Consider the following 72,089-nt stretch of genomic DNA (forward strand, 5'->3'; position numbering starts at 1 on the left):
TTTTCGTTCTGTGGTAAAGTTTAGTTTAGTTTATTTCGGTAATTTTCAACTTATACAACTCAAATACACATGTAAATAAATGAATAATAATAAGTCATTACTTTTGAAGCACTGACAAACCAAAACAAGTTTATATTAACCAAAAAGATGCAGGCTGAACTTTAGCTTATTACAGCTTCCCTTTTTACATCCATTATTTTGTAAAGATCCCTTTAGATTTATTCACTGAAAATGAAAAAAAAAGAAAAGAAGGAAAATAAGACAAAGACTATATATATATATATATATATGTTTTATATATGTAGTTTTATATATGTAAATTATATATACCCAAAAGTCCCAAACAAAATTCATATACACACCGGTGTTCATACCACAGTTTATATGTGTAATCATTTTATTTTTAAATATATTTTTTAATCTATGAAGTGTATTACACATTTTTATTTCCTTTTCAAAACTATTCCACAAATTAAGTTTATCAGTCAAATCCTTTGACTGATATATATCTTTGTTTTGCATTTGTTCTAATCTTTGTTTTTGTAAACATGCAAAATCCTCTTAGTTCATACTGACTCACTCTCTTTTGAAACGACTTCTGGATCCAGTCTTATTTTTTACTTCATACACTAATTGTGCAGTTTTAAAGCCCCCAAATCTATAAATTTGAGAGCATGTAGAGTTTAAAAATAATATGTTTGTTGGTTTATGATAATCAGCTCTGTTACAATTCTTATAGCTCCCTTCTATAGCATAAAATTTGGATGTGTAATTGTTTTCTTTGTGTTTCACCAAACCTCCACACAGTAGGTAATGTATGAACTATAAAAGAACGTAGTAAAAATGTAGTTTTATTTAAATATAATATCAACTTAATAATAGTTAAGTTTTAAGTTAAGTTTTCAATTCCCTTTCCACTGAATCCAGAGGTTGCTCCAAATGTTTACCAGAACAAAATTAATTTGTATCACCTGCAAACAAAACAAACTTTAGCAATTTGGACATGTTGCAAATATCATTAATATACAATACAAACAACTTTGGACCCAGAACTGAGCCTTGTGGAGCCCCACAGGTGACCCTCAGCAGGTCAGATTTATTATTGTTTATTTGCACATACTCATGTCTATTATCAAGATAGTTACTAAGCCATAAGTATGCTACCCCTCTAATACCATATCTTTCGAGTTTCCTCATTAATAATCTATGATCAATAGTGTCAAATGCCTTTTTTAAATCTATGAAAACCTATACAGTACATTCCATATTTTCTATTGCTGTGGATATTTCAGTTTCATCACTGTTGCTGCGGTGGATTGATAAGATCTAAAACCATATTGATGTTCAATCAATAAGTTGTGTTTTTCTATGAAATGATCAAGGCTTTGAACAAAAAGTTCTTATAAAATTTTCAAGAACTGAGGAGGAGAGAAACTGGTCTATAGTTTGAGAAAAAGTGCCTATCTCAATTTTTATAGATAGGAATGACCTTTGCTATTTTCATTTTGTTGGGAAATATGCCTGTTTGGAGTGACTGGTCAATACAATCAGTGGATTTGTTACTCTTAAAATTGTATATAGCATCAATTAGTTCCTTCTCTTTAGTTCGCTTCAGATAGCATATAGTTTGAGCCAAATGATTTGGTGAGTCCAACAGTGAGTGGAAAAGGAGAATAACAGTAGATTTTAGTTGTGTGACCATCATTTTTGCTCTACTTTGAACCCAATGCCAATCCCACTGGCTTGCAGAACAAGAAGTCAATGAAACTCTTCACTGATTTGCTGATGCGGCAAACTCGGGCTAGCCCTAGTGTCTTCATTATCTACACAAACCATCCTTTACTTTCTCTTCACATTAAAATATCAAGTTACCCTGATCTCCATATAGACAAATCCGTTATCTGCTCAGCATGTGTCGTAACCAACAGGAACCCTGACTTTTATCTTTTAACACTTTGAGACCACACCTCATCAGCACCTACAACTTCTGCCCAGAACTGAATGGAGTGAAATCTCCATTCCAAAAGCACATTTTTAATACATCAGAAACATCAGAGGCTTCTCCTAAGGGTAATATCTTATTTATATCTACCTGTATTACATGGGAAAGTTTAAGTCTTTTTTCCTCCTTAGTGATTTTAAGAAACAATAGGGTCCAATTCTCTAGATACAATCAAAGAGTTCTGCTTTTAGAGCAGGCAGATGAACAAATGCACTCAGACAGAGGGATTTGGGACTCCTCTGCCTTTGTGTGAAATATTACAGACCTGATTGGAAGTGACACAGCTATAATTCAGCCTGGTGAGGGGGACCAGCCTTTGCTCCAGCACACACACAGACCATACAAGTACTTCTAAGGTATATCTAATTTTCTCATATTTTCATCAGTATATGTTTATGCTTATTAGAGCTGCAGTATTATATCATCTATAATTTCACAGCCTGCTGGCAATAGTAATAGTAGAAGAAAATGAGCATGGATACACAGTTAATATACTAGACAAACAAAGGCATAAGATGATGTTTTGATAGATGTTTAGACAAGGTTCAGTGCTGAATTAAGGACACCACAGGTGGAATAAATGTGTGTTTTCCTCTTTTAACTGCCCCTTTGTACTTCTAACTGTATTTCCTGATCCTATTGAATTAATAGTCTATCATACAATAACCTCTTTACCGTCTAGTGCACAAGTCAAAGTTTATCGACCTCGAAGATGACTTTTACTTGATATAGATGCCTCTGTTAATTAGTAAAGATTTTAGATTAAATATAAATGTCCTAATTAAAACTGACTTAATTACATGAAATGAAAAATGAAGTATAGATTATCTATTTTCTCATTTTAAGGACAATATGCATATGAGATTACCTTTTTTTGTAGTGTTAATGAAAAGTCTTTGCAAAAACCTTTTTTTCAATTATTAGCAAAAGAGAAAAAAGACCTTGACTCAATGTTAATGTTCTTCTAATCTCTTTGGATCAATTAGTTTATAAAGTAGACCAATAATTGCTTGGTTATGGATTATTTTGCAGGGAATATAGAAGTATTCCCCTCAAAATAATCAATTTTTTATGAGTATAAATAACCCATAAATTTGTGTGTGTGCGAACTGTAGAAATCCTCCACATACACACACACAGCATCACACATAATTTTAGGAATCAAGTTCGCACAAGACAGCTTGCACTGTAGAGGGCTGAGCTTGTAGGTAAAATGTATTTCCCCAAGCACACATCTAAGATCTTCTTAGTTCGGTAAATTTCTTTAATTATTACAACCCTGAAGCCGTCTGACTGAAGCTTGAGACTTTGTATGACTAAAACAGCTGCAATAATTCCACTTAATACACTCAGCAAAGGACTTAAATCGACACAAGGGATGATTTGATTCATGCAACTCAAGTCGGATTTACAAAGTATTCCATTTCGTCTGAAATGCTGCTGCACAATTTCATATGAAGTACATTTATTGTTACACTGTTTCATTTTACTGCTTTATGGTAGAATAGGCTGATCTCAGAAAAGCACACATCACTATCGACTACCTGAAAACATCTGTTCTTGTTGTTCAGGTACTTGACCTTCGCTCCATACACTCCGGAAGAAGAACTCTATCATCTTTGAAGGTGAAACCTGAAAGAGCAGAAGTGATAAAGCTGGGTTATTTGAAGACATATCAGCAGGCTCCTAAATCAAATGATGAGTATGTGTCTGTTTAACCCTTTAATAGGATTACATCTTCTATAACTTGCAGCTGTGTAGAGTGGGAGTACAGCAACGACAGTTCAAGACATTTAAACTCTCGCGTGGCATGTCCTCTCATTTCATAAAGACAAGAAATCTGTATTTTTCTGGATTATTTCACATTCTTTATACTTTCCATTATAAAGGGAGTAATATTAACGAGTATGAAATTGTGTAGACATTGGCAATCAAAAGTCTGCTGTCACAAATGCAAAAGCTCCCATTTAAAATGTTTGCTGGGAGTTACAAATGGAGACAGCCAGTTATTACCCAAACTCTAATTTCCTGTCCCTACTTCATAGTTATTCCCCCATACGTCGCTCTTCTTTTCTTGTGCTGAAACAAAATCTAGCAATTAGCTCTTATCTTCTCATTCTGCAGACAATAGCTCATGCTGAAATGAGTTCATGGTTCATGGTCACAGTGCTTTTAATCACAACACTGGACATTAGCCATTAGGGGAACCAACAGCTGCGCTTACACGCACCAGCTCACAATAGAGCCCACATGATCATTATGGGAGGTTCATTTGGTGAGGTTGAGGTTACTAATAAGGCTCTCTTATTAACACGGGGAATCAAAAGAGGGCATTAGCAGTGGATATGGAGGATAGTTTTCCCATCATTTTGACAAGGAGGGTTATCTGGCTTTCAGCTCTCACACAGAAGGGCATAGTAACATCAAGCCCTGTAGGAAGCTGAGGGCAAGTGCATGTCATCATGCAATAGACATGCTTATACAAAGAGAGAGTTTAAGTTTGTATTCTGCCTGTTTCACAGTATTTAACAATCGAAAAACATTGCACAGATAGTAGGTAGGGCGTCATAACAAGCTGCCAAGATAAGATTGAAGATAATGAGGTACAATCATTGTGTAACCAGGTGAGGTTTCGGTGAAAACAGTTCTGACGTTACACTTTTTGGTTTCAAAATTAAGTTGTATTTGAGTGAAAGAGACATGGTCATCAAGTAGGTAGCCTTTCACTTGAGTATGTTCCAGCATCCAAGAACTATCCCCCTCTTTACCTGCACCTGCTCACACTACCCTGCAAAGCAAGGTAAAACTGTTGGGCCAACATCAGTCTCTGACATGCCTCATGCTAGCAAAAGGCATCTACTTGCCAGGCCTCATACCATCAAATGATGGATAGGGTGGATAGCCAACACTAAGCACATTATCCAGTGACCAGGCTTTACTGAGCCATGACATGGCAAAGCAACACTGGCAGACCTGGTGCCCCCAAGGACAAAAAATACTGCAAAAGTGCCCTCTAAGGTGCCCACACAAGGAGAAAACATACCTAAGTTCTGTAATAGCTGTCTTAGTTATGGGTAAATCAGGATAAAGTGCCCTTATGAGTGCCCTTTTAGTGGAAGAAAATGTAATAGTGCCCTTTAAAGAACCCCCACAAGATGTATTGTAGCGCCCTATGAGTTGCTGTTGTAATGGGGTGAGCAGGAGGTTGTATGGCTGCCCTTCTAGTGAAAAAAATTATAAAAAAGTGCCATTTAGGATTCCCCTAAGTCAAACATACTGAAGTGCAGAATTGGGTGCCCTTTCAATGAAAGAAAAAACATGGTGAAGTGCCCTTCCAGTAAAGAACATGAGATACTGTGAGCTATAAGATGCCCTTACAATGGAGTAAACTTTCTGTTATGGTAGAAATAATGTATCCTTTATGTAGACTGACCATTAGGAAAATAAAGCACCCTTAAAAACATGTTGTAGTTGTTGTAGCTGACATTATTCTATTGAGTTGATTTTGGTACAGTACTACTCACTAGTTTGCTCAGTCACACCCCCCTTAGATTGTTTGGGTCAGTGCCGTCTAAGCTGCAACCTTGCTGCAATCCTACTACAATTTGTGACATAGTTCCCATAGTCCAAAGCTTTTTTGCAATTAAAACAAATGTATGGATTAAATATTATTAAGGATGCATCATGTATGTAGACTGTATTTTCTAAGTTGGTTTTATATGTAGCTAGCTAGGTACAGCCTTAGCCATGTCTATACTAAATATTTGGCACAAATTGGAACTCAACCTTGTGATGTAGTAAAACCTTAAAAGGAAATCAGAGTATTCTTCTCTCAAAATGAGTTTACAACCCTTTAGCTTTCATTGACTTGCACTTATAGAGACGGAGATTAACATTGGGTTACCCTGTGATTACAGTATTCCAAGAAAAGACAGGAAATTGAAGACAATACAAAGTGATCTGCAAAATGTAGCTACAAGCAGCAAGGGAGGAGATGACGGAGATAAAGGTATATTTGCATTAGTCATTAGCAATTAGATGGGATGCCCTGTAGAACATCTGCCTATGCATGTTAGAAAGTTTTTTTAAATTATCCTATCATGAAACTGTTAAGAAATCTGGAAGAGAACCTTTTGAATAACGATGCTAACATACGAAACTCCTCAATAATTATGCATTGCCAGTGACAACTGCATCAGTCAACAAGCTGCTTGACCTTATCAGTAAATAAGGCATTCACTTACTTACACTATAACATCACCATCTAATATAGATACAGCAATGATAAATATTTCCCTACTTGCTTAACTGCACTGGGGTTTTACAAAAGAGATGCTAGAGTAAAACTTGAGATGGATAAGTAATTGGATGGATGAACAGATGGATGATAGATTCTCTCCACCGTCTTATCTTTATATCCAACTTATTGAACTTAGCAGTCTGGCTGTTCTGCTCTCTGACTCACAGTTTGGATGGTGCATTGAGAGATCAAGCCTCTGGCGTTCACCAGATTGTGTCGAATCAAAACTGAACAGGTGGTAGAACTGTACAAGACCACAAAACAAACATACACAAAGGATTATGTGACCGCAAACATGGATTACCCATCAAGGCCCTTATTTATCTGACCTTTAGCCTTGATTACCATCTGTCGACATGTGGTCTGGTGCACTAACAGCAACTGGGATCAGAGCTGCAATAACTGCTCTGTTAATACACTGACAACCCCACCACCCCACCCCCTCACCCCACCCTCTCTCCCTCACAAACACACACACACTTTCTCTGTCTCTCTTTGTCCATTCATCAGCAAAAAAGCATCACAGAATTATTGATTCGGTGCAAACAAAGAGTGAAACAATTGACGGAGAAAAAACAAGTCACTCATTGATTTACTTGTCAGTGCAGGTCTCTGATCAGAAGCTGTAGTGTGAGAGTGTGAGAGAGTGTGTTTGTTTATTTGCGAAGAGATGAAATGGGAGGTGTTGGATGCAACAACAACAGCAAACCTACAGTAAATCAGATTAAATATTAGAGGAAATTGATTCGAGCAATATGAGGCAGCAATGAGTAAATAATACTTTCTTATTGAATTAACTAATGCTTTCCTCCTCAGGTTTGCATTAACAAAATCCTCCTGCATGCCTTCAAGGTCAGAGCATACTCACAGGCACAACATTATGCATAATTAAGCATAAAAATTGCACATTACTCATGGAAAATTCACAAAAAGCTTCTTGTCTCCCCGACTGACATGAACAATTCAAAATCCCATTTCACAAGCAAACATGCACCTTGAGAGAAATGAATTCACATTAACCTAATTTTTAAGTCAAATATAGCCACATTGTCCCTGTGTGAGAGCCCTGGTTGAAACTCAGCTAACTTGCTTGTGTTTCAAAACTTAAAATCCCCAAGAAATATGCATCCGCCTCTGCTGGCAAAACCTTAGATGCACTGTGTTCTGTTTTTGTCACCTCATGTGACAAGTTGCTGAATCACATTAAGCTTCGCCAGCTGGTAATCACAAAAACATGGATATTATTTAGATTGTGTGATGATTGAAAGTTGAGTGGTTTATTTGGAAAATGGCACTCTCAGACAATGAGTCATCCACTGACGTCCAACAAGTTAAAAGTGTTTTAAAAGAAAATTCAGAACAGATTGAAGAGTGTCTCTACATGGCTGGCCGTGTTTGTTATTTGTACGTGATACAATAATGTATATTTAGGCTTGAACAATGTATAAGCAAAATTAATTGACATCACTGAAAAATGTATTCAGTTGATTCAGCATGATCACACATCTCTGTTTGTTTATTTATTTATTTATTTATTTATTTATTTATTTATTTATTTATTTATTTATTTTGGACCAGAGAACAAAAATTCTGGTGTTTTCTGGGTTTTATGAGACAGGCAATTAGTTCTCCTGGTGGCTTTGCTGGCATTTGAGGAAAAAATTAAATTCAAACTTATTTTAGTTTTGGAATATTAGCACATAATAAACATCTGCAAAGTGTTCTGGTATGATGTGGCACAAAATAATCCTTGACTGGAGCTCTTAAAGTGCTCTCATCTTTTTTTTTCTTTGTCTTTTTCCCTGTAGTCTTTAATCTGTCATTAAACAATTTGTTTCCAAGACCTTATCTGGTTTATGCATTACTGGCTGTAGTGTTGGATTATGTTTATTAATGGACTTATCTCAAGAGAAATCTGAACCGCACACCCTGAGCTGTGCGGTTACACATTGATTTTGTGTCCAACTCAGAGAGTGTGTGCCTGAAGTAAGCCCTTTCATGGAGACAACCAGAAGCGCTGAGCCCATCTTATAAAGCAAACCACTGCCACCTGGTGGACAAATTGCAAGCATGTCTGTTTATGTGTATAAGTTTGAAACAAAAGAACTTACTAGAATAATTCCTTATATAAGATGTACTTAAACTGTCCTCTGTAAATATGTGTAAGTTGTATATAATGTACGGAAAATATTTTTGTCCTGTTCGACATTGATTGTTTTGTGGTGTGGTCATTATGAGTGCATTTATTGATCTGAAACGGTCACCTGATTTCCAAAATTTTTGGTCAGAAATGTTTTACTTTGTAGCTTCTCCTCTTCTTCACTTTGCCAACAATAAGGTCAAAATTCAGAGTTCCTCTGAGTTCTGGCTCCAATCAGAGGTTAATTGGCAGCAAACCGCAAGCCTAAATAGTCCCACAGGTCTGTTTTGTTTACTGAGAAAATTTGGCATCCTTGAGATGCCTCTCTGCTTTATCGCTCTGTCTTTCTGAACCAACAGCAGTATGCTAATCCTTGAAGACTTCAGCTCCCACCTGCCAACCCTCATTATTTTCATGCTATTTTTGAGATAAACAATGTAGAGTAGCTCAGTGCCAGTGAGATTTCCTTCTATCATACAGTAATGAAGACAGAGATGGCAAACAGACCCACAAGCAAAGAAACAACCGAAGACTTCATCAAATATTTGCTTATGCCAAGGTCAATTACCTCAGAGGCTCTTAGACAATAATCACATGACTCACTGAATGTGAAATAAACTTTAAAGTTTAATATGTTATTAATTACTTGTGGTATTTTCATGTTAATTTAAGCGAAAAAACACAGATACTTTTATTAAGTGTTCCAGTTTTATGACAAATGATGTGTCCATAATACAACATTTTACTTCAGCTGTTAGATCCAACTTTGGTTAAACATTAAAATCAGATTCTACTATAATGTGAGAAAATTTGCTTAAAGTTAAAGGAAGTGATCATCTGCACATTCAATGAAATGTGACTGAAACTAGAGCTGACATTTCCTGATGTGTGGGAAGAAAAAGGAGTGACACTGAAATCAAGCTGATAAAATATCAGTTCAGTTCAGACTCAAGTAGAGCCTAAAGTTAACAACATGATGCAAAACATAAAGTAAAAAGAGATTTTTTTCCCCACAATGTTCCAAAACTCTCATCTCAAAAAGTTAAGTGATCACTTTAGTTGATTCTTATTGGTTTGCTCACATACATGGACATACAGTTGTAATACAATAGAAAAGCTAAATACAAGGAAGTCTACTAAAATTTTCTACTCATCAAATATTTCCTTATGCCAAGGCCTCAGTGTCTAAGAGAGACTCTTAGACACTAATCACAAGTCACTGAATGTGAAATTCATTGTGATCAAAGTGATGGTTCTAATCCTGTTTTTTTAACTATTCAAGTCTAAATCACAGATCCCCCCTTTCCTTCTCCCTGCACCTCTAGCCCTCCCCCAAAGTCTTGAGTGTTCTTGGCCTTATCTCAAACACCTCTATACCCATGCATACAATTACCCCCTCCTCTCTCTCCCTCTCTCTTCTCCATCCCTCCCACTCTTGACCATTACCCTCATTAGCATGAGCACAATAGCTGGACAGAGAGAGAACCAGTCTCAAAGATCATTGCTATTCTTTAGCCACTGGCTTGGTTTGACCTGCTTGTTTGCACATTTGTCTGTGGTTGTACAGTGATTAAACTTTGTCTGCTCTTTGTTTCTCTGTTACTAATGCAAACAATTTCATGTGTTAAGCTGTAACTGATGGGGCATGAGATTAGAAGCACTTAGAGAAGATTGGCATCACAATAGCTCCCTGACTTGGAATAGAAACTAGTTGATTCAGAAAAAAAAATTACAGATGTTTTACAGTTGTCTGTTATGGAGCATAAAACGAACAATTTGTCAGGGATGGATTGTGTTAATGAGCCGACATATCTGAGCACTGCAGGCATAGAGAAGCACCACCTCCTGAGGTCATGTGCAATACCTACCATCAAAAATGCTGTATTAAATAGCCCATGATATGAGGACTTATCATACAAAAATGAAGCAAAAAGTTGATACTGGTTGATAGTTTATTGATTTACAGCCTAACAGTACATATTTCCTCACCTACTGACTGGGCATAATGCAGGCTGCCGGTATCAATGATACCAATTTCAGACATGTAATGCATGAGAAAAATAAATACACCAAGTAAAACTGTAAACTGAAATCAAACTGCTGTTACAGTGGCAGATTTACCTGCAAAACACATTTTTCTGTGTGGAGAGATATGGAGCTGGAACTTTGTTTTACTTGCTGAAAAATAGTAGACAAAAGTAGCTTATAATGGCAAACATTCCCAATATTTTAGGGAAATAGGTAGTTTTGAAATGAAGGATCGTACAAAAAATAAAAATATCTTCATTTATATTCAGTTTTCAAGTATAGAAACATGACAACATTTTTCAAAAATAGAATTGTTGAAAAATTAGGGATCTTAACCAGAAGGTGCACAATGGTTAAGATAATACATTCAACAGTGTGATGAGAACTATTTTAGTGCAAATATAGTGTGTCAAAACTCACAGTTTATAGTGTCGAATATCAAAAGAAAAAGAGGCATTCTAAAAGTAGGTCATTAAAATGCCAAAACCTTGAGATAACCACCGAAACTTTGGCGCACCAAGTGTAACCATGAGGTGAGTACATTCAACAATCCAAAGGCAGAAATATCAAAAAGCACTAGAACCCTGATTACAGAGGACATTTGCAGGAGTAAATCATCTCTGAAAACAAATACTGGCTGCTCTTTACATTCAAAGAATCAAAAAAACATTAAACCACCAATAATCTCCCAGATCAATATTACACACATCAACAAAAAGCATACATTTAAGAATTAACAATCATGCTACAATGAAAAATAAGGGGCCCCGAGTACAATGTTTAGCAGGGATTAAAAGAGAATGAAGAAGGAACAGCTTCAAACAAAATGCCACTAAACAGCAGCTTTGAACTGCCTTTTGCCTGGAGGGCAACATGCAGGGTTTAAACGGACCCACAACTCAGTTTCTTTTCACACACGTGCAAATGTCCAGGGGGGAGGAATGTGTGGCGGTGGTGGGGCAGAGGACACAATGCATTTAGATTCAATTGCACTGGCTAAGCCAACAGTTATTTAGAACATGAAAACAAGTCCAAATGCAGCAATGTGTAGGTAGTATTTAACAACAGGATGCAGTAGCACAAAGGTGAAAGTTAAGTTTTGGGGTCAAGAAGTTCTTTCAACAAAGCTTTCATTTTGCTCCTGAACAGCCATTTAAAGGGGATAAAACCTTGTGCGTTTATCCATGAACCAGTGACACCCCATGATACAAAGCTCGCTTCCACATGTAGTACGTCGAGCGTGGAGTGAAAGGGAAGTAAGACCTGAATTCTTTAAAGGTTGGGAAGGATTTCTCCTCGAAGCGTTGCTGCAGGAACAGCTTGGCCTTGGCCTTGAAGTTGGCCAGAGCCACAACATCCATTGCAAACATCTGCTCATCAATCGGCGTCTTGCTTTGGAGGGTGTGCTTTGAATGTGGGGCATCAAAGGAGGGCATGGTGGAATTTTCTAGATACTTAGGGCTCTCAACAAATGGGAGTACATTCTGACTATCCATCCGCATCTCTGTTATCTTGGGTTCTGTAGTGGTGTTAACCAGGTTTGTAGGGACGTTGATCTCTACACTCTGGGTGACCGTCATCTTCTTTCTGTTGCGGTTCTGACTGCTCCGCCACAGCCAGTAGAAACAGGGGGACATAGATGGGAACTTGAGCTTGAACTTTGTCAGGGACCATTTTGACTTCTGGACATGCAGCTTTGCAGCATCTCTGAGCTGTTTTTTACTCATGTATGCCAGTCTGAAACTTCTGTGTTTTCGCCTGCAGATCCTCATTCTGGGCATGACAGGCTGGTTGGTGTTCGGCAGGACTGGTGAGAGACTTTTTGGACTTTGGCTCTTGTCAGCATCTGAGCTGTCCTCACTGCTACCAGCACTGGTTTTATAACCTCTGTTGAACAGCATTGCTTCTCTCCTCCAGTTGTAGTAGGTTGATCTGGAGATCCCCGGGAAATTTCTTTTGAAGATCCTAAATGGGAAGGAGGTGTTCACGGCGATACAATTTTGCAGACAGCGCTTGGCTTCCTGCATATGAGCTACATTCTGGGCCCGTTCTATATCCAGCTTGCCAAGGCTGAGGCCAAACATACTGGCCACGCTGTCATGGTGGTCTGGCTCATACTGCTTTGCTTCAGGCGAAGACCAGGCTTCCTGCTCTGTGCTCTCTCCAGGACTTATCTCTCCAGTCGAAGATGAGGTAGAGAAGTTCCCTCCAGATTTCAGGAGCTCGTGCTTCCAGTTGTAGTAGGACGACCTTGAGATTTCAGGGAAAAACTCTTTAAACTGGTGCAGGGGGACAAGCTTACCTTCCAAGTAGCATGCCTGCAGGAAATGCTTTGCCTCATACCTGGCTGCTGACTTTTTGCAGTGCTCCTGCGTCTGCCTCTTCCAGCGGTAGAAGGTCCTCTTGGTGATGTTGTACTTGTCCTTCAGATTGGGGTACGAAAGCTGCGAGTCCTGGTTCAGCAGCTCCTCACTCTTGGTGGGTGAGGACCTCTGCTCGCTGTCAGGGCTCCCAATAGTGAGGTCACTTGTCTGGACAAGTGCGACAAAATGGTTGGGCCTGAACAAGGATTCAGATTGCAGCTCGCCAGACCACATGATATGGAGGGTTAGTGTCTCAGAGTCTTTCGCCCAGGCCCTTGGGCGTATGACTCGGTTGAAATAGGGTCTGATCTTGAGGTTGAACATGGGGTAGATGGAGTAGATGTTAAACTGTAGGACAGACGACAGGGCATACACATGCCACATGTTGGCGTAGGAGCCTGGAAAGCAGGACGCTTTCACATCTGCATCAAATATGGCCTCCAAGACGGTTACAGGCAAGTTCAGCATGTCCTCAGACTCCTCGGCACAGAGGCTGAAGCGAACAGCCTGGAGCATCATTTTTGAATCAATCATCCCAGATAGGTAGTATCTTTTCCACAGCACCATTTCCACTACTGTCCGTACCTGTTGGGGACAGTATTCACAGATTAACATTCCTATATCCCAATCATTCAGCAGCCAGATAAACAGCAAGAAAAGTCTGTAGGTGTTTCAAAAAAGTATTTTGTTCAAGGAGCACTAACTTCATAACTCTGATTTAACGCATAAGGATCTGCAGTTAAGTCTCCCTGCATGTGCACCAGTATCAGCAAAAGTACTACTGTGAATTCCACTATAAACCATCACTGCTCACCTGTAGCTCCAAGCTAAGTCCAGTGTTGCCCACTAATAACATGCTGACTGCATCAAACAGCATATTGCCCTCTCCCTTGCAGTTCAGTGGCAGGAGGCCTCCGGGAGCATCGGCTGGGTACAGGCCATGAGCTATGTCATCGACGCCTTCCCACTCAGGGAAATCCTGACAGGGGGTCCTGGGGAGCTGGAAGGGAGCAAGGACCTGGTCCACCTCCAGGGCCGCTCTGGTCAGAGCATCCAGGCCAGAGTTCTCTGTGGCCTCCTGGAGCTCCCCCAGAACGGACAGCACAACCTCGTTCCTCTGAATCATATCTGATGAGAGCTGGAGGGAGGAAAGAGGAGGAAGAGATGGTTAGAGGCAGCAAAGTGGGAGAGGAAAGCTCGGGATGTCTGTAAAACAAATGATTCTGAGAAGCGTACAGAAATAAATCCTGAAACATCAAGGAAAGGGCTTTGTTCATGATTCTGTTAACAGCAGACTAGATTGTGTAGATTATTCTGGTCGATTCACACACCAACAACAGCTGCTGCTGCTTAATTAAAATGCTGTTGAAGCAGCTTTGACTTAAAACCAAATAAACTTTTCATCAGTGCCTAAATTATTGCACTTAATTCCTGCACAAGAATTGCATTAATCCATGAGGTACTTAAATCACACTTGTCTCTATTACTCACCTTATTGACCCAAATCTAACCTTTTTTAATGTAGCATTATGGGTGTGTGAGGTTAGGCCTAACACAAATTAAATTTAAGCAGAAGTCAGTGGAATTAGATCATAATTATGTTTCAAGACGACTTTGTAATTGCAAAGAAGACTTTTTGGTTTAATCAAAACTAAATACAAATAATTCCGACCTAATTCCAAGTCATTACGCACAATAATAAGGCCTAATTTGTGCTGCGCCACGACTGATTCTGTAATTCCAAACACTTATTTTAGTAACAAGAATACAAAGCGTATCGCAATAACAAAAATAACAAAACGCTCCTCGTTAATTGCAACGCAAATAATACCGAAAACAACTATTTTACTACCTGAACGTCCAGAGACTAAATTGTGTCTCGAAGGAAGTCACTTATTTGTGGCGGAGGGTTTCACAGCTGACAATAGACTACTGCTCTCTGTCCGGGAGTTTCAGTCCATTGTGTGTGCGCAGCTCAGAGCTCCACAGAGTGTCCTGTCCTCCGGTGAGCGCAGGAGATGTTGGGAGTGATAAGCAGCACCTCCCTTCAGGAAATTGTCAATCGTCGATTCGCTTTTTTGTCTTTGCCTCAAGAAACACCCCCTCCCCTCCCTCCCCCCTCTTCCCTCCTCCTCCTCCTCCTCCTTCTCCAGTAGACTACAGCCAGGGTCAATTTCAATGTGAAGTGTTAACAAAAGCCAATGTGTCATGGGCCATAAGAACACAGAGGCAGCCCTGTAGGTTAACAAGTATCGGTGCTTTGGGTTTTATCAACACGTTTTTGCTTTTCTTTGTCAAAGCCAACTGCAAGATGTCAACAGTTCACTTTCAAGGTTATTTGTCAAGTGCTCTTGGCGTCAAAGGGCAACCAGGGTCATTTTTGGCTCATAAATAAGCCATCTTTATTTTTATGAGGCTGCACAAAAATACACAAGGTGGGTAGTTAACTTTTTTTGCTTGTTAAACATTTTCCAGTTTTAATTTGCACAATAGAAAAACAGAAGTTTTTTCAACAATAAACTTTCCCTTTCTTTTACCACTTTGATTAAGCATTTAGGTCTCCAGACTGCACTGTAGAGACAGAATAAAGGCTAGTTTGTGGATTAGAGTGGAAATGTGCAGACAGGGTGTGGACATGAGGTTTATGAGAGGAGAGGAAGGCTCCTCAGCTCCAGGTCTGCTTGTTTCTCCACTGTATCACTTTTAACACCTCCTCTCCTGCCTTTTGCAGGATTTCAGTAATCAAGGCCTTTTGTTCCACACACACACACAACAATCCCAGTGACTGTCCCCAACCCCCACGGGCCCCTACTGTAGACCTGAATCCTATGGCTTTTTACCCATACACACTCACACACTCACACACCAGGGGACGACAGCATTTGGCCCCCACTGATCCGTCCACTCCAAGCACTTGGCAGACAAGCTGGTGCCTGAGTTCACTGGGGTTCAAGGCTTTGACCTAAAGCTTATCAGCTATTTGGACAATGAGAGTGTGTGAAGGGATGTATGTGTGTGGTGGGGGGTAACAATAGAATGGGCACAATTTCACCACTTTGGTTTGTATTTCTGATATGGCAAGCTGAGATAATGCATAGACACCCGCTTGCTAAAAGGCATGGTAATGTTTGCGTGAATGATCAGATCTGCCATCTTTGACCTAGAAGTCAGAGTCTGTTGAAATTTTTGAAATACAAGCAACGAGTCAAAGACAAACGTTATTACCTGAAACTCTCTTTGAATTTTGAAATGATGATGATGATGAAATGTATTGTAAGGAAAGGTCAAAGAAAGTGTCTGAAATTGCATTAAGACTGCACACTGAAACCATCCGTGCACCTACTCATTTTAAAAGCTACTCTTTATACATGATTTCAATGTGGCGGACATGAAAAAGGCCAAGAAACATCAAGTAGAGGAGCTTTTAGTGCAATTTCTTATTAATTCAGAGACAACTGAATAGAATTTCATTTCATTGCCCTTGTAGAAAGGCCTTATTGCTGAAATATACTGTACATGTGCATACTACACATGTGCTGATTATGCTACATTGTGCCCAGATCTTCTACTTTGATTTTGGATTAAGGGACATGTTATGTACTTTGATATCCTTTGTAACGTTTAAAAGCTTTTTCATTGTTCTCTCTGTCATTTACATCCCCTTTTTTACCTTCATGTCCTACTCACTTTAATCCCTTAAACAAATAGCAGAAAAAAGATGCCTACTTCAACCCTTCAAAATCATCCTGGTTTTGAAATACGAAAACAGGAAAACGAACACACTCAGAATCTGATTAGCATATCTGCTTTCATTTCATGTGATATGTAATGAGGGCCTCTGACTTATCCGGGTATGGCCTCTTATCTGTATTCATCTCCCATTTTCTTGTCAATGTTTGTGTCTTCACCATCTCTTCAACCCCCTCAGACTCTTGACTGTAGCCAATCACACATCTTAGGTGTGTAGATTAGCTGTGCTGCACTGCACTGTGAACACAGTAATGGGGCTGGCTGCAAACATTTAAAATGCAAATAGGGCAACACTGGGACCGGCTCCGGCAGTCTCTCACCTGCTGTGTGTGTGTGTGTGTGTGTGGGTGTGTGTGTGTGTGTTACTGTGTGTATGCGTGTGCAGTTGTGACTGTGTGTGTGTGTGTGTGTGTTTGTGTGTGTGTACTAGCAGTGGAAAGTAGAAAGAGTTGAAGAATGAATCCAGCAGTATACTCCAAACAAAATGGAGTTTAGCATGTTTGCATAGGTAAAATGGCAGATTTGTGCCCAAAATTAAGTGATACAATTGGCGGCTCGGCCAGCTGAAATTTTTGCACTGAATACCTATACACCATTGACCTGCAAAAAGGCCATGTCACTAAGCAACACCATTAAAAAATACTAATTTTATGCAACTAATCCTGTGTCCTTTGGTCTGCATGTCTCTGGTTTCCCGCTATATTGCCTCCCACCACATCATTTAACCACAGCTGCCTGTTTTGGATGTCAGCTAATAAAAAGACTCACAGTCAGTGTAGAAAAATTTGCTTGTTTTGCCATATTCAACAGGCTTTGCAAACACCCCAATCTTTGCTCATACTCACTGCTGCCCTGAATTTATGAGACAGGCGTGTTCAAGATTCTCATTTAATCATGTTCTTGACCTTGATGTTGAACATTCAGTTCATGCAGGAAAATAACGTGAACACACTCATCCACACTCTGCGAGAGAAAGGTAACACAAGTCAGGATATACACAAGTTAGTCAGTTAGTTAGACTCTCTTCAGCTACTGTTTCGCAAGTTCTTGTGATATAAAAGAGGCTCCTGCAGACTTGTATACAGGTACAGGTTTTGCAAAGAAGACAATCATAAACATCATAAATGATGATTAATGTTACAGATCATTTGAATTTTAATGCAAACGTACAACATGTTGTTTCTCCAACCATTCACAACACCTTTTAATTCTACATCTGATAGGGGTGCAGGTAATACATGCTACATTACTTTTTTTTAAAAATCGAATCTAGAAAGACAAGTGAAATTAATCGAGGTAGAGTATTCAAAAACATGTAACAGCTTCCAAAAGCTAAAATACTAAATGACTAAGTCAAAGGGAAAAATACCTGTCAGGTTCCCAATTACTTTGATTACCAGCTATAGTAACAGAATAGCATGTTTTTGCAAATTGTTTCACAGTATCAAAATACATGGCACTGGCACAGCAGAAGCTCATAAACAAAGAAAAGATATGCTGCAATATAAATGTTGGACAGCAGACTATTTGTACCGAATACAGGCATATTCCGTTGAGTCATACTCATGGACACACACTCTGTTTGAGCCAACAGGGAAGATGATGTCAGAGTAGATTACGTCATCCGTGTTCATAACCTGAAGAAACACACAGGCACATGCTTTCATTAACTTTCAGTGGTCAAAAATGACATCAGGATAATATTTCTTTCTTTATGCTCTTGAAAGAGAATTAACTTACATTGTTGGTACTTGGTGGGTAAGAGAACTGCAGCTGGCTGTCTAAAATTAAGATGAAGATTTTCATTATTGTCATTTCTCAGCACTCACTTACATTGAAATAAAGTTTGTCCTCTGCATTTGACCTGTCCTATACACTAGGAGCAGTGGGCAGCTGCAGTGCAGCACCTCGGGATAAACTCCAGTTCTTTTTGCCAGTGCAAGCGGTCAGGGGCACTGACAGGAGTATTAACCCTAACATACATGTCTTTTAATGGTGGGAGGAAACTGTAGTACCCAGCAAAACCCATGCAAACATGGGGAGAACACAGATATTAAGTTCTAAGCAGACCGCTGTAGATTTTCTCAAGGTTTCCTCTGAAGCTGTAATGCAATCAATACAGTATGTATCTAAGGGATGGATTATCGTAATTTACTCAGTACTCTATATTTGCAAAACAATTCCCAGCATGTGAGGAACACTGAAAACAGAACTTGTAGGATCTTAGCACATCTGTCTGTCTCAAAGACCACAAAGTACAGTTGTGCAAGGTGGCATGTGTTTATGTGCACATGCCTGGAAATGACATGTATGGGTGACAATGTGACAATTTTCCATTATGGTGATTTCACCAGATGCCTCCTATCATGTCAGGAAGTATAGGAGAACTTACTTGTTCTTCTTCTGTTCACAACAAACAGTGCAACCATCACTGTCAACACCACACATCCCACCACTCCCACAGCCACACTGACCACATCCTTATTGCCACCTGAAAACGCAAATTACAGTCATTTAAAATGCTGAAATAACGTTTATGTGGTTGAAGCAAGTCCTCCAAATAACCGTAAAGGAATCGTTTGACATTTTGGGAAATATGCTCATTTTGCATTCTAGCTGAGAGTTAGTTGAGGAGATTGATGACTATCTCGTGTCTGTACAATAAATATGAATCTACTGCCAACAGCCAGTTAGCTTGCCTGTCTCTGTTTGAAGGTATAAAAACCTCTAAAGCTCACATTATATCTTGCTTGTTTAATCCGTACAAAAACCAAAGTGTTAAAACAACAGGTTTATATTAAAATGTCAAACTATTCCTTAAATATTTAAATTGAGCCGAAACTTTACTAAACATAACACTGGAAACTGGAGAGTTTCTTAGCATTTTGACATTGCTCAATATCCACATTGTGTAGCTACTAATTTACATGTACAGGGTCATTGTTTTAGTTATTATGCCTATTTTTTTACAGCCAATTTGTATTTGTATATGAGCGATGTGTCTGTGTAAAAATAATACCGTACCTTTAGGTTTAGAATCCACATCTTTGATAAAGCCTCTTCCCTTCCCTTTAAGAGCTACAAAGAAAAGAGCTGTTAGCATTAATTCTTTGCATTCAACACCAAGGGAGTCTACTGGTTGGGTTCAGTTATATTCAGACCTGGGACTCTGACACGCAACTCCACTGAAGTGTGGATTCCTTCATCCACAGTCGCCTGGCACCTAAACTTCTTGTTTTCAGGACTTTGAAGGGTGATGGTCAGAGTTGTATCACAAGAAGACTGCTGTTTTATCTGATGTTGGGAGTCTTCTTGTATCTTAGTACCAGTTTCATCCACCCACGTCAGGAAGACCTGTTGTTGTAGATTTGTATAGCAGTTTCCCTGATCCATGTCGGTGAGGAAAACACATTGAAGTGACAATGTTTTGCCAGGCATTAGGTTTAGAACTGGGGCCTCTGAGAGGGCTGGAAGAAGGGAAAAAAATATGTATGGCACAGATTTCTCCTTTAATCAGGTGAAATAAATTCTTTATCAACCCACACAGCAATAAAACTTAAACATTGACTGTACTCACTGCTGTGAGGAGAAAAGACATCTGGCCTTTGTTGGCAGCGATGACGTCCAACGTCCTCCGCTGTGAGATCTTCAATTTTCAGAGTGCATTGTGAGTCTTCATATTCTAATTCAAATATCTGGATCTCTCCATTGCTGACTATAGCGATGTAATCATCTGTTACGCTGAATTGCCATAAATGAAAGCAGACCATGCCTTCACATGGATATGTAATATTGTAATCTTTTCCTGCAAATACTAGGTTATCTTCTCCATGTACACCTGCTAAAAGAAGATGAAGGGGGTTAGATTTTCTACAATAATTTCAAGATGGAGTTATAATCGCAAGATCACAAACTAAGAGAATGTGTCTCTTACCTGTTGTGATCAAAGAAAGCAGCAGCATTCTCATCACAATGTAAACGGTTCCAGTCATCCTGTGTGCAAACCTGTTTGCCGTGAAAATGCACACTTCAGGTTCACTGTCATTACAGTTAACATTGGTCAACAGGAAACGTCTCTTCCTGCGTTTGCCAACATCCTTAACCCCTGATTTGGAAAACCTTACAAGCTTTTGTGCTGACTGTGAACCTGTTCTTGACTTCTTGACTTCTACAAAGCTTCATACAGCAGAAAAGTTGGTAACAATTTACAGTACAGCCAGTGATTTACAGTCAGGAACCAACCACTTATTGGTTCCTTCCGGTACTTACATGTAGGTACAGTGGGAAAAACAAGACTATGGGAATCAAGAGAATAACAATGGGGCATTTTAAAGGAAAAGTCAAATTAAATACACTCCAAGTATTTTTTAAAATAATGGGTAGCAACGGGGCACAGTATTAGTTAGAATGAATAATTAGAAAACAAAACTGAAGTCTGGAAGAAAATGGCGTTAACAACCTTGTTTTTACTGTGTAATTAAAGGGTAAAAAGGGGAGAACAGTCAACACTTTCATATTTCAGCTCACATACCTTATTCTTACTGTGTAATCAAACCAATTAAAATAATAATTACTAAGTTTAAACATGAAATATTAGCCATGCCTGATCCATCTATGTCTATATGTTGATATCTTCACTTTTTTATGTTATAGTTTTCCTCCTTGGATGACAACAGAAGCCCTCCATTGCTGTGCACTTTAGTAAGGTAAGTTTAGACTTCCTTATTTTAAATCATGTGATGAAGAGACATAATAATAAAGCCCTGTAGTGTGGGTATAGCTCATCTGCCAAAGGCACACCTGTAAAAGACAAACAATGGTGAATTTCTCCTTTCCTCTTATCAAATTGTAACTTCCTTGTTCCCCATAATCTTGTTTTATTCTACTGCACCTACATGTGAATACCAGTAGGAACCAGTAATTATTTGATTAGAACTTGATTCATACAATGGAATTACTCTGTTGCGGGCCGTATAATTAAGTATCACTGAACAGTTTATTAATACAAACAGCACAACAGTTTGCAGTTAAGAGTGAAAATGTAAAAACAGTCTCAAGTGACAGTAAGTCCCTGCAACACACAATTTTAGACTTAAATTTCTCTCTTTGTAAACCATGAAGTAAAAATTAAATGAACACATCTGACACATCACAACATCAGTAAACATCATCAATCAATCATTTCAGATTTGTATATATTCAGCTAAATAATCCATCTGAGGTTTGTACTGCTGTTTTTATATAGAGTGTTATACCTACGCATGGTATTGTGGGTTTATTAAGTTAGATATAACTCAATAGATAATAAATTAAAAACCTTTTTACTTTCAACAGTGCTGATTTGTACTCCATCCTTTATTTGAGGTTGACAGCTAACTGTTGTCAAAAGATGAATACAGACAGGAGTAGAGGGATTTTATTTTCTGAGGGTTTGAGATCTCCACTGCTGGTCCTAATACAAAAGCCATGAGTGGTATTTTGTATGTGCTCCTAGCATTAAAAAATGACATTTGAAAAACCTGAATTTGGATGAACTGACCCTTCAAATTTGCAGACGACACCACCATAGTAGGACTGATAACAAACAACAATGAAACAGCCGACAGGGAGGGGGTTCGACACCTGGCTGAGTGGTGTTCCCATAACAACCTGGACCTCAACACCACAAAAACTAAGGAGATGATAATAGACTTCAGAAGATCAAGGCGAATTGAGCACTCGGGCCCTCTGCATACGAGGGGAGGAGGTAGAGAGGGTGGAGAACTTCAGATTCCTGGGAGTCTACAGACCTCACGTGTAATCATTTCAATCAGGAGAGACACAGTGAATGAAGTAAAGATATTTATTATAACAGATGATATAGTAACAATGCCAAGAAAGTCTTTGGCACTTATACTCCACTGGGAGATCTTTTTGTAAACGAAGGGAATCAGCCCTGAGCATCAGCATGATAAATCTCCCCATGGAGTCCAGACACTGGTGGTGGTGCTGGCTGAGGACTTCTGCTGAGACTGATAAGGCTGATGATGAGGTTGATGAAGTGATGAAACTGGTGAATCTGCAAAGAGTGGGCGGTGATGAGGAGGTGGAGGGACACACATAACAGCAGCATGAACACAATAAAGGCAGAGAGAGAGAAACATATTTAAAAGAGACAGCAGCAAGATGTTAGGCTAACAATGAAGGTGTGTGCAATTGGATAGATGTGAATAGCTAATGTGAACAGCTGATAGCTCAATTGACAGCCCCAGACAATGACAGCAAGAGAAACTGAAAATGAGCATGCATGAGAAATGTGAATGGCAGGATGAATGAGAAATATAACTATAGGCCTATGCATGAAAAAGATAGTCCTCCTTACAGATCTTTCACTAGAGCTCCATCTTTCACCAGGTGAAGAAGGCCCAGCAGAGACTATACTTCATTAGGAAGTTACACCTCCCACAGCAGCTGCCGGTAAGCCTTTACAGTGCCACAATAAAGAGCCTCCAGAGCTGGTGCTGCACAGTGTGGCACAGCAGCCGTACTGCGAAAGACCGGAGGGATCTGCAACAGGTGGCAAAGGTGGCTATGTGTATCATTAGGACTACAATACCACCTCTGAAGGACTTTGACACTGGCTGTCTACAAAAGGAAATCCAGCAGTATCATGAAAGACCCAACCCACCCTGGACGCTGTCTGTTTGTCCCTCTCCCCTCTGGAGGAAGATACAGGACAATCAAAAGCAGAACAAACAGACTAAAAAAACAACTTCTCTTTTTCTGTAACCTCTATTTATCCCCCACTGCCAATGACTGCATATGCAATACTGCAATATATGCAATATGATTGCACATATTGCAGTATTGCATATAACAGCCGTATGCTGCTGCTTTACCACTATGGTACTGCTAAGGTCACTTTGTCTTGTCTCGTTTTTATCGTTTGCCTTAACATATATTTTACTTTTATTTATTGAACTTTCCAGTTTTTTATGCTGCACACTGCTGAAGAGCTACTAAACGGATTTTCACTACTCTGAGCACAATGACAAGAAAGATCTAATCTAGTCTTAAAATGTTGTTGCAGTTACCACTGATTGTCAGCAGATGGCTCTTGAATTGAGTCTTACAGAATACACTCACTGCTTCTTGTTTGTTGTTTGCCAGTGCATTTTCTCTGGATACAGTCTGCCTCCACTATTGTAACCTGTTAGGACTAAAAAGGGACCGATTTTAGACATTTTGGTATCGTGCAGCCTATCTGATGCCTTCAGGCGCCAGCTTATTGGACCATGCAGCAATGGCGATCAACAATTTAGTCACACAAATAAACAGATAAAATATTTTAATCTGTGGTTGAGTCAACAGATACACAGCTTGACCCAGAACAGTTAGAGCAGTGCCTTCTGGTTTCTTCTGCAGCACCTACCAAGTGAAAAACATTTTTAAAAAAAAGAAAAGAAAAACATGAGCTCTCATATGAGCAAATCTAGAGCCTTTCACTCCCAGATAACACCATGTAAGAAGCATGTATCAGTGAGAGTAACACTAAGTGAGAGCTGTGTCATTCCTGACTGTGACAGTATGAGAGAAGAGCAGAAACAGGGACTTGTAAAGCAGTTTAGTGACTTTGTTGACCTGCTTGTTGACTTTTCTCCAAACTGAAATCTCATGACATTTCTGTGTAGGACTATGTGTAGACCAACTGCACTGTTTTTATGTATAATATAAAGTATAATAAAATGACTATGATTCAAGTTTTGTCACTTAATGGTGTACATCTCCCAGGCAGATCCCATCTGTTCATTCTGTTCACCATAGAAAATAGATTTGTATTATTTTCACAGAGGGACCCATGAATGTCATTATTTGTTTACCACTGGGACTGTCACAGCCCACAGGAACAATTAACTTTTTGCATAAGACTAAATCTGCAATGGTGTAATTATGCAAATGGTGTAGAGATAACAACAAAAAGAGACAAACAGCTTCTGAATTATTTTTTTATTTACCCATTTGTACAGATCCTCTGACAAATCTAGACAAACAGGTTATGACTATGTTAAAAAATATCATGTCTCAGTTTTTCAGTTAAAATCTCCTCAGTGTAACAAACTGATCAAATCGAGACTTTTAAAACTGCTTAAACTCAGACACTCAGGGAACCACACAACTAGTTTGGACTGAAAAATATAGGTTATATATGTATATATTTACAGTACCAATCACTTCAAAACAATCTCACATCATTACAGTTACATCCTGTACATATTGCATCTTTCACATGAGCTGGACTAAATATTAGCTGTCGATTGGCAATCACAAAGTTTCAGATGTAATCTACCTTATAGCCGGGAATAACAGTCACTGTTTTAAGAGGTGGAATTAATGATTAAACACAAGAAACTTCAACACACACATACCAAATATCCCTTTGCACATCTTCCCGCTTTCATTTTGTTTTCATCGCCCACTATCAAACTAGAATGCAGCCTTGGGAGATTTTCAAGTGTCTAAGCAGCAATGAGCAATACAAACTTTCGACAACACGAATCCCAGAAATCATTTTGACCTTCAACTTTTTTCAGTTTCAGTCAGAAACACCTGCGAGTGAATACAGGTGTGTTACATTCAACCTACATTAGGTTTTAGTGCATCTGTGACCTTCTGTTCTCTGACAGCCTTTCATAAATACTTCTTCATATTAATACTACGTCATATACAAATGACGACAGTGATCACAGTCTGATTTGTTGCTTAACTGACAACTTAGGACAGTGTCTGGAAAAGCATTCAGGGGAGAAGATTATCTGATTGCTGGGGAAGAAAATTTGATTGCTTTACAGCTACAAATTCAACATTTGGGTATAAAACACAAAAATAATCTGACATTGACCACACACATGCAGAAAGCAGACAATTCAAACTCTGTACATTTTCAAACTAATAAAGTAACTTTAAAAAATAAATAAATCCAATTAAAGCCCCAATCCAGATTACACACAGTAGTTCAACCATTGATACACATAAATACATACATTTCCTCTTAAATTTAGAGAGAAACTGACCGTAAATTCACATTAATGCTGGTCTTTTTGCCCAATAAACAATATACCAGGGTAAGAAATTAAACTGAACAGTTTAAGGGACATTTTAAAGACCTTGCAGAAGACTCTGCCCTCAATCTTACTCACTCTTTCCCCCTTCTCATGTTGTTGTTCCCATGTTTAGTTTTTTTGTTGAAGCACCAGTTTATATTCATTGGCATTTCTTCCATTCTGCCACCAATCACCTACAACGGCCCTTCAGCGATTACATGAAACAAACTGAGGGCCATGCAAAATATTGGGACATTTGTGGGCACTTCCACATCTTTGAAGGGACCCCCCCCCTGCACAGATTTGTGACCCTGCCATAACCGTAGCATTTACAGCTTAAAAATATAGTCAAAATATAATTTAGCTATGACATTTACAAAAATAAAATGAAATGTGGTGCCACGTGTAGCGCCATGTTCCACCTCTGGATTAGGCCTTTAATACATCAGTAAAGTCACAAAGATAAAACGTCACATTACTCGGTAAAACACAACATGCCAAACAGACAACCAAAGCACACATAAAACACAATGCTGCCTACACTTGACTCACGCACACACATAGATGCTTTGCTTTCGGTCCCTGAAGAGCCCTTCAAACCAGTTGGTTTATTGTTGACAATGAGTATTGATATGTACTGTATGGACCAATAGTGCTTTAGTGGTGATCAGATTATAGCTGCAATGGTTTTTTTTTTTTTTTTTTTGGTTTGAAAGCAGACAAAAGTGATAAGTTCTGCAGACATCCCTTATCACATGCTACATTCCCTCCTTCTTGCTTGCTTTGCTCTTCAGAGGATACAGTTCAGGTACAAACAGGTGTCTCCTAACGCAACATAAAAGTATTCATATTATAAGGCAGGAAAATGTTTTCCAATATACATAAAAAAAGAGTTACTCAAAAATAATGATATATACAAGTGCAGCAAAACACTATACATTCCAAGATATACGTAACAGAGATATCAACTTTCAGTGTCTACGCTGTACATACTTAACAAGTCTATATCAGTGTTTTACTGGAAATTTCTGAAAGATAAAAGCTCCTGTTAAAAGCTTTCATGAATCTCATAGGTCCGATTTCCTCCATCTAATTAGAGGTGACACCACCTCTCTACAAGTCTGCATCTTAAGAAGCAAACCTCAAACTTAAATTATTGCTAAAAATGAAATAAAAATAAATGTGTTTTTCCTTTGTTTCCTTTTTGACATGAAAGTAAAAACAAGCCAGTATATAAACCAGGTATTTTTTGATTCAAAATTGGGAATGACTGGTCTGACAGAAGTACAGGTTTTGTACATTTTGTCTTTCCATGGTCTTGTAAAGTGCCGAGGTTAAGAGTGCGACCTCTGTGCTGTTACAGGCTGGAGGGTTGGGCCTGCTGCTGTATCTGTGCATGGTGGCTTGGCGGAGCCGGCTCACAATCTTGTGGTCCTTCCTCCGTACCCCGCGCGTACATGAGGACGAGTGTGACGGTAGCAAAGGTAGCGGCGTTCACAGGGAAGGCCCGTAGCAGCGTGGAGGTGAGGCCTCGTGTGAACACCATGTAGCCCTCTCTCCTGACACTCTGACGCACACAGTCAGCGATGCCACTGTACTGGTTGACTCCACCAACTCCATCTGCCTGCAGCCGCGATTTGATCACATCCACCGGATAGGTGGAAAGCCAGGAGGCAATGCCAGCCATGCCCCCGGCAAACAGCAGTTTGGGGATCATGTAACGGTCATCAGGCTCACAGCCAAGGCTGCGCGTCAGCACATCATAGGCCAGGAAATACACTCCAAAGCCGGGTGTCTCGCGGATAAGCGTGGTGACCATGCCTCTGTTTACGCCCCGCAAACCCTCGCGGTTGTAGATGCGTGCCAAGCAGTCCAGGGAATTCTTGTACATCTTCCTGGAGGCCTTCTTCTCTCCTGTACCCTGCATTTGCATGCGGGTTTTGGCCAGTTCCATGGGGCAGCAGATGACACACTGGATGGTACCTGCTGCCGCACCAGCAAGAAACTGGTTCATGGGGGTGTCATGTCCCAGCAGCCGCATTGTGTTCCCCTGGACACCAAACACTATAGCATTGATGAATGTAAGGCCCATCATGGGGGATCCAATGCCTTTGTACAAACCAAACATCTGCAGAGAAGGTCAGAAACGACATATTAGAGACGGTGTATACAAGAGACATTTTGCACATCACTATGAAATTCAATCACCAACACCCAGAGTTTCCTCTTTTCTTTGAATACAAACATTTTCTCCTTTAACTTTTAGTTACATTGGCTCAAATGTTCTGACTCATTACGGTCCAATTAGAGTCATGTTTATACTGCTCAGAATTACTATATAGAAAACAAGGTTTAATCAGTGTGTACTCATAATTTGAACAAGCAGTGTGTGCAGCATGCAGTGTTTCAAGAACAACCAGTTCCACAAGCTGCCACTATTAAAAATAACATATTTTGGTACAACTCACAACCAGCATGTCCCATCACAATACAAAACTACTTTTCAACTTTTTCTATCATTACTTTGACCGTTTTATTTTTATTGTTGTAGAAAGTATGAGGCCTCTTCTGTTTGTGACCTAACAGATCTAAAAAGCTATGTCCTATCTAGCGGGTTAGCTCCTCTTGAAAGACTTTACAAAGTGTGTAAAAGACATCAGTCACTTCATCTGTATGGGACAGCCATTATTGTCCATCTGGCACTCCCTATGACACTTCTTGTATTAAAGGAGCAGGCAGTAAATGTGGAAAAATGTGAACATGCCCTGCATCTACTCAAATAATAATTCTGAAAAAAGGTGTTCCTTCCTATTTGCCTCTGCCAATAATGTTACAGGATTTCAGTTGGTTGTTTGAATAAGACATTCTGTTGTGTAAATATACTTCTCAAGCTGGAAATGTCTATTCCCTGTAGCAATTGCTACAGGGAAAATGTGACGAGATAAAAAGAATAACGACTATACCAAATGTCAAAAAACAAGATTCAACAAAATTATTCAGGTCAACAAGGGAAAACAAGAGCTACAGAGCTTATAAATAAACAAATAAATAAAACTACACTGACACTAACTTAAGAGTTCCCCAACTTAAGATGCCCCATTCAGTCATAAGCCCAAGAGTGTCTGACTTAACTCTACTATCAGGTCTCTCCAGCTATCTGGCTTTAAAACAGCAGATAACAGCTAATCAGATCTCGCTCTGACAGCTTTTTCCTTGGCTTCAAACTGCAAGTTACTCTTTTATGACTAAAGATAGGTTCTGCCAAACATAACAAATGCACCGGGGTGAGCTGCGGCATCAAAGCTTTAAAAAATGGAAAGATAGTAAAAAAAACAAACTAAAGACATTTAATCACATATCAGTAGGGCTACTGCATACAAATATCACTAGTAGACTCCTAAGTGAAAGAAATCTACGTACCGACTCCTGTCGTATGATAGACTGGAAGCAGTGAAAGGTCCCACGGTACAGAGGCTTATCAACACTCTGGACCTGCAGTCTCACCTGGGGGGAAAAAAAGACACCCTGTTTTGATCCCTGGAAAACTTAATGAATCACATCCTGCTGCATGACTGAGATCAGGGGCTAACAAATCATTGGCAATGTACAAGTCAGGTTACATAGTAACCTGAAGAAAAACATCTAGTGCTAAGCAATAGAAAATATGCTGTGTTTAGAAAAGGAAAACTAAGATATTTATACAAAAAATAATACAATGAGTCATGAAGTGTATTTTTCTTTTTCAAATGTGTGTGTAAAGATGCAGAAAATTGCCTCAAAACACAGGTGTTTCTATCAGTCAGTAATTTCACTATGCCTTAAAAAAAAAGGAATATTCTCCTACCTTAACTGTGTCAAACGGGTGTCCGACCAAGACTCCAGCAGCACCTGGAGACAAAGAAAACAGCAGTGAGAATAATCCAGTGGACTATGATCATTTGTCACCATTTGATTTTAATAGAGGCAAATAAAAGTAAAACTTGTCTTGATAACAAATAGTGCAAATTTGATCTACGTTAGTTGAGTGTTATGCTTTTACTCTATGATGTAATCAAATTTAGCCTAACACATACTTTTACATTCAAAATATGACATTTCAACAAGAACACCGTAACCCTTGCTGTTACCTTGTATTTTTTTGCATGCATGTCTTATGTATTACCAATCAAATTATAACTAAGCCCATTTTAGTTACTGTACACACATGTACAGATCTTGTTTACATTTTTCTGATTATTTTAAGGAATCTGCATCCATTGACACATCAAGCCTATTTAACCAATCTTTGGCCTATTTGACTTTTCTTTTAAGGCTAAAAATGTTGCTGCTGGCACCGTTGTGTCATTTTTAAGTATGCTGCCATCTCCTCCAGGGTAACACTGCCTTTTTGAGCCAGAGCCAGCTCACTGGTCGTCATCACCCTATAAGACTTTCTTTAGCACTAAGGTTGTCACGATACCAGAATTTTAAACTTTCATACAATACTAGCATAAAAAAAACAATACTTGATACTTCTTTCAATACCACGGGATACCATCTGTGCAGCTTTGGGTTGAAAATCTGATTGTAGATCTGTTTGGTGTTTTTTTAGCTTTAGTACTTTCGCTACTATCGAAGGTATAATCAACAGAGATCGTATCATTTTAAAAACAACAAAAGTATCAAAGTATTGATACTTTTGACAAATTTATTTAGCACATTTTTCAGTGTTACATAATCTGGGCTTGTGCAGCACATGCCTATGTTCTGATGCCTGACCTCTCATCTGCACCTGCTCAGCCCTGATAACAGTTAACTGGTAGACCGCAAAAAACATTAAGAGTTCACACAGTAAAGTAGCACAAGTATCTGAATTATAATTTCAGATAGCGAGTCTGCAATCTACAGACAGAAATGTGTTATTTTATACCTGTTGTGTTGGCAGCATTAGATGTTCATTCGGTTGGGTAATATGATGATAAATGTGACTATGTAAATATGTCTATTGTAAGATATTTTGCCATAACATTTATTCCATACTATAATAGCCATCTCTTCAATATCACTGGGTGTATTAGGTCAGTTAGCCCTGTGATTGACTGGCAACCTGTCCAGGGTGTACCACACCTCTTGCCCAATGTCAGCTGAGACTGGCTCCAGCTCGCCTGTGACCCTCTAGAGGATAAGTGGTAAAGAAAATGGATGGATGGACATTTTGATTTAACAGTTTCACAATTGATTTTCCAGAAATCAGTATATCATGACATATCAAAATTGCACCATACAATTACATATTCTCATATGACATACTGTATAGTCTATATAACATATCAAAAACCATGACAAATGCCCACCTATTTGACATTGCCATATTTCATTGTTAATTGCTCTATTATATTTTTCAGCACAAAATGCTTTGCTGTTTTCAAAAATAATAATGAAAAGGCCCAATAACAATGAAGACAATTTTTTTTTTTAAAAAAAGACCTGAGTTTCTGGCCCACCTGTGTCACCACAGTAAACAAACCACAGCAAGCTAATCCTACATAAGCACCTGCTTTGTCACATGACCCGTTTGTAAAAGGAGCCTATCAGGAATGAGCCCCAGATGGACGCCAGAAAAAGACCACAAGCATGTGTGTGTTTGACACAATGACGAGCGGTCATTGACCTCAATGAACTAGTATGATCTGAGTCCAGGATAAACGAACAGAGGCCAGTGTTGCATCATTGTTGTTAGAAAGAATCTCTTCAATAGGTCAACACTGAATTTTTTATGCCCAAGAATGCGTCACTGTTTCCAAAAATGATGCCACTTCCCGTACGACTATAGATGCTTCTTTGAATTCAGTCACACTGAGAGGGTAGGGGACCACATGGTCTGTCATGTCAGTAACATGTACAGTGAAGAGAGCATGGGATTGGTCTATGAAGGGGTGTGTACTGATTCATCCTGTGTATGGTGTGTGTCTGGATACTTTAAACAGCCAGCCTCCAAGCATGCAAGCTCAGGTTGCACTTATGTAGTGTTTGCATGCTTTCAATTCTCAACATGGTGCATAAGGGACATCAGGGAGAAATGAAAATGGTTGGCGCACCCTCTGTGAGCAAGCGTTTCTGAGCTTGGTTAATTCAATCAAGGTTAACATAACATTATCTATCTAATTATCCAGCAATAACAAAATGTACTTTCCGTGCTACATTGAATATCCTGTGGGGGAAATAACAATTCATGACAACATTGATTAAAAAAACCAGAAACTAGAAATATGCATCCGGAAAGGTATCCCAGTGTTGTAATGCGTCACAGTATGCCAGGTGATGTTTTGCTTTTGAATGGACTGTTTAACCTGACATGGGAAATGCCTAACTGGCTCCTACCTCATCGGTATATGATGATAATTAACAAAATGAAGGACGTTTATTTTCAGCTTATTCATAGATTTTACCCAGCTAAGATATATTTTAGAAAAATATACAAAAGATATTGATATCAGTTATATCAATATATGCAAATATATTTCATTTCAGTAGTTTAACTGCTGGACACAAGATGTCTCCTACTTCACTGTGAGGAAGTAGGAAGAAGAAATGTGCACTGGGGGTTTCAAGCTTCCACATCACACTTGTGTAAGTTGAATATTGGACCAGGATTGGCTTCTAAACTATTTGTGATGTCATGCTCATAGGCCCACCCCTTAAAATCAGATTTTCAATGAGCACAGAGAAACTTTCCACTTTCACTAGATGAATGTGAGAACAGCCTTCTAGTGTCAAACTCTGCACATACATCATTCTTCAAATATCCAACTGTAGGAACAAGAAGAAAAACACATTTTTGAGTGGAGGGGGACTGAATAATAAACTTTATTTTCTTTCCTATTATTAGATCAGACTGATCATGCTGCTAATAGAACAAACCAATCACAACTTTACACTCATTCAATGTCAAGGTCTGCCGTTAGGTCAGATACAATCCGCGGCATTTAAGGAATTTACAGGGTGGGCTTTAGTGTGCCGTCCTGTGGTGTACTTTCGATAATGCACTAGTAATCTTGTGACAGAATTGCATCAGTATGGGTGGAGATGGTCAGATTTGTGATTGGGCAAGCTACTGTTGTTAAAGCAGAACAGCATTTGAAGCCAGCTAACCTACCTCAAGCTATAGTGTCCGAAATCAACTGTTCTCGTGTTAACAATTGACAAGATGAAGAGTCTAAGTTAGCAAGTGCAGCTGCGACTGACTCACCTCCGATGCAGCCAGCAACGAAGTCCATCTCTTCAATGCCGCTTTTCAACGTCAATTGAGCTGAAAAAGGAGAAAACGTTACCTAATGCTAACTGTATAGTGTCTCAGCGATTAAATGAAGCGTTGTTGTTTGTTCCCAAAACCGTTTACTTCGTTGTACATCTGACGGTAGCAGTCTCTAACGGTTTAATCTACCCAATGAACTAATTGACAGTCACAGTTAGCGTCTATGCTAGCTTGTCTGGAGCCCCCCTCTGAGACCTCTCAATCGACAAATGCTGACAGTTTTAGTTTCTCTTCTGATTTGTTATTAGCTTGCTCTATATTTATTCTTATATAACTCTACTGTTGACCTACACGACCTCCATTAACCGTTGTAGCGTTTACAGTCAATGCGGACACCCTCTCCCCTGTGTCTGCATCAAGGAGGTTTATTTCTGTGGCAGGCAAGCTAGCGTCGCAGGAAGCGACTTCCGGTCTGGGGTAGAGTTTCTATCCAATCAGAGCGAGGAGATAACGCCGACACCCCGCATGAGACGTAATCCTCGTCAGCCATTGGCTGCATCCGGAAAGGTATCCCAGTGTTGTAATGCGTCACAGTATGCCGGGTGATGTTTTGCTTTTGAATGGACTGTTTAACCTGACATGGAAAATGCCTAACTGGCTCCTGCCTCATCGGTATATGATAATAATTAATAAAATGAAGGACGTTTCTTTCCAGCTTATTCATAGATTTTACCCAGCTAAGATATATTTTAGAAAAATATACAAAAGATATTGATATCAGTTGTACATTTTGTCCCTGTTCTTCACTTAATTTGTCCCTTTTGGGAGACTTTGTGAGACCTTTTGGAATAACGTGTATCTTTATCAACAGCCATTTTGATGAACATCGTCTATTATCTGGGAAACATGTACTGTGTGGAATACTAGATGATAACTCTGAATTGAATTATCAGCTATATTTTATAAATCTTTTAATTCTATTGGCAAAATATCATATTCATCAAAGCAAACTTACAGGTAAAAAGTCGAACTTATTGGTTTTTACACAGGAGGTCAAACAGTACATGGATTCAAATTGATTTTCCTCTAATCCAAAGGCTGTAAAAACTATGAATACCTGTTTTTGTTTAAAATCGTGAACTGTAACCTTCCCTAGCTCAGAGTTTGTTTGTTTGTTTGTTTTTACTTTTCCTCTGCAAACCCATATTTTAATATGATCATTTTGTGGAAGAAGAAAATTGTAATTGTTTTATATGCCAATAATGAAAGGAAAAAAAAATTTTTTGAACGGACTGTCCATGACTCCGACATCAGTGCATGGAGGCAATTTTATCATTAACAATCTGTGTGTATAATAAGTTAATTGACAGCTACAGTGTTATTATTTTATAAATATGTGGCTTCAAGAAATGACCTATATGATATAATATGTGGCATTAAGTCGGCTTAAAGAGTCCGTTAAAACATAAAAAAAGACATTTCAAAAAATGCCGTTTTATTTGTGGAAAGCGTGATTTGCAATAGAAATAAAATAGCGTAGTCCTACGTGTGATTCTGGTATTAGATACGCAGTTTTGTCTACGCTAACCGCTTATTTAGGTACATCGTACCCTTCGGCTATCTTCGGGTAAAGTCGGAAGTGATGTTGTCACTCGACGTTGTTCGGCTGGTGAGAGACTGCTGCTCGTCATGTAACCGCAGCACACTCAAGGTTACGGCTATTTAACGCACGGTACGACAGAATGGCCCCATATCGGACAAGTATCGGCTGGTCAGTCACATTTTGACAGGATGCATATCGCAGATTTTGTGTCTGGATCATTTGCAGGTAACAGCTAACCAGTTTGTAAGTTAGCTAATAGCTGACTAACGTGTTTGCTAAATAACTTAGCTAGCTAACGTTACTGTACTGGATGCGCATGGTGCGGTACGTTACCTAACTTGGCTCGTTTGACAGTTTAAGATAATATAATAATAATAATACTTTAAATTTAAAATATACTTGTTTGAGCTGACGATATAAAGAACTAACATTATATGTAACGTTATTGCTTTTATCCTGTCGTAATATAACAAAACTATCAGTGTCATAAACCCTTTCCTAGATACATATGTTTGTCTTCTATGAGCTCGATCCAGACCGGTGTGAGGGTCACATACCTGATGTACTTTAAATATTTTAAAACTAAACTAAACTGGCATAGTGTACCTGATAATCAGCCTGGGATAAATTGGACAGGGTTGAATGTTTTAAAGGACAGCTGGGAGGAAAAATGTGTTCCCACTTAAAATAGAAATGTCCCTCACCTCATGTCACGTTTACTCTCAGCAAGTTTCATCTATCAACTAATTTATTGTACTCTGAGTGCAGAGGGGGGTGCCTACAGCAAATCCAGGGACTCGTGTTAAAGAAGTTATAGGCTACATTACAGAAAATATGATTGTGACTGTGTCAAGTGAACTACAAAGTTTAGGGACCTCAAAGAATGCGAGGAACAGAGAAGTATGCTGGGATCCATACTATGGCTACAACACTGTTATATTCATTAGTGAATAATCCCTAAATTAATTTTCATTTGCTCATCAAACATATAAAAAAAAATTACTAATTTCCATCTCAGGTGATGCACAATTATAGATAGATAGATAGATGGATAGATAAGAGTACTTTATTAATCCCAAAGGGAAATTAAAGTGTTAAAGCAGCCACTTGATATAAATCAAAATACAAAAAGAATGAGATAGGTTAAAAAAAAAAAAATGCGATAAAGGATAAACATATATATGTCTTAGTATTGCTTATTTTGCCTGACTACCAGTCAAGGCTTTTGTTATTTTAATGATGTAAAGCAGTAATGCAAGAATCCTCACATTTGACCTTCCTGTCAGCTGCACATAATTGAAAGTGTTGCAGTTAAACTCCATAACCTCAATCACAGCTGTGTTTCTGTTGTGTTCTTGATGCTCTCTTCTCTCTGGAAATAAACAGGGGCATGTGGAGTTGCAGTGGGATACCCTCTGGACACTGTGAAGGTACAGTAAATGGACAGTACTTGAAAGAGTCGAGATGGCCATATAGCAAACAGACATTTTTTCACCAAAAATTTTAACTTTTCTAGGTCCGGATTCAAACCCAAAAGCAGTTCACCGGAATATGGCAGTGTACTGTAGCAACATTTTCAAATGAAGGGGTAAGTAGTTGAAATGATACACTGAATACACTTTGCATTTATACTTGAATGCCAGTTAGCCTACAATAGAATAAAAAGTCAATTTAATTGCCAGAAAATTAAGTGATAGATCAGCAACAGGAAGTAGGTTTGTTCACTACTTCTCACTGTTTTCTCGCTTGGTTTTTCTCATTTGTGCCATCAGATGCATGGCTTCTTCAAAGGCATGTCCTTACCTATCACCACAATCTCTATGACTTCCTCTGTGGTGTTCGGCACATACAGGAATTGCCTGCAATGTCTGAGCCAGGCGCGAGGAGCTGGTTGTGGTCCAAACACCAAACAAGAAGTCTTCCTGTCTGGTTTGGCAGGGGGTATAGCTCAGGTAATAGATGCAGTTTCAAAAATGTGTTTCATGCATGTTATACCATCACTTTGGACACTGATATGCATCTGTTGCTTTCACCTCTGTACTGAGTCTCTCCTTATCTGGCTCCTACAGATATCAGTGATGTCTCCAGGTGACATAGTGAAGGTACGTTTACAGTGTCAGACAGAGTCCAAGCGAGGAGGAAGCAACATGCCCAGACCCAAGTATCATGGTCCAGTTCACTGTCTGCTGAGCATTATCAAAGAGGAGGGTGTCCTGGGGCTCTACAGAGGGGCTTTCCCACTCATGCTAAGAGATGGGCCATCATATGCCACATACTTTTTAACCTACAATACCATCTGTGAATGGTTGACAGAGAGTGGAAAGAAAAGGCCAGGTAAGTAAAGTTTAAGAAGAAAGTCTGCTTTTTTCCAGTTTTTTTGTGTGAGCGCACGCGTGTTTGTTGCTTTAGCAGTCGACATTTCATAGCGTGACTCTTCTTGCATGCTGATCTGTATCAGCGGCTAGTTTTATGCCTGTTTTAATATTTTCAATTACAGCCATGAGTCATATGATGAATTCTTTTTTTAAAAATCAACAAAGTCACATTTCTGGTTATAAAATATCTGATAAACATGTGACTGCAGACCTGATTATTAAATGATTGAATCACAGCTCATTTTGGTGCTCATTAGCTTCGTTTTGTATTAAAATAAATCAAAATCTTACCAGTTGCATAAGCTGAAAAAATAGCTGGTATCCTTGAGATTAGCATTACCATTGCTTCCAATGAGAAACACTACTGTGGCATAGGGCAGCCTGTAGACCTGGAGCAGAGGCCAAAACTATTTTCTCATTATGTTACAAATGCCTTGAGGAGTAAAATGTATCACTTTTTAACTTCAGTATCTTTTCATTTGTTGCAGATTGGAGTGGTGTGATGCTGGCAGGTGGTATAGCAGGAATGGCAGGTTGGACTTTAGGTACACCCATGGACGTGATCAAAGCCCGTCTTCAGATGGATGGAGCACGGGAGATGAAGAAATATAAGGGTTTTTTCCACTGCATCACTGAGACGGCGCGGGTGGAAGGATCAGGCGTGTTCTTCAGGAGCTTAGGCATCAACTGGCTGCGTGCATTCCCCGTCAACATGGTTGTGTTCGTCACATACGAGGCCCTCACTGGTTTCCTCCAAGCTGGACCTGACCGTGTTGACCCACCTCGTATAGGTTTTGAATAGTATTGACTACCTCTATTTTATCATATTCTGTTGTGTTTAATCCTGATGTTTGTTTTTACCAGGACATACTTAATTGCATTGCATTATTTTTAAGTAATTTAAATTTCCACTGCCATCATTGGAGTTGTCTGTTACATGTATGGCTTAATATTCAGTTAGACAGGGTCATGAATCCTAATATGCTCAGGGATACTTTCTCAGTAACGGGCACAGCTGGTAAAAGAGTATGAACCAGTAACCCTCTGACCACTAGATGGCCCCCCTGGCCAGCCTTTTAACTTATTTCGCTCTAGGCTTATGGCAAGAAAAGTGTTTCCATGACTGGAGTCATTTTTCACCAGAATAGGGTATCAAGACACTTGAAGTGGAGCTATATTTGACTGTATTCAAGACTATTTAAGGCCTTGAATTTAGAATATTTGAATGAGCTGCAGTACGCACACATAAATAAGCAAGAAGCCCGTCCAGGCCCACACCGCATATTAGTTTATTATTATGTACATGTCTCTAGCTGAATAGCAAAATGGTAGCGCTGGATAATCTGGATTAAACAAAATATCATGATATTTTAAACCTTGATTAACTGGAATGTTTTTATGAATAGAATCATGAATGTAGAGTCAGTATTATCATATTCTCTGAAACACTACAACAATAGCTGTTGTTACGACCAACAAGGAAGTCATCACAACAAGTTCTTAATAACAATGGAGTACATCTATTAACTTATTTGTCTTGTACTTTCTTCTTATCAAATATTCATAGAATCCTTCTCATGTTTGATCATTCCACCAAATAAAAAACACATTGACATGAACTATAGTACTGCTACTGACAAATGTGTAGACAATTGGGTTCAGAAGTGAGGGGCCCAGTGAAGTCATGGTTCTTAAACCAGGAGAAAATATGACAGTAATAATTCTTGCATTGATTTATGTCATAATGAAAATGCTCATTGTGCCTTCAATAATAAAGGTAGTAATAAAATGATTAAATGCTGTATTAATCACTTTATTATCATAGCTCTTACTCTACTAACCTTACACGTTTAATTTCATTGATATAGACCTAAGACATTAGATAGCAAGGAAAGATATATGACATTTGCAACTTTAACCATGTCATAATGCAAGCAAGCAAAGACTAGAATATTTTGTCACTAAATCAATTCTGTAATGAGCACTTTCCCTTACAACTTTAACTAAGATTCATCTTTTTAGGAGTACATTCTGAATACACATATAAAATCAAAATGAGTGCTTATAAGTGAGGGAGTAAGCAAGTGACAACTGGCAACTTTCTATTCAAACTATAATAGAAAGTACTATACTATATACTGGAAAATATACAGAAAGCAATAAACCACCCCTGCAACACCTTGTTAAAGGGTACATGTTAGATTGGGTGGACCGGAGAGACAAACTCTTGCAAGTGTGGTTAGGATTAGGCTTGAGGTTAGAGTTAGGTAAAGGTTAGGGTTAAGGTAAGGTTAAGATTAAGGTTAGTGTACAAATCTCACAAGAGTTTTGCAAGGCCCATCCAATCTAGCATCAACCCTGTTAAAGCAAGCCAAGTTGAATCTACTGCCTCTACTGAGCTTTACTGTGCTGTTCTGTAGGGTTGTACTGCCATCTAGTGCATGATGAGGACACCACACAACACGCTTCTGTCATCCACACCTGTGTCAGTCTGAAAGATACTCTGGATTGTTCAAGATACTGTAAATTATTTTATTACATTGGAAATTTATGCAAAATGAAAGACTGATGATGATGGTACTCAAAAAAATGATATTTTGTGATATCTACATGGCTGTGGGACACCAGAGGACTCTTGACAACAATTCACATTCACTGTAACCCTTAACCATACTCATCCATAATAAAGTCACACTTTTATCTGATTTAACATACCTTAAATCATAAACCTATAAGGAATATCATGCAGGTTGTATTTCCAAAAGTGTGAAAATGCACCGCTTATGTCAGCCATTATTTTAAGGTACGAAAAAATGTGACTGTAAAACCTCCTCTAAAGATACTTTAAATCCTAAAAATGTGTTGGCGGTCACTAATTTATGAATTGAATAGATACGAGATGTTTTAATGTTTGTTAGTTTGAAGGGATATCTGTTTTACAATACTTAATGGATTACAGAAACATTTTTGATCAAATTGGGTGGAACCTGTTGCTTCACCAAATCTATCTGTATCTCCAGTGTATTAAATTAAAAGCACAAATTCATCCTTCCATTTACTGCAATTTCTACAACCTCAAACATAACTGTGAAACATGCAGAATGAGCTATCTGAGAAACTTGAGGTAGACCATGCAAGAATAATTTGTGGCTAAAACCTAACTTGTAACATCCGAACCCATGATGTGAATTAAAGATTGGTAACAGTCTGGTACATTCTTTTATTGGGAACTGCTGAGTAAATCAATCTACATTTGAATTTTATTTGGATGTAGTGAGAGGGAAGTAGACCACTTCCCTGGGTTTACATCCCTTCCCAACTCTTCTTGAATGTAGCAGTCATAGCCACCTCTTATATTCCTTTCCAAATTCTGAGTTAGAGACAAACAAGCCTATTGTTTAATACAATAATTAACTCAATCAGATTATCCCACAAGCAATATCAAGTGGAATCCAGAAAACATTTTAAGAGCCGATTGAGTGAACCACCCCCGCTCCAACCAGCCCTCAGACATTATTACTACAATAACTTCATGTCTCTTTCTCTGACTTTGGTTTCTTGTTGTGTGAACTAACAATTGCGAATTTCACATGAGATATGTGTTAAATTAATCTTTTCATCTGTTTTATATGTGTAATTGGCTCATGCTTATCTCACCATGGGTGCAATAAAGACCTATTATAAAGAACTCAACTGTAATGATTTAATTGCCTTACGAATAACAGATTTACCCAGTGGATGAAGTGGGGTCATGTTGGGTGAGACCCCAGGGGATCTGGTTTCAGTCAGTTGTGTGACACATCTTCAGATCACAAGCTGTAAACAAGAACAAACTCAACACAAAAAAGGTGTCTTTCAGAATATTTAGTTTGTGCATCTCGAAATCTAATTTTACAAATCTGCAGCCTACTAACAGACAAATAATTAGACTGACTGCAAAATTAGTCTCTTAAATACGTGTTTCATAACTTGAGAAGATATTAGTAGGTGTTAATTAGTTTAGAGTGACCTAACAGAACAATTACACTTAGCTGTGTAGTTCACAGCTTTTGAGCTAGAAGGGTTAACAGTTTGGCCATACATAAAACGGTGCTGGGTTTGCTGAGTCTGTATGCCTTTATTTCAGTTCCAAGCCAGTGCCAAGCTTCATAAACCAGGCTTTTCCACAATGGGATACTTGCTGAAATTCTAGGAATTGCAGTCCGTACTGTGGAACAAGAAAACCCCTGAATGTTGCCTTTGTTAGCTGCTTTTAATTAAACCCTGCATGTCTTTTCCCCCTTATGCAACAACAGCTTGCAATTATGCAAGCATCTACAGATCTCATTGAGTAAAGTTACAGACTGGTTGGCTATTTACCACCACAACAAGCGTAAAAATGACTAGTTTAGTGACACCTTTTCACTGTTATTTTTAATAAAATCCCAACAAGTTTGCAATGCTTTGATGTTGATGTCTTTGCTCATTGGTACGAGGCAACAGCTACAAGGACAGGACTTGGGATATTCTTATATGACCTGTTCATCCTTCATCCTTGTTTTGTGCTTTTGTGGGCAAATGTTAGTCAGCTTGCACAAAACTATGTTTCAAAGAACAAGTCAGTTCTAGTAACCATCAGTTTTTGCACTGAAATGATCAGCAGAGATGTGTTTTTGACCTGGATTACTCACTTTCTTGATGATTTTCAGAAAATACACAAGCAATCATATAGTATCACTGCTGTTAGACACAGCAGTTTGTGCAACATATTATTATCCCAGTTGTGAATACTTTGTTGGTGGCATTTTAATTGGCAAATCATTGGGACAAGTTCTAGCACATGACTCACATTAGAAGAGCTTTTCATGTGTTTCAGCTGTTTCACATTACATGTTTCATATGTTGTTCTATGTTGTATGCTCAAATGCTCCAAAGGATCATATAGATTGTCTTTATCAGAAGTCCTTAATTCTAAAGAATGCATGCTGTGGACTTTGGTGGAAAAGAATAAAATTAATTCAGAATAATTGCTTCAAAACAGCATCTTAATAACTTCCAATGGCCAACCAAAGTAGTGGTGAAACACGTGATAAATCAGCCCAACAGTGTTTGTGTGGGCGACTCATTAAATGATGGGTGTTCACATAATGTCTGGAAAGCTTCATTTTGTTGTCAGAATCAGTCCTCGGTAACTACCACTGGGGCCCCCTTTCACCAATTGCTGTTAGGGCTATTTTGGGAGCTCTGCGCTCCCCTGTTAGTGACGTGTGCTGCTGGGTAAATTTGCAGCTCCGGCGGCCTGGGCCTGCAACCTCAGATGGCATCAATCGAGAGAAAATGGAGGAGTGGGAGAGATGAGAAGGAAGGGTAACGACAAAGATGCTAGAAGGAGAGAAACACAGGGGAAGGAACACTGAAAAATATCACTTTACAAGATGCCACAAAAACATAAGTGGCATTTGAATAAAAGAGATGCTGTTCAAAATGTCAAAGATAAAAAAAAACTACCCAGAATGACAGATGAATTTAACAGAAACAGGCAGGGAAAAAAGTCTTTTTAAATACATCTGAATTATTTTAAATTGGATAGAGAAGAGGCAAGTGTGTTGGGATGAGCTGAGAGAGATGAAGGATGCATTCATGAGCAAAAATGAACAAGTTCTTACCGATGATTAACAAGTGTAGAGAGGAATTGAAATAGGTGATAATGGAAGTGGAGGAGTGGGGGCGCTATTGTACTTCATACTCAACTGGAACAAACGGTTTCAAAGGGAAAGAGGTAAGGATATACTGAGTAAATCTTGTTGCTACTCACTGCAAATTTTGTATTAAATGCTGTGCTTCCTAATGTGTTTGTGTTAGACTTGTTTTATTTCTTGCTTGGAAGATGGCCTAATGACAAGCAGAAATTCTTTTAAAATTAATCACTAGTTCCCAAAAGTAATCCCTCACCTCTTTTACTTTAAAAAATCCAATAAAGTTGTTAAGCTTTATTTATTTGAGGAGTCTGATTGAGATTAAGATCAGTCAATACACATACACAGAGACACATTGATTCACACACACATATGATTCCACATTGCAGCAAGTAAACCTTTCCTCAGAGGACTGAGTTTCTTTAACATCAAGATCCATTGCATTTCAGTTCAGTAATGAGGAGCATAACACCAAAAACCCACATTCCCAATTCTTATACTTTTATAGTTGTTAGCTGTGGAATTAATCTATCAAATTAAGGTGTAAAATTCTTGATCCTGTATAGGTACAGTAGACAAAAAGTTAACTATATCCCCCTCAAAGCTTATATCATTACTCATTGCAGACTGGTGTTTTGGGGCTGAATAACATCCACATTTAAGTAGGCCACCCTTCATCTGTCAGAAGGTGCCATTCCTATCCATGATAAATCCAACCATCCATGATTCAACTTTCATTGAAACTGGGTTTAGCTTGACTACACCACTGCAGTAACGTGAGCGGCGCTAGAGAGCTCAACAAACAGATTAATCTATAGAGGATCCAGTATTGACCCTTGCGGGACACCTTTATCACCATGTCAGGGGATTGAATTGTAACCATTGGCAAAAACTGTTTGAATTGTACCAAAAATTTTGAAGGAAATCAGCCACAAGCTGTAAGAAACTGTTTTAGCACTTAGTGTAATGTTACGACAAGACTGTGACTGAAGGACATGATTCCCCTGCAGGAAGGACTGCATTCTCCACTGAACAGCGATTCTAGGATTTTAGACAAACTGCCTGACCTTAAATTTATTACTTTCTGAACATGAGACAAAATTTGGTATTATAACAACAAGGTAGACACAGACAAAGTAGTTCATATGGTGAAATGAGATGTTCATTAAAAGTTTCAACCATATCACTATTATTAATAATAGGACCACATTTACAATTAATTGCTAATGGGATTATGGGGTAATTGTGTGAGTGTCTTGTTCTTTAAATATTTCACAAAATCTCAGAACCTGGTTTCATTAAGTTTTGCAAGTAAAGTAAGTTAAGGGCTCACCAATATTATTTCATCCTGGGGAGAACATGAATGTACATACCAAATGTCATGGCAATCCAATCATGACAATATTTGTTGAGACATTTCACTCAAAACTACAAACCTCATGGCACTAGAGGAAAATTCAGGGGATCACCAAAGTCATTTGGATACATAATTTTGCGCCAGTCCATCAAGTACACTAAGACATTTCCCTGGATAAGTGAAAACTTTGACTTTGCTGGTGGCACTAAATGAAAAGTCAGAGGATTACCAAAGTCATTAGAATACATCCTCTGTGGACCATGAATGTTGGTACACAATTTCATTACAATCTATTGCAACAGCTGTTGAGACATTTCACTCTGTATTAAAGTGGTGGGCTGACAGACCGACATTGCCATACCTAGAGCCATGATGCTAGCATAGCAAAAAATGTCATTCAGGTGGCATTATGTTATTTGCTTAACATATTTGCAATTGCAAATTAGTAGTATTAGTGGTATACAATATGAATAGATGGTATGAATGGTAAGTTATCAAACAGATAACATGATAAAATTTAATTAAATTAAAAGCACTATCACTTTTGTTTTTTTTTACAATCTAAAATTTCGATTCTGGTTCCATTACCATTCCTAATCATGGTGGCTTTTTTATTTTTCAGTGTTTATGACACAAAATACTGGGTCGAGATGTCCATAACAAAAACACCAGAAGCAGTGGGAGGTTTGTTTGTTAGAATGAGGTCTATAAAAACAGATTAAGCAACAGTCCTCATTTTTGGTGTGGTTGGTTTTTATATCAGCTGAGACCGACTTAATTCAAAACAGAACTCTTTCAGCTTGTCTGAGTTGCTGGATAACCAACTGACGTTAAGGTTACCCATAATAAGCAGCTCAGAGGATCCATAAGTTGACCATAAACTCATAATCTCTTCCAGAGCTTCACTAATTGCAGAGGTGGGGCAATAAACACCCTTAGCATTCTCTCCAGCACGTCTGGTACATACATGTCATGTATGTGCCAAGTAACCTACTCAAATTTCTCTGGCACTGAAGAGGAGTTAAGTAGACATACAATGAAGTTTGCATAAAGCAATACATCACCTTATTTCCCTTTCCTGTCACATCTAAATACAGCAACACTTATACCTTCATTTGGAACGCTGGCATTGATCCAGGTCTCTGTGGTCTGGCACTGTTTCACTTAATAATGCTTGTACTAATTCAATTTTTGGCTTCAATTGTTTATGTGTAAAACCCCAAATGTATGGTATTTCTTAAACACAAGTGAGAATTTAATTTTGTTATTACTATAGTCTGATATAGTTGTACGTAATACTGCTTGGTCTGTAATTGTGCCAGGATAATTACACAGAACATTCACAGAAGAAAAAGTGGAGAGTCATTTGAGCGGGGCTGATTCCCCACTTCGAAGCAGTCTCAGATATGAAGTAAGGTGTATGTTAGTTTGGCTCCAGCCTGGTTTGGGTGAAGTCCATCCCTGCCAATAGATGCAATGAAGCTTTCCAGGAAAAGCCCGCCCTAGGTACTTTGACCGGAGGTAAAAGTGACGAATTTAGCTGACTTTTATGTCTCAGTAAAAGTGGACTTATGCTGTAAAAAACAAAATTTTTTACTGAAACATTTCCGAGTTTGGTATGTACCAGGTCTGAACTGGTACACACAGTTTCCAGTAAATATCCACAGCCTTGCATTCTGATTCGAACATTGACAGAAGCTCTCACCATCTCCTTCCTGAAATACTCAGCTTTTATGTTTTGCCAATGCCAGTGACTGAAATGGAAACATTACAATCTTAGTCAGTAATACAAACTCGAGTACTTTGTGACAAAATTTAGCTTTCCCACTTGGGGCTTACTATAGTTATGTGTGCACTGGGGAAATCACTTAGCACTATAAACCTGTATACTAAACTCAACCTTACTCAACTTGACTGCTGCTCATACTGGGTCCCACCATACTTGCAGTAAAAAGTTCATAAAATGCTGTGGTGGTCTTTTCTTTTTTCTTCTCGAATGTTTCTAAAAGATGAGGCCTTAACGCTACCAAAACAACACTCCAAGTGTATTTTGTCCAAACAATGTTTGTTTGGCAATAATTTCAATATTTTAGTTATAAAATAAAAACCCTATGAATATAAGGAACAGTCAAAATGAAATAGTACACATAATCCACTCGCTCCACTCCGCCATGTTGGGTGTCATATGAAACAAATATAACAACTGGATACTGGACTGAAAATGGCGCCCATTCAGTCCAATAAGAATTGCTCAGTCACAGGCCAAAAAAGGTTTCTAGCTTCCGGGTTTGCCTAATATATGCCTAATATATGCAGTGGTGTGGTGTTTCCCCTGCTGGCCCCATCCGCGAATTCCCGCTCGGCCCATAGACTTTACAATGTGATGATGTCACAGATTTTTAATTCCCTTTTTTTGGCTCGAGGAAAGTTTTGCAAATATAAAACCTCCATGGATCAAAAATTCATAATAGTAAAATTCATAATTGACCTTGTTTGCAGTTCAAGGTGTCCTGTCAACAGTTCCACAGACTTCTCTTTTACAATGGTGGTCTATGGCAAAAACGCTTTTGGGTCGCAGGAGGATATTTCACTGCAATACTGTGACTCACCACTGGGAAAAATTGTCTGCAAGGCTGAGTTGTGGAGCCCTATCTCAGCGTTGCCAACTTGTCCCTAGATTTAGCGACTTTTCAGACCCCTTTAGCAACTTTTTTTCAAAAAAGCGGCTAGCGACATATCTAGCGACTTTTTGGACGGACCCTTCACATTCAGTGAACCAATCATCAGCCAGACAGAGTCATGAATTAGCTGTGAATGTGTGTGCGTAATGACCATCATTGATCCTCATTGTTTTTATTCTAAATGATTTAACTTAACTATCTAAGTTTGATTTTGTTTTGTCAAAATAGACAATTTGTTAACAATAGTGAATTTATTCCAGTGCATAATCATCTCTCTATTCATGATACTTGAGTTAGAGTTGATACAACAGCCTGCATAAATATTATTAGAGGTAGATTTAGATGCACATTGAGGAGCTGCTTGAAAAGAAAAATAGCAAATGAAATAGCTAGTTACAGTAAGTTTAGCTCAATTTAACTTAATTTTCTTTACATTTTTTAAAATCTTGTATGTATGTAATTACGTCATGATGTTATAGATATACAAATTAGTACATGATGTTATCTAATGACATCCAGCAACGTTTCCTGCAGGCTTTAGCTACTTCCCACTGAAAACAGTTGGCAACACTGCAATGTCCAGCTCTTATAATGCATCCATGGTTCAGAAAGGAGACAGTGCACTTAAGAGTTATTTCTTGTGTCTGTGTCATGTGGGTTTAGCCACTGCCCCGCCCCTTTAGGAGACTAGCTGCAGGCCCTGAGTCTGTTCACTCCAATGGGAGAACTGAATAGATTATTACAGATTCTTTTGCCCCATAGTCACCGAGGTAAATACTGGACCCATTTTTCAAAAGCCACATATCTTCTGAACATTCTGACACTAAAATTGCATTTTTCAGACAGACACATCAGGAGAAAATTAACTTAATTCGAGAACTGTTTCTATCTCAGCAACATATTCTCACAAGATCTGGCAACACATATCTCTTCTCTCTAGCAGGGGAACCTTCATTTAATTCACGTGAAAATAAACTTGATCCCCACAGATCTGTGCAGCTATGTGTTTGTGTTGTTTGCCCCTTTTGTCTCATCAAGGGGGTTGCTGAATGCTAACTATCCAGGCGCTATTGCTAACATTAGATGGGCTGTATGTCTGCCTGCTTCCCGCCTCATATAATCAACATAATGTAATTTAAATAAAGATCAAACACACCAAGGTTGATTATGTTGTGGATTTGCACCTTGTTTTAAATAACTTAACTTCACTAGAGGCGTGGTTGTAGCCTGGGTGCTGACAGGTTGAGTTTGTGAAAAGGTGAAGCTAGCCCGTTAGCATGGGTCGTGTCTAGATGGGGTTAGGGATGGGGAGGAGAGGCTACCGTGCCCACTTAGGAGACAAGAAGTGTATACCATTTCATACCATTGGCGCAGCTTGTAATGCATAATCTTTTGTTTAGTGCATATTTGATGAAACTAGAGACGCTACTCTTTCCATTGATACCAAGCATAGCACAGCCTGAGCTAACCAGCTCACGTCAGCCCCATAGCAAACACATTGTGCAGTCAACGTGTCAAATTTTGTGTCTATGTCTCAATATTCCTTAAAATCTCAAAGCGATTGTCATCAAAAGCAACTAATATTGTTTCCTTACCCTTTCGTGGTCATTTTGAGTCTATACATATGGTTCTGTGATCAAAATGGACATGGTGGCCTATATTGCAGAGACTGAACCCTGTGCCTCAATTTCATACACGATCATTTGCTTCCATCTAGTGGGCATTTGGTGGTACTACAGATTACAAACACAGTGCCATGGTACTCTACCCATCCATTTGAAGACAAAATTATTGGTTGTTTTTTATTGATCTTATGCTGTGCATAACGGTAGAATCTGATGATGCACAGGGTAAATGTCATGGCCAAATGCTGCATTTTGTGCCTCCTGTAGTGGAAATCAGTAGTATTTTGTAGCCAGATTCCCTTTCAAGAGGTAAAAACCCATTTGGCACACTTTGGGTACTTTGGGTGTCCAAGTGGCCAAATGGACAGTCTGTCTGGCCCTATCCTTACTAAAACCTTTGTAGAATCTATGTGCTTTGTGGTATTTCTCTCTACTTTGGTACAGCTGTAGTCAAGGAGTTGCTGAATGAATTCAGTGGCATCTCTGTGCATGTGATCATTGCGATCATGGTGTTATCCAGTGTCTAATCTAGAATAAATTTCAGGTTAAAGGATAAAAAAAATGTACATTTCTCCTTTGATTTATCACAATTTCCTCAGGCATAGAGACCAAGATCATGCATATAGACCTGATAGTTGTGGAGCTATTCTTGATTTATTTTGGGTATGTCTGTCTAGGCCAGCCACACCTCCCAGCACCCTAGGGCTTAACAGGCTAGTTAGCCAACTTGTAGCAATTCAGGCAAAGATCCAGCAATAATTACGTACTTAAGAATGTAAGACAGTGTTGAAGTGCTGAAGGCATGTAATCCTCTTAAAGTTTTTCTGATTGTTGTAGCCTCATGTCATTTTATCTGGTATATGGGACACAGACAGCGCCCTGCAGCCAAAAATTTTGCTGAAGCTGCTCAGGAGACCCCACGAATCAGACTAGTGGCAAGCAGGGAAGCAGGAAAGCTAGTAAGGAAGTAACTATGTGGATTTAGAATGCTGCCAAAACAAGGCTCAGGTGGATCAGGCTAGTTAGCAGGACAGAAATAAAATAAGGTTGATTAGTATTGCACACAAAATGTGCCAAATAGCATCTCTTTTATGAGCCGTGGGATATATATCAAACTGGCCATGAGTATGTGACAAAAAGAACAGGTCACACGTGGTTTAAAAGGAAATCTATTGTTACTGTAAATTAAGTTAAAATATTTCAGGGCAAATCATGTCAATGGAAGCCTGGAATTAAGTTAAGTGGGGGTAGTTTCCTTACACCTTCCCAAAGTCTGCCCATTGCATTGGTATCTGAACCAGGAAACCAGACCACACACAACAGCATGCAGAGAGAATCTGTAATACCCTTCACCTCTATTATTGATTGCTAATACTGCCTGTCTTAATAGTAGCCCAGGAGGCAGCTGCTACAGCATGGTTAACTACCAGCCTTTTTTTTAAAGGAGACCACAGGCCACAGGAAGGCCACAGGAAGTGTTTGAGTGTGAACTCAGTTGAACCAAGCAAGGGTCTGTGTGAAGAAACAGGGAGAAAATGAGTGAGAAAGGAGAACCATTCGCGAGAAAAGATAATGAGCAGGCATACCAAGAACAAAGAAGGCACGGAAAGAGAAACACAGCAGCAAGCTAAATACAAGTCTGAGTGGGAGAGAGGGGGAAATGAAAGATGAGAAAAAAGCGGAAGAAAAACAGAAAGAGGAGATTTAAGAGTAGGAGAGAGGTGAGTGAGGGGAGCCGTCAGCAGCCTTGATGTTGGTATCTCTGATCATCTACTCACTCTGACAGCCTGGTGCAATGGTGGAGGGTTCAGTCCAGGTCAGATGCACGCAAACACACAGGGGATTCTTGACTCTGAAGATACTTTGGCAGAAGAAACCAAAGGCCAGGAAACCCAAACAATTCTAACCATGCGTTGATCCAGATATTGGTGGTGGATGAATGCCACATTTGCCCCAGTAGATAGGATTCTCTGTGCAACATAACTGATTTAAAATGTGCACAAACTTTCTAAGATGATGAAATTCTTACATCTTCTCTGCAGAGAAAACTTGGTGACATCAGACTGTTGATTTACGTTGTGAAACCAGTCTTCATAGTGTTACAAAATAACAGAAGTTTGAAATACTATGCATAATTGGGACCATAAAAATAAGCATAGAGAGGTTTTGTTTTCTTTTTTCCATTACCAGCTAATTAATAGAACACAAAGATCATTAGCTGCAAGCTTTATTGTATTTTACTATGAGTATGCAGCTCAAAGAGAAATCTACTGGGAGGTACCAGATGTAACTTCATCAGAGAGATGTTGACCTTTTGAGGAGGAAAACTGAAAAACAAAGCATAATTCTTATTGTCTAGCAAATACTTTTAGTTGAAATCTGTGAGTGAATTATGACTGTTGTGAAGGACTAAAGACAGATGTAGCGTGACATTGTTATTAGCACCACAAATCCACAAAAAAAGGGAGGAGGACGATGTTGATGGATGGGTCAACAAACATGTGACTTGAACAAGCGAAGACAGCTGTTGCTTTCTCATTTTCTACCAACAGTCAACTGATTTCCTTTCATCAGCTTACCCCAACCTTAAGCAAGTAATCCTTTTAACCTGCAACTAATGATTCTTTTCATAATCGATAAATCTGTCTATTATTTTCTCAATTAATCATTAGTCGTTGGGTCTATAAAATGTCGATCACCATTTCCCAAACCCCAAAAAGAAAAATGTCTTGTTTTGTCCCCACCAACAGTCCACAACCCAAAGATATTCAGTTTACTGTCATAGAGGACTATAGAAACCAGAAAATATTCACATTTTAGAAGCCAGAACCAGAGAACTTAAGCATTTTTTTCTTAAAAAGTAACTCAAAACAATGAATCATTTATCAAACTAGTTTGGAGGTCATTTTCTGTCAATAGAGAAATCCATTAATTGGCTTATCATTGTAGCTCCAACTATGACCTTAGTTGGAACAAGTCCAAGACCAAGTTGTTGTTTTTTTAACCCAAACCAAACTCAATAGCCATTTTCAGGCTTTATCTATCTGAAAAAGTTATGTCTTTTTGTCATTCATACCTATTTTCTCTGTTAATGCTCCTTACGGGTTTATTCAGACATGATATGATTTGATTAAAACGTTGCATTGTTGCACAATATTCAACACCTGGTGTGCCTGTGGGAGCAGAGGGAGCATTCAGTCAAAAGGTTATGAGTGGGAGGTTAAAAACTGTTTTTTGTTCTTCCACAGGCTGAGTCACTGATGGACTTTAAAACATATTGACATTGTGAGTGCTCCTGAGAGTCAATCCACCAATATATTTTCACAACAATTTCATCATTAAAGGTTATATGTGAATTCTGTTGTCTTAAGACATTAAGACTCTCATTTAAGTTTATTCATCCTTGCAGTTGACAAGAATGAAAAGGGAGAGTACTAGTCAGATTATTATTGTAGTTGTATGGGGTTTTTTTTTAACCTATTTTGCACCAGTCACACCACCAGACTGCTGAGAAGAATCTCCCTAGAGACTTGAAATTGGCACAGTGTTTCATAGTTTATTGAACGTATTTAACTTTATTTTTCTTAAGAGATGAAGATTGTGATAATGAATGCATTACCATGAAGGTGAAACTAGATATGCCTTTCTCTGTACACGTTTTACCTTGTGCTACTGCATGTGGTCTTTATGTTAATTCAGACTTGTGTGGTGTTGAAAGTGTCACTGAAATGTTACTGGTTCTCACCCAGTAAGATTGCCGTCATGACCAGGGAGCTTATTCAGACATGAGACTGACAGGTTAAATTGGCCATCAGATTAAAGTAAAGGGGTGCAAATCTAAAAGGGGCATATCCAAAACAACATACATTCAAGTGACATAGCCCTCTATCGGCCACACAATGAGAGCAGGAGGGGGGATGGAAAATTAGATACCGTTGGTTGTTTCCTGTTCCCAACTGTGGGTCAACATTGTTTTTTGTTTTGTTTTGTTTTTTTTAACCATGACCACGATCATCCCCTAATTATTCTGCTGTATGTCCACTGCAATATCGAATTGAAAAACATTGTTTCTGTTGTTAGATTTGCCTGTGTCACCTAGAATAGTGATTCTTGGTGACCCCAGGCATACCTGCAATTTCAAGATCATTAAAGGCAAAACAAACATTTGAGCAATTCAAGAATTATTTCTAGTCATCTTATTTGCAGAGTGACAATTACCAGAGACTGCGTTTTGAAGAAATTGTCTTTACTCTTCTGCCTTGTATATAATTCTACATTAGCTTTCATTGTACGTTGTTGGAAGTTCGCTCTATGAATGAATTACTTACCAGTGCATTAACAGCTGGAAGAGTCCCATGTGATATAAGAGAGATGTAAACACTGCCAGCAATATAAAAACATTTGCTTAACAGATTTCTGGACTTATTAGAAAATAAGTACATACTGTATGTTAAGTATGTATGTTAAGTATGTTGCTCAGGGTTTTTACTTTCTTTTACACTGATTACAATAAATCAGTCTGACAGGTAGGTCTCACCAAACCTAATAAAACTGTCATTATGTAATATTATCTTCATGGTAAACGATAAACCGTCAAATGGTAATAAATTATGTAGAATAACTGGATTGCATACCAAGTCATTGCACAAACCCTCTCATAAAAGCTACATTTATGTTTCCCTTGGGTTGAACCAATGTTCCTGTACTGTAACAGGCAACACATAAGGTGAGGCTGTACAAAGTGCACAGAAAATTTACACAGCACATTCAGTTGACATGGTAATGGCTCAGACATCTGCCAGGTCAATAAATACAACATATAAATTGACTATAACACATTGAGAACACATAATCCCTTTAGGCTAGTCACTCATTGGGCAAGGATATACTGTATGTTCAAACTGACAATATCATAACAAGCATGCTGATTGTTAATAAGCCTCAGGATTAACAAAGGAGATTGTGGGTTAACTGTCACTCCTAAAAGCCCATAGACTACTCTGAAAAATGTATTCTGACTCATGCATTAAAAAAAACTATACAGATTAACAAGTCAATCAAATTAAACAACAAAATACGTTGTTGGTCCATGCGTTCCTGAACGACACATGGAAGCGTTTTCTTATCTGACAACCCTATCGATAGTTATCGTCAGGACGACACCATTCGTCTGTACCTTCCACAACCATTACAAATTACCGTTGAAAAAGAAATACTTTTAAATACTTTGGTGCAAACCTGCATGCCGGCAAATTGCATGTAGGTGAGAATCTTGTCTGTGTACCTGTGTAAGCCCTGTGATAACATGCTGACCTGTCCAGGGTGTAACCTGCCTCTCCCCCAGCTGAGATAGGCTGGAGTACTAGTGCAACCCTGCACAGGATAAGGGGGTATAGATAAGAGATGGATGGATCTTGAACTGACACAAGCCGACTCAGCTTCACCAGCCCCAAACCATACTCTATACATTTAAATTATTGTTTAGTATTTGGTTTTAGGATTAAATTAAAAGGTACACCTGTTCTTTTATAAAGCATTCAGCATGCTGAATACCAATAAGAGAACAGTACAATAACCATGTATATTTTCTAAGCCCTATCTGCACAGTGCATGCTGTGCTGGGACAGTGTTTCCTCATTGCTGTTAAAGGAAAAGTCTGGTTTATTTGAACCTGATGTATTTCCCATAAATGTGGCAGCTGTGACTCTATGTGTCCTGCTAACTTTGCTTTCTGCAGTTCCGTTATTGAGATTGCGGACATTCAAATTGAGATTCGGGCAAACAAGGCCTTGCGTATAATGACAGTTATTGGCTTCCCACTGCTTTTGGAATGAACATGATCTTTACAGGAATTGCTTCAAAAGTTTGTTTCTGAGTCTGAATGAAAGTAAACATAGGAACCAGCTGTCTGTAGCAGCATTATGACTAACTGTATAGGGAACTTGCCTTGTGCCTTGTAGGCTAGGGGTTAGGGTGCCAGGCAGGAACCTCAGTGTCCCTGGTTTGAGTCTGGCCAGGGATCACTGTTGTATGTTGTTCTTCATCTCCTTCTCACCCCTCATTTCCCATCATCTCTCTACTGTCGGCTCTCTAATAAAGGAATATATATAGTTACTAAATAGCATTACATACATACACTGCCAAGCACTTTATTAGAAACACCTGTTTAATATAATGCAAATCAATACACTGCATTAGAATAAATGAATGTGACAGAATATTGGGAACACTTATATAATGCACTCCAGTACACCACCACCACTCTTAAGGAAGGCATATCTGTGTGCAGCCCTAAAATTGGAGATGTTGAAGAAGCATTATACAATATGGACAGTCAGATTACAAAATTGGAGACATCAAATGAGCTGCTCCACAAGGAGAATGATGAACTAAAAGAACAGGCCAAGCAGCTGGAAAGACACAGCAGAAAAAACAACCTACGAGTATTTGCCCTGACTACAGACATCAAAAAGGGAAATCCTACAAGTATCACTTTTGAGGAGTTGTTCAAAGACTCCCAGTGGAACCAGAGGTGGAGAATGCTCATCGAGTTGGACCTGTGGTGAAATCTGGAAACAGGGCGATGATCGTGAGGATACATGGTGAGAGGGGACATTTTAAGGATTTCGAGGAAGGAAGGTGTGCTGGTGGTTCAAGGAATGAGACTATGGATTTTTCCTGACTTGACATCAGATATGGCTAAAAAGAGGGCCCATTTTCATGAAGTAAGAGAGAGACTAAAGAGTGCAGTTGTGAAGCATGAGATCAATCATCCGGCTACATTGATTATAACTTTCAGGGAAGAACCAAAAAAATTCACGGATCATTTAGTAGCAGGGGCTTATTGGAAAGAGGTGATTGAACTAGGGCTGCAAAACCTCAGGTAAAAACTGACATGACTGATTTACATGGAACGGAATTTGCACCTGTCAACAGGTATGGACATGAGTGAATAAGGGAATGAACTGCAAGGACTGACTATATGACAAAAGAAATGGGGATTTTTGTTGTAAACATTGATTTCGAATTAAAATTAATCTGAATTTCAGTTGTTCAGTGATAAGTAGGGCCTTAGAAACAAGTGGGTTAGTGAAAACTATGAATTATGATAGGAGATGGCGTGGTTCCAAGTTTCAGCTGTATGTGTAATTTTGCAATGGGGTGAAATCGGTATGCACATGTGTATGAGAGTGTCTTTGTGGCTGTATCATATTGTGTGTATATGTGTTTGTATGTGTCTAGTTCTGTTTGTGTAATAGCTTTGAAAGTGATTAAATACATATTTTATGTTGATTAAAGAATATTTATGATGCAAAGTAAGTTCCCATCACCGAAAAAGGGATTAAGAATAGCTCATTTGAATATTTGCAGTTTAAGAAATAAAATACTGGACATTTCAGAAATTCTTATAGAACAGAATTTACATATATTGGCAATCTCAGAAACACATTTAGATTCAATTAACAGTTCTTTATTGAACGTAGATGTGTATAATATTTACATACAAGATAGGAATGCAAATGGAAGTTGGGTAGCAATATGAGCTAAATGCCAGTAAGAGTTTGGGAGGATCTATGGGGTGAAGTATAGGAGATGCAACGATAATGTATCTGGATCAATTATGTGAGATGTTAGATAGGTGGTGTGAAGGTGTTGTGCACTCAGAAGTTGCTTTCTCTTGCAGATACATTTAATTTGTCACAAGCCAACAAGAATATGTTGCAGAGCTGACAGTTCAAAATCATCGACTATTGACTGGTCAACAGTTCTACAGGAGGAGGATCCTGATTTGGCTTTAGAAGTTTTTACTAACTTGTTAATGACAATTATTGACAAACATGCCCGTGTAAGAAAGCAAACTGTGAGAAATGTTATGGCTCCATGGCTGGACCAAGAACTCAAAGAATACATGGTGCAAATAAGCTGAACTAAGGCAGAAGACACCAAATCTTGTGATGCATTACAATGGAGTATATATAGCAAATTAAGGAATTACGTAACAAAATTGAACAAAACAAAAGAAATGATTTATTATCAAAATTGAATTAAAGATGCTAAATTAGACAGTAAGAAAATATGGAATGCACTCAATGACTTAATGGGAAGAAGAGTTAAGCCAACACCATCTTTTATGGAAGTAGATGGAAAATTTCCTACTAAACCAATGGATATTGCTAATTATTTAAGTTATTATTTCAGCAATAAAATTCAGGATATGCGTGATGGTATGGATCTCAGACATGAAGAAGATGAGCTTTCTAGCAGGTTAATAAAAGAGAATAATGAGTAATAAATCATGTAAGTTTAAATTGAAAAGGTTAGTATTGGTACAATAGAGAAATTATTATGAGCAAGTAAGGAAAAACCTTCAGGGTTGATAACCTTGATGTGAAACTACTGAAACCTGTAGCAGAATTGATTGCTCTGCTTATTTCTTACATCATTCATTTAAGTTTGGAAAAAAAGTGTTTGTCCTTAAGAATGGAAAATAGCCAAGATTGCTCCACCTGCCAAGAATGGAAAGAACCATCCTCAGGTAAAAATAGTCAAACAATAAGCCTACTATCCGCTCTGAGTAAAATTATGGAGAGAATATTATATAAGCAAATCCAAAAGTATTTCTTTAAAAATTATTTAAGTAAGATGCATCAGCATGAATATAAAAAGGGGCACTCTACAGCTACGGCATTAACTCAGATGACTGATGACTAGATGACAGAAATTGATGAGAAAAAAGTTGTTGGTGCTGTATTGTTGGATTAGAGTGCAGCATTTGACATACTAGATCATATGCTGTTGTTGTATAAGTTGGGCTGTTATAGCTTTGAAGCATCTGCTGCTGCATGGATCAAAAGTTATCTCACCATTAGGAAATATACTGTACATTTTAATGGTAGTTATTCTGAGGTATGTAAGAACAGCGAGTTGTGGAGAGCCTCAAGGAAGTTGTGAAGGGCCACTTCTGTTTTCCATTTTTACAGATGATTTACCTCCAATTTGGAATGATGCCACTATTGCGATGTATGGAGATGGACAATATATACATCAGTGCACACATCTGGAGAACTTGGTAGGGTTTTAAATGAGGAATTAAAGTTAATGGAAGAATGGGTAACAGTAAATAAATTGGTTCTCAATATAGAAAAGACAAAATGTATAACGTTTGTAAAAATATTCATTAAAAGTCGCACCAATTTTACACTTAACTATAGGAGATATAGATATTGAACAAGTAACAGATGCAAAGTTATTAGGGATCACTGCTGATAGTAAAATGTCTTGGAACAGCCAAATTGATCAAATAGTGGTAAAAATGGGCATGGCTGCTATAAAACATTGCAGATAATTCCAACCAAATGATTAGTGTAAGCATTGTTGTTATCACAGTTAGATTATTGTTCAGTGATTTGGTCCAGCACAACAGAAAGTCATTCGAACAGGTTACAGGTAGCTCAAAACAAAGCAGCTCACATTTCTCTTCACTGTCCATATCGAACAAGAGTGAGTACAATGAATGATCATTCGACTTGGTTAAGTGTAAAAGGCAGATTGCATTATTCACTCATGTGCTTTATAAAAAATATTATCATAACTAAAAGCCCAGAAATACAACAGAAATAACCTATCATTTTTTTCAGACAGACATCATTATTCTACTCCGCAGTCTTTAGAGAATCATTTTCTGTTGCCTCCAAAATACAGAGAACAGTTAGTTATTGAGCAATGGTGGCATGGAATTAATTACCAAGTTTTTTGATTTCAGAAAGTAATACAACATGTTTTAACAAAACGTTAAGATTGTATTTGTTTACACAAGGAATAGCGTAAAACATTATATGACTTTTTGTTTTTTCTGTTCTTGAAGATGTGATTGGATATATATTGCTATCCATCCCACTTTTATTTATGATTAAGTGGGTGAGTTGCCACGTGATTTCTTTTATCAGTTATTTACGAGATGAAATTATGATACAGAGCTATTGTATTGATTAGACAGGCTTTGAGTTGGTGATGGTTGTTGTGTGTCTTAGTGGTTGTGTTATGTATTGTGAGTCTTATTGTGAGTATGAATGTTACAGATGTGTATTGATGTATTTCTGTTATTGAAGTATTGTTAAAAATACTTATGGGGACCTCAGGAAGAGTACGCACTATTAGAATACAGTGGCTAATGGGGATTTGAATAAACAAACAAGCAAACAAACCTACTACAACCTCAATAATAAACATTAACAAGTAGAATTATCACTTTTATGGCAATGTAAACAAAAACTGAACAGTCCAAACTTTTGACTGGTACTGTATATGTAATGCTATTCAGTCATTATTATGCATAATGCTTATTTAGTAAAAGTTCCTGCTCACATTCATTCATTGCTGTTTACCTCTACAGTATACTGTGCATTACCGTGGGGACTGTCCAATCAATGTTCTACAATCAACCATATACTGTAGAAATAAACTACTTCAGCACAGACTGCGCAGTGTTAAACTAACCGTAAAAACTGGATGAGATCTGGTTGGAGGCCTGGAGGTGTGCGGGGATATGGGCTGTTTGCTGCACTCACATGAACCCCTTAGTTCCAACAGAGCTCAGGAGGACATTGGGCTTCTTGACAAAGAAGCCTTGTATCCTTTTGGAAGACCGCATGAGGCCACAACCTTTTGTTTCCCTCGGCTTCTGTTTGATGCAGACCTCCACTCAACTCAACATCAAAATAAAAGTCTGGACCCAATTAATTACAGAATATATCAGATCTTCTACAAATGCTTCCATTTCATTGTGATGCTCAATTATACATTGTTGGCACCAGCTGCATCAGCTTAGCCTCTAGTGCAGTCATTATGTGGTTGTACATTCCCATGCATTTTTGTTACTGAGCCACCTCGTAAGGGTCAATAATCTTACTTCTTTGCTGGACTACATACTGGTCTTACATAGTAGCTGGTTTGTGCCCCAACCTCACAGCAACTGATTTAAAATTAGTGAACAAGAATTGGACATATGGAGAATGTAAGTTGGCAAGGTAATGGGTGACATTCCACTGGGGATGGCTTTCATTATCAGATAATGGCGCCCTGATTGCAAATCAGACCTTTGCTCTCTTTTGTGTCTTTGTTGTGATTCAGATGACCTACTCAGGGAGGATGAAAAAAAGAGAAAAATGAAGTAGAGTTGAACTCGGTGACGATTTAGAGTGTTCAAGTGTTCGTCAAATAATGAAAAACAGCTCCAGAACAGAATGTCAAAACAGCATAAATGGCTTTTTGCACAGTCTTTTGTGGTTTCAAAGTCCTTTTAAACAGGCTTACAAAGTTGTTTGACCCAAGAAAACCTTCAAGTGAAACTATGAAGATTATATTTATGTTATTTCATTCAGACAATGGGATTTATCTATTTATAAACTTTTTGATTAATTTATAGTTGCTCCATTGTTTCACAATACAACAATTGTAAATTAATTGTACTCCTTGTTGGGTACTGTTTACAAGCAATCATTCCTATATATTTCTTCAATAATTCTGAGAAAGTCCAAGCAACAAGCTCTGGGTCTGAAGAGTGAACCAAATGTGGAAGTGCCTTAAACCTGTATTCTTTCTAATGGCCAGCAGGGGCCGACTCCACTGGTTGCAAAAAGAAGTCTGACTGTATGGAAGTCTGAGAAAATTACCCTACTTCTCGCTTGATTACCACAGTAAACACTTTCCTAATAAGTTATGGTCTCAATTGCTAGTTTCAAGTCTTCTTCAATATAGCATGGTGTTCATTTTGTAAATTACGGTCCAATTTAGAGTAAAAGAGACGATAAAGCAGGGTATGCTTTAGGGCATGGCTACCTTGTGATTGACAAGTCGCTACCATGTCTACAACGCTGGTTACATACGTTACTTATTGTAACCTCAGATTAGAACAAGAGTGTAGGAGTAGCTATTGTGATTTTAGTGTGTTTTCAGTTCATGAAAATTGATTGCAACATTCTGGTCTCCTAAAAATGTCTTGTTCAGCATTCAGTTGTACTAAAAGATCCTTTAAGGAGTCAGCTTTTCAGTTTTTCCGGTAAGAACATTGTGTTTTAAGCCTGTTTTTCGCCATCCAAACTTAGCATTCAAATCATCACAGTTAATAGACTGTAAATGCACTGTGCTAATCAAGCTAGCAACTAGCTTTCGGGTCAGCTCCACCCTCTTGTCCAAATATGGTCACTTCTGGCTCCAAAATGTCAAACTCAAGACTTCAAAACGGGAGTCCACAAACCAACAGGTGGCTATTCCATTATTTTTTTGTACAGTAATAATATACATAATTGCTTTGTAGAGTTATACTTCAGGGTAAAAAGTAGTGTCCAATGACCTACAGTTGGAGTAGTTCATCTGTGTTCACACTAAAATGCTAACGAAAACTGTTTAGTAGTTTCAGCAAGGCTGAGTCAGTGGGTCAGCAACATAAGACATGTGAACTGGCTGCCAACCACCACTCCGAGATACAAAGGTACCCTTCTGGGGAACATTCTGACAACAGCTATGGGAGAAAGCGTCTAAATTCAACTACTGCCCCCGCTATTTTTGCCTGCCCTCAAAGGAGCAGACTAACGAAAGTAAGTGACACTGTTGTCAGTGACCATAAGTACTGCACTGTGGTTGTGACAGCTCAAGATATCAGATATCAGATAGCATTGAGTTTGTGGTGAGGAGGAAATGTGTCATGACACAAAAACAGTCCTGCATCACAATGATATAACTACTGATGTTGAGGAACAGTGTCTGCAAGTTAGTGGGAAAACGTAATCCCTTAGACATTATATATTACTCCTTTTAAAAGAAATCACAACACTTTACTAACTGCCAACAGAAAAAGTGCTTTCTTGCATTACTTGTTACTTTACTTCCATTATTTAGCCCAGCTCTGTCAAAGGTGCCTTTTGAATAACTTCAAAGTCCCCACATCAATATGTTACTGTACATCATCTGTGTTTAATGTGTAGAAAAGAAAACAAGACATTGTGGTTTAACAAGCAGCCAGCCTACAGTTTGGAGGTATTTACGGACCATCAACAGCTGGATTTATGTTAGCCCAAGTGACCGCATGAGGTCCTGTCCTCTCAGTGAAGCGGCAACTTTCTCACAGCCTCCAACTCTGAACTAAATTAGTGATTCACGAATGTAGCCTTACCAGTGAGTAACGCTAGCAAGTCAGTTATAAAAACACAACAAGCAAATAAAACAACTTTGGAGTTAGCTAGAGCTGCATTTCTTCTCTTTGGTGGTGGCTAACCGTGTCCCCACACCGCCAAGCTAGCACGTAACAGACCAGTCTGTCCACTGAATGCACACTGATATCAACCATCACACCATCAACCATCCATCAAACTACCGGTCAGACAGCAAACACGTTGGACCCCAAATTGTTGAATTAATGGGGTATTACTGGGATTAGTAACTGTAATTTAATAAGTGAATTTAAAATTATAATCCCTTACACTACTACTTACTGAAAAAAGTAATCACATTACTGTAATGCATTTGAAAGTAATGTGCCACAACATTGGTCTTTTTTTTTACCTCAGTTATTCAGTAATGCAATCTCCCGGAACATACAAGCATATTTTCAATAGTTTCATAATGCCTGCGGTGGGAAAACCAGCTGCAAAAAACTAAAAATAGAGCAAGAGAAGACTAAAAAAGAAACATTTCAAGTTTAACTGAGGTCACTGATTGAGTGGCAGCAGAAAATGCCAGTGTCGAAAGTGTCCGAGGAATTGTGTCCATTAGCCATGACTTTGCAGCTGTATTTTGCCTTAAAATGCATACATGCACGCATGAATGCTTTGATCTTGTTTTGCCACATCCTGAAACTATTCAGTCCTGTTACAGCACGATAGTGTAGAAAGACTTCTTCTGTCATAAAAACTGGCATCAGTACATCAGTGGTGACACGCAGACTGAAGTCTTGTCTCTGTTACCCTTTAAGTGGGAACTGACAGCCAGTAATTAAACAATTTTATAATGACCATCAACACCAAGCCTGGATCAGCTCTTGCTGTGATCATCAGGTTTGTGATCATTAAGTTTTGTACATTTTGAGACTGCAGTTGGTATTTCCTGGTAGTGTTCAGTTGGGCATAGTTGTTGCTTGAGACTTAATGGGTGTGCAGTTGGATTTTATGCTGCTGTTTCTGTGTACGCCAGCTGTGTGTGCATGTGTGTGTGTCTGTGTGTCTGTGTGTGTGTAGTTTGGTCGCTGTACACTTCGTACCAGGTGTCACGGATATTTTGTTGATTGTTTGCCTCATTTTGGTTAACAACCGTTCAAAGCCTAATGTCAGGGGAGAGGTCCAACTAATTATCTCCATGCTCACTCACAGTATTCTGGCCACACTAACAAGGCAGCTAAGGACATTGTTAGGCATAAATACACCAGGTTGGTACATTTTCATCATCAACAGAGTAATACATTAGTGAGAGGGTCGCTTGTGGTAATGCACTCCTGTATATTTGTGTGTACTAATGTGTGTAATGTCCTTGATAGTGTTAGCGTTATTTTACATGTCTTTTTGTTGTGTTTGCATCTGAAGTCGAACTGAAATCATATTTTGTCATCCCATTTTGCAGTCAAAAATAATATATTGTTTAATGTTTTATATTATTAAGAGGAAGGAAATGTCTTCATTAGAAGAAGAAGAGAACACCAGCATTTTCTTTTCATCCCAGCCAGATGTAGGGCGTGTTTGTATCTGAAGCTAGCAGGCGGAGCACTGGTGTTATATTGTAGGGAACAAGAGACAAAGTAAACAAATCTGTGCTGTAGTCTACATGTCATGACATGGTGTTGTTAGCAGTGGCACTGAAGAGTAAGGACCACACCAGCATCTAAATAAACCAAAATGACATTTGCAGGTACGTTTCCATGCTGTTTAATGTGCTGCAGGTAAGCAGTGAACTGGCTATCTATCATGCGAACTGACGTTAGCAGTGCACTTTTCCCAGGTGTGTGTTTGGTGGCTCATTCAACAAGCTAAGGTACAGGACAAGACGTGTGTGTTCAGTCTGTGGCTGTTGTGTGGCAAGCTGCTGTCTGGCTCAGTGAGACTGTCTACTCTGCCTATTATTGAACACTGACGCTAAAATTAATGCAAAACAAGGGGGCACCATTGAGAAACCAAAAAAGTGATTTACAGAGCAGATATGTATGCTATGGCAGACTAATACGATGATAAATGCTAATTTCAGGTTGACTTAAAGTGTAGTGAATACTTATGAATGTGTGTTACATCATGTATATTCATGCTTGGTCATCATTTTGTGTCACTTTGGCAACCCGGAACCTTGCAGCAGCATATTGCTGCCACTATAACAAAAAAATATTTGCTAAATTTCTCGATATAACAAGAAAACTCTCATTATAACAAGAAACTTAAGTCAATATAACAAGGAAGGATCTTGTTATGACGAGAACATTTTCTCGTTATAACAAAATCATTTTTCTCATTATACCGAGTAAAACAACTCGCGTTGCAGCATGTGCTCATGAGTTCATGGAGAAATTAGGATATTAACTGCAACTGGACCTCATGTTATGAAAAATGACAGGTAGAAACAGGATGAAAAAGAGAAGCCTTTATTGTAATATAAAGGCACCTACTATATTAAGAAAACTTCATCATTATAACGAATTTCGTAATAAGGAAATACATTTTCTCTTTACAATGAGAAAGATTTTTTGTTAAAACGGGAACATTTTTTTGTTCTGCCACAAACAGACTGAACTGAACTAGAGCAAGAGGCAAAGAAAATGAAAATTAAATAATGAAGCAGAGAGAAGGTGTGGCTCAAAAAAATATATAAGAGCATGTAGAAGGTGTACACAGCAGGAGAGAAGCTCAAATCTAGCCCAATAATGTACACCATTTTCTTACTTTAAACCACCATTTGACAAAGTTGAAGTCAGGTCACAGATGCCTGAGACCAGGGTTAGCCTACAATGAGGCCCATGGAGTTAACATACCAAAGCGTAAAGAGGTCACACAAGCAGACATTCCACTTATACAAAGGCTTGACACAGAAGGCTTGCATCATAAAATGGATGCTGATATTCTTTGCATGTCAGCAAAAAAATGCTCCAAAACCCTCTCTGCTCCACTTAACGTCTAAAATCTTGCTTCTGTGAAAGCAGGCCGAACTGTCATTTTAGTCTGAGAGATTCAGCCAGCAGTATCTTTCTGTTTTACCCTTTGTAGGGACATGAGAACAAATGGAGGGGCCTTATTATTCCTAATTGTCACCATCATTCTGTATTGGCACAGCCAAACACGAATAGCAACGCTGATTGACTTTGACTAATTTGTTTTGGGGGTCAGATCCACTTGCATTAGCCTCACTTAATGAACCTTCGTCTCGCTGACCTGATTCAACCTCTGTTTCATTGCTCACTTTGCCTGTTCTTCTAACTGCTGTATTTGAACATATAGGCCTTTATTTTCTAAATAACACAGTGCCAGCAACATGTCTTCTAAATATTTTTATTAGGAGACTACCAACCCAAACCTCATTAGGGAAGAAACACACAGAACCCATAAATAGCAGAGAATTGGAGCTCCACTAAATTACCATGTATTCCTGTGTAGAAAAAAAAAAACACAAAGCAGGATACACAGGGCAAGCTTTATCAGTGATCATTTTTCAGTTGTTTTGTGTTGCAGTACTGCTTTTCCACAAACTTCAACTTAAAACTTAAGATTTCAACAAATTTAAGTTTAATGACATATTTACAGCTTGCAGAATGATTCTAATATAAACCATGAAGTGTAACGTCTCACTGAAGATGGCCGGTCAGAATGAAACTAATTCAACCCTATCGGGATTATCTAAGTCCTTGTTCCTCAAGTCTTCAGTAAAATGGCGGAGTGACCTTTCAGAGGTCCACTATTCTGCTTAGCAGAGCCTTCACATTTAAATGTTGCACTAAACTGTTGAGTCAGAGAGCGTACAGGTGGGCAGCATGCTCGACAAAAGACTGAATAATAATTCAGCTAGAAGAACTGCACCAACCGTTGCTCTTGAGCAGAGAGTGTCTGATTTGGGAACAAGTCTTTGGTCTTCTCTTCCGCTCTGGTAAACTCAAGCAAGCCACATACTGTGGCTACACAGACCAAGGAGTCTAACGCACATGCAAGGCAGAGGGTGCAGCAAACCCTGTGGCACAATGAATGTGATCCCTCCAGCTGAGGTGGGATCTCAGCCCCTAGGGGTCAGGTCCCCCTCGCCCACACCGTTGGGGAGGTGGAGCGTGAGCGAGTGTGATAGGACCCAAAAAATGGTGAACTATACCTGGGCAGGGCGAAGCCAGAGAAAACTCTGGTGGAGGCCCATAGCAGTCCAGAAATGCAAATTGGTCGTCCGATCTGGGTATTGGGGCGGAAGACTAATCAAATCATTTAGTAGCTGTTTCCTTCCGAAGTTTCTCTCAGGTTAGCTGGTGCTCAGAGTCTCACAGTTTTATCTGGTAAAGTGAATGATTAGAGGTCTTTGGGCCGAAACGATCTCAACCTATTCTCAAACTTGAAATGGGTAAGAAGCCCGGCTTGCTTGCTTGGAATCGGGCATAGAATGCGAGCCACCTAGAGGGCCACTTTTGGTAAGCAGAACTGGTGCTGCAGGATGAACCAAACGCCGAGTTAAGGCGCCTGATGCTGACGCTCATCAGACCCCAAAAGAGGTGTTGGTCGATATAGATAGCAGGATGGTGGCCATGGAAGTCAGAATCTGCTAAGGAGTGTGTAACAACTCACCTGCTCAACTAGCCCTGAAAATGGATGGCGCTGGAGTGTCGGGCCCATATCGCTGGCAACATGATCCATGAGGGCTATGCCACGATGAGAAGGAGGGCCGCCGCAGCCATGGAAGCCTAGGGTGTGGGCCTGGGTGGAGCCGCCGCGGGTGCAGATCTTGGTGGCAGTAGCAAATATTCAAACGAGAACTTTGAAGGCCGAAGTGGAGAAGGGTTCCATGTGAACAGCAGTTGAACATGTTGTTGTGGCTGTGGCTCAGAAGGTAGAGTGAGTTGTCCATTAGTTGGAAGATCGGTGGTTTGATCCCCGGCTCCTCCAGTCCAATACTGAACCCCAAATTGCTCCTGAAGGCTGTGCCATCGGTTCGTGAGTGTGTGTGAATGAGTATTAGATTAGATCTCCTGATGTCCAGGCACCTTGCATGGCAGCCTCTGACATCAGCGTATGGTTATGTGTGGGAATGGGTGAATGTGGCATGTAATGTAAAGCACTTTGAATGGTCAGAAGACTAGAAAGGCGCTATATAAATGCAGTCCATTCACCATTTACTGTGGCCTTTTCATGAACATACTGCCAATCTAACCGCTATCTATTTACCATGTCTCATCAAGCTAGGGAGCAAGAAAAGTTGATAATGAAATGTATCATGTGTATCATGTATTAAATGTGTGTGTCCATGCATCTTTAATTTATATGTGGTTAAAAATCCTCTCCAGACATGTTTGAGGACATAGAAAAACACTGAAAAAAATTATTCAAAAATACTTTGATTAATACTTTGTGTCTGATATGGTTTTTCCACAAAAAGATAAATTACCTAGTCTGAAATTCTTAATATAATTTCCTCCTTCTCCATCATTTAAAAATGCAGACTCTATGAATATGCAAATACTTTTATTTTCAGAAGTTTAACTGCTGGTGCAGGATGTCCCCTACTTCAATGAAAAGTCCACTCCTAATGTAAGTGTACTGGAGGCTTCAAGTTCCCACATCAAACATTGAATTGAATTTTGGATCATGATTGGCTCCGAAACCTTGTATATGCCTGAAACTCAGATTCACAGTGAGCATAGAGAAACTGTCATTCCACTTTCATGAATGTGAGAACAGTCTGCTACCGTCAAACTGTGCACAATGAAGCTCAAACATCCAACTGAAAGAACAAGAAGATAAACACATTTTTGAGTGTAGGGTGACTTTAAGTATGTTTTTGTCAAATATATTTCTCAATAGTCCAACAATCAATCAGTATTTGAATTTCAAATATATATCCACTGAGTTGTAACTGAACAAAAGTGAAATAAGGTGAACTATATTGTCACAGTGCATTTTGTTATCAGTATGATTTGGAACTCTTCCAAACCATAAAGTATTCTGATCATAAAATATAAGGTTAAACCAGGACATGAATGGACCTTAAGACTCCAGTTTGCTGAAATGAAAGCTCTCTTAATTCTGATTTGTCAAATAGAATATTTTACATCAAAGTAACAGTAAATGCAGAGCCAGAAAATCAGAAAAGAAAAGGGCTTGCACTCGTATAAACATCAGAGGGAAAAAGCAGACTGGGCGGCTTTTGAAGTGCTATACAAAGTCAGGAGAAAAACAGGATACGCTGCAATATCTGGGGAGAGCCCTGAAATTTTTGTGGACAACTTTGAATAAAAGTAGAAAGCATCTGTACAACAACAAAAGGTTTAGTTTAAATTCCACCTTTTGATATCTGTAGAAAATTACAATATGCCTTTTAATGATTAACATTCTCGTTCCACCCACATGGTTTTATACATTAATCTAATCTAACAGCTGAATAAAAATCTCATATTTTAAATCCTTTGTAAACCTCTTTTAGAATTAACCAATTTTTATATCACATACACACGGTTCAGTAAACAAGTTAAAATGGGTGTTGTGAATTAACACAAATAGAGTAACAAACATGACAAAAGCATCAAAAAATTAAACTAGGCTTTTTTGGCATTCTATGTCAAAGTTATCCAAGGGGGCCTGAATCAAGTGCAATTGGACTTGGTTGAAGATACTTGAAGATGTTTGGCCTCTTCATCCAAGGGGCTTCTTCAGGTCAAACTGACTGGTGGGGAGTCCCAGGTATTTAACCTCTGTGGGGTCATTATCAAGGTCATTGATACCACTTGGTTTGTTAGTGCTCCTGGCTGTTGTAATGACAGTCAATAAGAGTCGTTGGAGTCACCTGAGGCCAAGTGAGACTTAACAACCATTCACATTTGGCCTCACATGAGGCCAAATGTGAAATGTGTGGGTTTCCTGGGAAGGGATGAAAGGACAGCATTGTAAGTGGGCGATAAGTGGTGTCGTAGACCTCCTCCCCTGTTGAGAGATGTTTTTTCTACTTTGATATAGATGGCCTCCGTCACTGCTCTTTCAAACCATCTGTCCTCCCTATCCAAAATATGCACGTTGTTGTCCTCGAAAGAGTGTCCCTTATCTTTCAGATGTAGATAAACTGCTGAGTATTGACCTGCAGAGTTGGCCTTCCTGTGTTGAGCCATGCGTTTGCTTAATGGTTGTTTAGTTTACCTGACATACAAGTTCGTGCATTTCTCACTGCATTGGACTGCATACACTAGATTGCTTTTCTTGTGTTTTGGGTGGACCAGTTTCTGTCTTAGTATGTTGCTGGGTTTGAAAAACAAAAGGATGTGGTGCTTGTTGAAAATCCTTCTGAGTTTCTCAGATACTCCAGACACATAAGGAATTACAATGTCATTGCATTCATCTCCTCTTCACTACCTTCAGGGTTGTTGCTCTTCCTGGATCTTGTGGCTGCTTTCACAAAGGTCCAGTTGGGGTATCTGCAAGCTTTAAGTATCTTCAACCAAGTCCAGTTGCACTTGATTCAACCGTCCTTGGATAACTGACCTGGAAACAGATAATGGAGATAATTACAAGTTGTAAGTCAGGAAAGTGGAAAATACACAGTATTTGCCTTCAAAAAGGATTCTGATGTTTGGAACCTTTTAGAGAGAATATTGTTCTCATTTAACTATGCCAGACACATATCATTGTCACAGCCAAAAATGTTCAGCTTTCTTGCCTTTACCATGCGCCAATCTTTTTATGTGCTGAGCACATGAAATGTCGTGTCAGTTTAAATTCTTTGGATATTACAATAATCGGGTCAGACAAAGCTGATTAATTTCCAGTTGCTAACACTTGTCGACACACTAAGACCTAAGCCACGACTATGAAACGGTGGCTGCAGCTCCATGCCAGTTCATTGGTTTTTTTATCTTGACTATATGATTTGTGTTTATTTCACGTTCTGCTGAATTCTTGTGTGACTCAATATATTTTATCCGCACTGTATTAGTCAAATTTTCTAGGTCTAATCTGTGTTTGTGTGTGTGCTGGGTGAGTGGGAGGGAGAGAAAGTAAGGTCATGAGGGACAGCACCAGCAAGGCTGGGTCTTTGCCAACAGCACAGCCACTACTAATTGCAGCAACAATTAATTGGAAATTGAAAAATGACAGTAGCCACATTGATTTTCTCAAACACATCATTTTGACATAAATGATGGGGACAAAAAGAAGATTTTTATTCCCAGGTTGACAGCACCAGATTATATGAGAAATTAATAGTGATAGAAGAATAGTGATAGTAGTGATAAAAGAAACACTTAAATTTAACTGCTTTTTTGTTTTTCAGCATGACTTTGGCCTGGATAGGACACTAATATTACAAGATGACATTCAAGAACAAAGGAAAGACAAGTGTGTCATCTTTCCATAAAGTAAATGGCAGCATTTTTGCTCATATCACCAACAGAATCTGCACATGTGAATACTGAAAAGAGCTGCAGCTTAAAGACATGAAGAAAGGGTCACAACTTTAGATCTAGAACAAAATGCCTCTAATTCAGACAGACAGATTAACACTAGCTAATTAAAGAAAAGGCCATGAGCTACCATAAGGTCTCTTAAATAAGATTTGTGGACACCTATGTACAGTATAAGTACTGTATATCTCAGTTACCAACACACCTTTCAAATCTAGGCTAAGACCCTGGAATGAAAACATTTGTTCAGTATAAGCAGGGAAACTATTCAAATTCCCCATTTATTCAGCTATTACTCGGATTACTTAGCATTAATGGGCACAAGTTTGCTTATGCTGTTTGGGGGAAAAAAAAGAAAAGTCCAAAAATGAGGTCAATGCTTGTGACTGTGAATTCATTTGAATGAGAAGCTCCAGTGTGAGGAAGTTGTAAAACTGACGGATAGATGGTCTTTTTGTTATGGTGATATGAAATTCTGTTTACCTGCAATAATTTAGGATGTAACATTAAACAGAATCAACAAGATATTAATGAAGAAGAGGAAATCAGACCATGAGCATTCCTTCATTTGAATGCACTAACAATGTATTACAGTTTTCATACTGACTGTGAATCAGACCTGCAATGAGCACAGGGATCAATTATTTCTATGTGTTGATTCTGTTTTTCCCCGAGTGGTTGGGAGGTTTTGTTCCTGTGTGCAGACTTGTTAAAATGTGTCAGAGAGTTTAAATCAAGTTTACTAACATGACTTCCTGCTTAGCAATGATTTGGACATTAGATGACTGACAATTTATGTTCTTGTTTATTTACAGTACATTCAGATGTACTGGATGTACAGTACAACATGATCTCGCCCTGAAAATAAAACCAAACATCTGTTCCAGCCAGGAAATATGCAGCAGTATAAACAAAGTAAAACCAGCAAGCTCCCAGCACATATTTCTACATATGTAATGAGTTAAAGCGTTAGTATCTGTCAAATACGCCTTTTGATTAACTCCAGTGAGTACAATTACTATTTGTGATCACTTCTTATTAATTAAAACTTGTTCAATGTTAATTTGAAATGCAGAAGATGAGGGACGTGTCAGAAACTGTTCTGTAGATTTGCTGTAGTACCTGGTTGTGCCACCAGGTGGAGCCTTTTACACTTTGATAAGGTTGGGTTACGGGTGTATTTGGTCACCGCCAGTAAGTGCTTCACTAACTGTAAAACAAACGCACCTCTCTGCCATCCAAGGAAGAAAAAAGTCCCAGCAGGCCTCGATTTGCTCACTGTGTCGTGTTGATGAACACTGAAGCATAAAGTTGTGAAAATTCCAGAGTTGTTGTTAGGCGGATGTCCAGTTTAGCTATCTGAGGCTCATGCTAACGCTAAACTAGCATCTTGAGCAGAAGCAGCTGCTCGGTTATTGCAGGCTGAGAGCTGACTGTCAGACAGCAGAAAGCAGCACTATGATGCTAACTCTAAACATTTTCAACAAAATCAACACAATAGTGATGAACTGTATGAGCCACACTCCCCTGCACTGAGTATAAATGCATTTTAGCAGAGGCAGCAAATGGGCTGATAAAATTGGACCTACAGTATTTGTGCATCTATTGCAGCTGAGCAGCTGTTTCCAGCAGCTGGATTAACGTTAGCTACAGTGAACATAAACATCACTCTATCATGTAGATCAAGTATGGAGATTATTTTATATTAAACCAGTCAGACTGAAGTCTGTCTTGGAGTAACCTGTTTGACAGTTATACAATAATGTTACAGATTTACTATTAAAGATTGCAGAAATTTTGATTAAATGTTAATTAATTGTTAGATATGTCCAACACATCTAGTGTGATCTAATTATTACCTCTAATGAAGCTGGAAGTTCTGCAACCATTTGCTGTTTAATACTTTGGATATTGTCTGGCCACTTGTTGAATAGATGGCAGCAGACAAGAGCGGGGGCTCCATAACTTTAAATTAAGTCATTATTTTACGTTATTTAATTTATCATTCAAGTACCTTGGTGTTTACTTTATGTTCTTTGAACTAATTACTAATGTAGCGTACTAGATTTTGTGTTGAACATAGGTCATGTCAGTGGTTAACATGGTTTTATAATGGAAAAACTTCCAGCGCACTTCATAAATGGTTAATGATTAACTGGTAATCGAGTGTTAACAAGACCAACTATCAATTAAAGAAACTGCTTAAAATTTGTACCCCTACTCTGTTGCCAACTGAGTCTGTACATTTCCATAAAACCTTAGAATTTTGTGC

The 72,089-nt window shown here is 38.7% G+C and overlaps 4 protein-coding genes across 7 annotated transcripts; 1 reads left to right on the plus strand and 3 right to left on the minus strand.

Annotated features, from left to right (window-relative positions):
* Window positions 1-10,714: 10,714 nt before the first annotated feature.
* Window positions 10,715-14,921, minus strand: vrtn (vertebrae development associated). Of its 2 annotated transcripts, XM_044329991.1 has the most exons (4): window positions 14,686-14,921; window positions 13,648-13,971; window positions 12,814-13,418; window positions 10,715-12,720 (listed from the first exon to the last, which is right to left on the minus strand). In XM_044329991.1, the coding sequence occupies exons 2-4, from the start codon at window positions 13,957-13,959 to the stop codon at window positions 11,649-11,651; spliced, it is 1,989 nt and encodes a 662-aa protein (XP_044185926.1). In that variant the 5' UTR covers window positions 13,960-13,971; window positions 14,686-14,921; the 3' UTR covers window positions 10,715-11,648. The 2 variants fall into 2 exon arrangements, with proteins under 2 accessions (XP_044185926.1, XP_044185925.1); XM_044329990.1 differs by having other exon boundaries at window positions 10,715-13,418.
* A 2,629-nt stretch (window positions 14,922-17,550) lies between these two features.
* On the minus strand, window positions 17,551-20,588 carry LOC122965585. The gene is made up of 7 exons (XM_044329732.1): window positions 20,518-20,588; window positions 20,161-20,424; window positions 19,745-20,050; window positions 19,608-19,661; window positions 18,976-19,074; window positions 18,324-18,364; window positions 17,551-18,220 (listed from the first exon to the last, which is right to left on the minus strand). Exons 1-7 carry the CDS (start codon window positions 20,573-20,575, stop codon window positions 18,107-18,109), a joined length of 936 nt encoding a protein of 311 aa, XP_044185667.1. The 5' UTR covers window positions 20,576-20,588; the 3' UTR covers window positions 17,551-18,106.
* Window positions 20,589-24,554: 3,966 nt separating this feature from the next.
* On the minus strand, window positions 24,555-33,378 carry slc25a29 (solute carrier family 25 member 29). Of its 2 annotated transcripts, XM_044376787.1 has the most exons (5): window positions 33,249-33,378; window positions 32,892-32,951; window positions 29,508-29,551; window positions 29,084-29,167; window positions 24,555-27,791 (listed from the first exon to the last, which is right to left on the minus strand). In XM_044376787.1, exons 2-5 carry the CDS (start codon window positions 32,917-32,919, stop codon window positions 27,021-27,023), a joined length of 927 nt encoding a protein of 308 aa, XP_044232722.1. In that variant the 5' UTR covers window positions 32,920-32,951; window positions 33,249-33,378; the 3' UTR covers window positions 24,555-27,020. The 2 variants fall into 2 exon arrangements, with proteins under 2 accessions (XP_044232722.1, XP_044232721.1); XM_044376786.1 differs by having other exon boundaries at window positions 32,892-33,378.
* Window positions 33,379-34,341: 963 nt separating this feature from the next.
* On the plus strand, window positions 34,342-38,667 carry slc25a47a (solute carrier family 25 member 47a). Of its 2 annotated transcripts, XM_044376788.1 has the most exons (6): window positions 34,342-34,725; window positions 35,887-35,930; window positions 36,017-36,088; window positions 36,273-36,452; window positions 36,570-36,834; window positions 37,364-38,667. In XM_044376788.1, the coding sequence occupies exons 1-6, from the start codon at window positions 34,689-34,691 to the stop codon at window positions 37,675-37,677; spliced, it is 912 nt and encodes a 303-aa protein (XP_044232723.1). In that variant the 5' UTR covers window positions 34,342-34,688; the 3' UTR covers window positions 37,678-38,667. The 2 variants fall into 2 exon arrangements, with proteins under 2 accessions (XP_044232723.1, XP_044232724.1); XM_044376789.1 differs by lacking the exons at window positions 34,342-34,725; window positions 35,887-35,930 and having other exon boundaries at window positions 36,353-36,452.
* The last annotated feature ends 33,422 nt before the right edge of the window (window positions 38,668-72,089 follow it).

This window comes from Thunnus albacares, chromosome 16 (assembly GCF_914725855.1).
Source record: "Thunnus albacares chromosome 16, fThuAlb1.1, whole genome shotgun sequence".
Classification (NCBI taxonomy): domain Eukaryota; kingdom Metazoa; phylum Chordata; class Actinopteri; order Scombriformes; family Scombridae; genus Thunnus; species Thunnus albacares.

Excerpts from the sequence above, each read along its gene's own strand:
- vrtn (XM_044329990.1), bottom strand. The coding sequence starts at position 13,959 with ATGATTCAGAGGAACGAGGTTGTGCTGTCCGTTCTGGGGGAGCTCCAG. Across the intron at positions 13,419-13,647 it reads GACTTAGCTTGGAGCTACAG|GTACGGACAGTAGTGGAAAT; the intron begins GTGAGCAGTGAT and ends TGTCCCCAACAG.
- LOC122965585 (XM_044329732.1), bottom strand. The coding sequence starts at position 20,575 with ATGACTGGAACCGTTTACATTGTGATGAGAATGCTGCTGCTTTCTTTG. Across the intron at positions 20,051-20,160 it reads TGTCTTTTCTCCTCACAGCA|CCCTCTCAGAGGCCCCAGTT; the intron begins GTGAGTACAGTC and ends CCCTTCTTCCAG. Across the intron at positions 19,075-19,607 it reads TGTGGATTCTAAACCTAAAG|GTGGCAATAAGGATGTGGTC; the intron begins GTACGGTATTAT and ends TTGCGTTTTCAG.
- slc25a29 (XM_044376787.1), bottom strand. The coding sequence starts at position 32,919 with ATGGACTTCGTTGCTGGCTGCATCGGAG. Across the intron at positions 29,552-32,891 it reads CGTTGCTGGCTGCATCGGAG|GTGCTGCTGGAGTCTTGGTC; the intron begins GTGAGTCAGTCG and ends CTTTGTCTCCAG. Across the intron at positions 27,792-29,083 it reads CTATCATACGACAGGAGTCG|ATGTTTGGTTTGTACAAAGG; the intron begins GTACGTAGATTT and ends CCTTCTCTGCAG.
- slc25a47a (XM_044376788.1), top strand. The coding sequence starts at position 34,689 with ATGCATATCGCAGATTTTGTGTCTGGATCATTTGCAG. Across the intron at positions 34,726-35,886 it reads TGTGTCTGGATCATTTGCAG|GGGCATGTGGAGTTGCAGTG; the intron begins GTAACAGCTAAC and ends GGAAATAAACAG. Across the intron at positions 36,453-36,569 it reads TGGCAGGGGGTATAGCTCAG|ATATCAGTGATGTCTCCAGG; the intron begins GTAATAGATGCA and ends TGGCTCCTACAG.